At 40.1% G+C, this 70,862-nt stretch overlaps 1 protein-coding gene and 1 non-coding gene across 3 annotated transcripts; both read left to right on the forward strand.

Moving 5' to 3' along the window:
- Window positions 1-32,713: 32,713 nt before the first annotated feature.
- Window positions 32,714-50,216, forward strand: BIRC3 (baculoviral IAP repeat containing 3). 2 transcript variants are annotated; one of them, XM_053670443.1, is made up of 9 exons: window positions 32,714-32,865; window positions 36,026-39,407; window positions 39,514-39,613; window positions 41,619-41,697; window positions 42,632-42,680; window positions 45,257-45,499; window positions 49,057-49,311; window positions 49,811-49,852; window positions 49,968-50,216. In XM_053670443.1, exons 2-9 carry the CDS (start codon window positions 38,558-38,560, stop codon window positions 50,159-50,161), a joined length of 1,812 nt encoding a protein of 603 aa, XP_053526418.1. In that variant the 5' UTR covers window positions 32,714-32,865; window positions 36,026-38,557; the 3' UTR covers window positions 50,162-50,216. The 2 variants fall into 2 exon arrangements, with proteins under 2 accessions (XP_053526418.1, XP_037007789.2); XM_037151894.2 differs by having other exon boundaries at window positions 38,108-39,407.
- LOC119054067 (small nucleolar RNA SNORA42/SNORA80 family) lies at window positions 49,592-49,723 on the forward strand. Its single transcript, XR_005083443.2, has one exon. It is a non-coding gene; the product is annotated as a small nucleolar RNA SNORA42/SNORA80 family (small nucleolar RNA).
- Window positions 50,217-70,862: the final 20,646 nt, after the last annotated feature.

Consider the following 70,862-nt stretch of genomic DNA (forward strand, 5'->3'; position numbering starts at 1 on the left):
TGGGCCACGCCGCTGCCAGGGCCACAGGGCTGTGGAGAGAGGTGGAGAGAGTGTGTTGGTGAGTGCATTGGCAAGTGTGGGTCGCTGGATGAGAGAGAGAGGGAGAGCTACTTTGTTTCCCTGGGATTGTTTCAGCTCGGGTTTGGAAAAGACCAGAAGCTTTTTCAAATTGACCAGTGAATTTCCCAGGATTGCACAGGCTTTGGATGGCTTTATACCCCCTGGTTAGATTGACAGGGCACTGTGGTCCTACACCTCCTGCTGTGTCCCGCAACGATCTGGTGCCCAAGGGGTTAAGAGAGGAGTGTTAACCCCCTTGGTGGGGCGATGCTGTCATCTCTGGGGTGTAGAAAGCTATAGCTTCCAGGAGAAGCAAACCTGATGAGGTTTATGCTTTCCAATTTGTTAAGATCAATGTCTAAGTCTCTTTGCTCCCCTTTCTTTTCTAAATAATTACCTAAATACCAATGGTAACAAGATCACTTTTCCCATGGAAACAATGTAATAAGTGAGAATTGAGTCTATAGGCTGCCCCCCTTACAAATCTACTTAACACACAACGGAGCTGAACCTCTGCTGGTAGTAGTCTCATTATTAATGCCCCCCTTCTTCCTGTACTTCTAATCCCATGTGCTCTTCACACAGCAGTGGCCAGTAATCTTTCTCAAGTATGAAGCTCATCATACAACTCACTGTTTAAAACCCTACCCCAGCCCCAGAACCCCACATCAAATCAAGTCTCAACTCTGTGCCCCACGTATTTCTCTAACCTTAAAGTTTTGTCCATCCCTGTTGCTAAAATCGCACGCTAGGGTGTGGCCATTCTCACCCAGACTCTGAGAATGGTCTCCCTGCATCTATCACATAGGCTTCCTGGTGGTCAGCGATGCTGCTGACGAATCTGCAGCAGGTTGCAGATTTGCTTCTTTCCATCTTGTGCCAACGCCCTTTAGAAGCCTTGCGGGCTTCTACAGGTGCTTCTGCACATGCTATTTTCTTTAGTTGGAATTCCCGAGAACTTCCTGGTCAGAGCCGAGTGTCAGCTCCTTTGGGAAGTCTTCCCCCAGCAGCCGGAGAGAGGACGCCCCTCAGTCCTCAGAGCTGCCATTGCACTTGTATCGTTGCCTGTCTGTGCACGATGGACAGTCTATGAGAGAGTAAAGACGGCCAATTCCCAGCCCTTGCTCTCAAGAAGCTCGCCGCAGACAGAAACAGAAGTCAATAGTTACAAAACACCCACTTTACATCAATGTGTGTCGGGCGCTGTAGATTCAAGGACAAAAAGTAACTAACTTTTACTTAACAGATTTTGAAGAAATTAAAGAAGAGGTGGTATTTGAGTTGAAACTCGAAGGATTTCTAAAGCTTCATGAAGTAGTACAAGAGGGAAAAGGTGTTACGAATAGATTCGTGTTTGTAAAGGCATAAAAGTATAAGAAAGTTTAGAATGTTTGAATAATTGCAAATAGTTTCATATGATTCCAGGGCAAGGTATATGTGGGAGCTCAAAAAATTAATATTTTTTCTCCCACCTTCTAAGTTCTTCTAGTTGGGCCAATCACCAAATTAACAGTGATATTAACAGGAGAGAAGAAATGTTTAATACATTACGCACGGGGAATTCACATCAGCATGAAAATTCCAAAGGCAGGGTTGGGCACATTTGACATTTTCAGACAAAGAAGAAGTGGGGGAAGAGGTACTAAGATTTCAGCAGCGAGAACGGGCGATTTACAGGTAGCTGCAGAAGGGGGCACACACGGCAGGGAAACCCTTGCTGGGTGACCCAGAAGCAGTGGGGCGCAGCAGGGATCTAGCCAACGTGCTCTGTTATTTACATTTACTTCAAATTAGGCTGGGGCCGCATCCCGCAGTCTCCCTTCTGAGCCAGGTTTCTCTGTCTGAATCTCTTCGGCAGAAGAGGCTGGAGGGTCCAAGAGTCCGACCGAGTCTTGTTTCTTAATAAACAGTTTAAAATCCATATCCCAACAGGGTAGCTTCAGGGTGGCAAAACCTTGGTTCCCTTCACGTGCAACACAGAGTGATGGAAACCAAGCAAAGCGACATCATGAAAAGTCTTAGCAGCCCAAATGGAAAGTATCTTTTTTACTGTATACAAATGTCTATTACAGAGTTAAAGATGCTGGGTTATTCATCCTGTATCACCTCTGGCTTATAGCACCACAGGAAGCACATAGTGGGCCTTATATTTATATTTCTTTAATCATATTTGAAGTAGTTTTTGTTATCTCTCAGTGATAAAGTCTGGGAAAATTTAGGCAAACTGAAAGTTAAGTCTAATAAAATTTGCACACAAACTTCTTATTTCCATAATTTGCTTCCACTATTTTAATACTAAAGCAAATCAAGACACACAAGAAAGTGGGCTATTACTTTTTCCCCTTTAATTGTATATGTTACGTTAGTTTAAACATTTAAAAAATCAGGTTCATATACTTTTCTAATTTAAAAAAAGAGTTTACATTTTGTTAATTTAAAAAAGCAAATAGAGGCCTAAATATTGAAGGTTGAAAAATGAATCCCTCATTAACTTGCATTCCCTTTGAGATTTATTGCACAGTAAATTAGTTAATTGCAAACCTTCCAGCAATGTTTTACTCCATTATAGATTACTTTGGAAAAACAAATTTGAGTTTTCCCTCTTGAACAATGAATGGTTTATTTTAAAGTAGGTGAAAGGTAATGTGAAGGGAAAAAAAAACCCGACCCAGCCTCACAGATGTATGGTTTAAAGTTTGCCAAGTACTTAGTGAGGGGTTACACTAACTTCAAACGGTTGGAAAGTATAATGTAATGTGAGAACACGAAGGCCTTGTTTCTTTTTCAGCTCTTACTCTCCCTCAGTTCCCTGCAAACCATCAACATAAAGAGCGCAGTTTCAGAATCACATCCGCGGGGGCAGCGGATGACCACGGGGAGGGAGAGAGAGATGCAGTGCAATGCATGTTCTCCTTTATATTTGCCAGCAGGTTACATTGTCCTTGGATAAGAAGTTTACGTTGCCTTGTGGGGTCTGAGAGTTTGTGCTCTAAATATTTGTTTCTCTTTTAAGCAATGACCCAGAGTCAGTGGGGGGAATACAGAGGTATCATTTTGGGGTAGGTTGAACATACCTGTTTATTTTACAAAAGTAAGGCAGATTATATAAAAGTTGATATTTCACATGAATTTTCAATTGCTATCCAAGCATCTCAAGTCTTTCCCTTTATGTGATGGGCTCAGAATCTCAGCAAGGGGAGGTGCATGGGTTCGAAGTCTGTCCTGTAAGCATTCTAGCAGGCACTTTTTTCTAAGCTAGGTCTCAATGTGCTGGTTGGAAGGTAGCAGAACATGCCACCCCAAGGCTCGTAACGATTATTTTGAGCTGATTATCTTGAGAAACAACAGATGCAGGAGAAGCTCTGAAAGCTGTAGGAGTTATCTTTTAGTGAGGAACATTAACACGTATAAAGGAAATCATTTGTTAGGGTGTCTCCTCTCTGCCCCGGGGTAAGAGGGGACTAAATCAGAAATCAGTCTTATTAGTGGAGAAGGTCCCAACTTGAATCTTATAACAAACTCTACCCCTTCCCTGATAACCTCCCCATAACTGGGCTCCCTCTCCCACACCTTTTTTTTTCCCTTTTATCTTCAGCCAAAGATAGTATTTAAGCTGGTGGCTTAGTCCATCTCAGGAAGTTACACATTTTCCCCTGGGTCTCCCCCATTTGTACATGAAGTTTATATCTGTACACACATACACTTCTGAGTGTTTCCCTCCTAATCTGTTTTGTTTTTGTTTTCCTTACAGGAAGTCTCAGCCAGGAACTCAGAAGGGTAAAGGGAAAATTATTTTCCTCCCCTACAGGTGTTTTTTTTTTTTTAAATTTATCTTTACAGGGAAAGGGAGAAATATCAATGTATGGTTGCCTCCCATGCATCCCCTGTTGGGAACTGGCGTGCAACCCAGGCATGTGCTCTGACTGGGAATCGAACCGCGATACTCTGGTTCACAGGCCCACGCTCAATCCACTGAGCTACGCCAGCCAGGGCCCCTACAGGCATTTTTAAAGTGCAGTCCAAAGGGCAATTACAGTCCTTCTCTGTGATTCTTCTTGGAGGGCACTATTTTCCCGATCTGTGCCAGATCCTGGTAGACACTAGCCCTGCCTGGCACCTCTGGGACCGTGTGTGGTTATGAGCAGGCTGTTTTCACCCAGTGGCAGGGCGTAGTCTTTCCTCATAGGTGAAGGAGGTGGCCCCTAAGGGATGTGCTTCAGGAGTGGAAGTTCACCTGAAGTTCCTGGAAGGAATGGTTTTGTCACTGCTGGCTTCCTGAGGACCGGCGTGCCACATACCAAGTTCTATCTCTTCTGTTAAAATGCAAGTACACCCAACAGAATAGTTAAAACTGTTTGCTGATATACATCATTTATGTCATTATGAGAGTAAGACTCTTATTTATCCTGAGCACTGGTGTTAATAAAAGTTGGAAGAGAAAGTATGAAAAGTATTGGGGTCTTGGAGAGGGAAAGGGAAAATTCTGGTTCAAAAACAATAGTAACAGTAAGTAGACATACCACATACAGAGAAAAAAAGCGAGGTTGAGCATGTTCAAGATAAGTTTTATGACAATTTTGGCTGAGGCTAGGCAGAATGCAAATGTTCCCCACCTTTTAAAAAAATTTGTTGAATTCACTGGGGGGACAGTGGTTCACAAAAGCACACAGGTTTCCAGCGCACAGCCCAACAGCGCGCCAGCTGCGCGTGCGTCGTGCGCCCGTCGCCCCATCTAAGTCTCCTTCCTTCTGTCCCAACAACCGTTTACCTTTCATTGGAAGGGATGATGCATTCATTCAAGGAGCATTTATTGGGTGCCTTCTAGGGAAGGAGCGATAATTAGATTTTTAGAAATTATACAGAGGAAATAAAGACCAGTACTAGAAAATATGCTAGTTTTTCCGGGGGTTTTGTTATCAGTGTAGAATTAGAATATAAGTGCAGAGTTAAACTCCATTTTTTCTATCAAGTAGTAATTATAAAAGCACTACATCTAAAATGTGGTTTTTCTTCTGAACAATCCTCTGCTTCAGATACATTTTGGAAATGTGATTTGCAACCACCTTTTTATTTTATTTTTTATTTTATTTTATTTTATTTTATTTTATTTTATTTTATTTTATTTTATTTTATTTTATTTTATTTTATTTTTTGTCAAGCACCAGCACTGTGACTTTAAGTAGTATACCATTAACATGTATTTTTTTTAAAGCACCAATTAAGAGGAAAATAGGATAATTTTTTATTCCTCTAAGGTAGGAGTTGACAAAATACATATTGCCTGCAGGTCAAATCCAGCCCACTTCCTGTTTTTTTCATGGCCAGTGAGTTAAGAGGGCTTTTTAAATTTTTAAATGGTCAAAAGAATCAAAAGAAGGAAAACATTTTATGACATGTAAAAATTGCATTAGATTCTATTGCAGCATCCATGAACACCATAAACAAAGGTTCATTAGAACACAGCCATGTCCATCCACTTACACACTGTCTACGGCAGCTTTCAGGAGAGAATGGCAGGATCAAACAGTTGCAACAGACCATTGGGCCCACAGCGTCTAAAAATGTACTATTTTGCCCTTTCCAGAAAAAGTTTGCCAGCCCCTGGTGTAGAGTAATAGTTCTCAGAGTGTGTCCTGCATAATGACCTCACCAGGTGCTCTGCGTGAACAAAGGCTTCCGTGGTCAGGTCAGCAGAGCGCGCAGGGCTCCACTCACTTTCAGGTACCGTCGTCTGGTGATGGATGTGAGAAGTGCCACAGGCAGCAAGTCCCGTTTATCACGTTTAGCTAGTTTCTAAAGCTTATGTGATCTCGGATCAATCTCTCCCCACTCCTTTCTCTTTTGCATTAACCCCAGAAGCATCCATTGGATTAAGAGACATTCTTGCCTAGGAGTTTTGAGTTGGGACCCCGTCGCGGTGGGAGGCATTTTCAAGGGAGGCTACAGCCAGCCCTTTGATTGGATGTGCCCCCACGGTGCTCATTTCATGTCTAGGGAATGGCCGGGACCACTTTGTCTGGTTACCTCATTTTACAGATGGGAAGATGAAGCTTGCTTTGGCCTGGAAAGCCTTCCCCTTGTCAACCACAGGTCTTGAAGGAGCCAAAATTTTGCCACCACGAAAATTCCTTTTTGGGATATTAATTTCAAACTGTCTATTAAAAAAATAAGATTCAGACATAACTTATGACCCTGACCCCCTTTCCCCTCAGGAGAGTCAGAGAAACCTGCTTATAAACAAAGCAAAGTTGTTTTTATCATTTTCATGTGATAAAGAGGTCCAGGGTTGCTATGGCGACTCTACAGCCATCAGGGACCCAAGCTCCTTCCATCAGTTTGCTCCACCCGGCTTCCAGTGTGGTTTCCATCCCCACAGTCTCTGATTTCCACTTCAGGGGAAAAAGCCATTTCCTCTAAGGCAGGGGGGTCAAACTCATTCTCACTGGGGGCCACATCAGGCTCGAAGTTGCCTTCAAAGGGCCAACTGGAATTTTAGGACTCTATAAATCTACTCCTTAACAGTTAAGTAAGAGCTGGGTACTGCTGCTGGGTAGACACGAGGTGGAGGGCCGGATTTCACCCGCAGGCCTTGTGTGTGCCATCTGTGCTCCAACGAGTCTTCCCAGTGTCTTCTGCTTCTCTCTCATTAATCATCCTAGGCTGGGAAATGTAGTATTTAGGATGGACATATTATCAATCCAAATACAACTTTCCTCTGTTGTTCATAAAAAGGAAAGAATGGATTTGGGGTAGGTAGCCAGTGGCCCGGGACATAGCAGCTGTGCACCTTTGGGGAAATGACAATGACATCTACCTTGCCGTGTATTTATTAGCTTCCCGGGGCTGACATAAGGAATGGCCACAAACTGGACTGCTCAAAAGAACATGACTTTATTCTCTGGCATTTCAAGAGGCCAGGAGTCTGTCATCAAAGTGTCAGTAGGGTTGACTCCTTGCTGGAGGCTGTGAGGCACGGAAGCTGTCCCTGGCTCCTAGTTTCTAGGGGTTGCTGGTGAGGGCAAGAAAAAGTTTTCATTGACCCTTGTAGGGTCCGTGGCTGGGTCTGAAATTAAACTGATAAAGAGATGTTAATTGGAGGGAAGCACACACATTTATTTAACCAAAGTTTTATGTGATACAGGAACCTTCATAAGGAAATAAAGGCCTGAAGAAATGGTTAAACTTGTGCATTTTTATGCCAGTTTGAAGGGTGAAAAGATATAATAAGGCGAGGAGGATGAGGTGTGTGTGTGGTGAACTGGCAGAAGCTTCCAAGGCCTGCTTGTTTGGATTCTTGGTGTCCCTTTGTCTTCAGAGCCAAGGACACGCCTTTCTTCTGAGTATATAGGGAAGGCACCTTTCACAGGAGTTTTATGACCCGCTTCAGGGCAGAAGGGTGGGGCGCGGAGCACGTCAGAACGACCTTCCTAGTTCTGCTGTTTTCTCAAACTCACTCGGCTTAAAACATTCACTGTGACAGGCACCGTATTGGGGAGAAGGGTGCCTTGAACCTCATCACAGGTAGTCCTTGACCTTCCTGGGCTTGTAGGCCCATTGCCTGAACCCTGGCTTGTCTCAGCTGTGTCTCCGTGTGTCTCGTTCCCTGTCCTGGAAGGACACTGTCATCGGAGTCAGGGCCTGCTCAGACCCAGCACGCTTTCATATCGGTCCTTACCCTAACTGGCCCTGCAAGGCCCTATTTCCAAATAAGGTCACATTCTGAGGTTCCAGGTGGACGTGACTGTTTTCAGAGGGTGCTATGCAATTACTGTGATGATTAAAGATGAAGGACAGAGAGTGCTGGCACGGGCTGTCATATCAGGAAGACCGATCTTTTCACTGAGAAGAAGCTAAGGAATGACACGCGTGTCACAGTACTCTGGGAGTTACAGTGTGGGAAGGGAATACCTTTTCTGCCTTTCTTGTTATGCTTATTTATATTTGTTTTCATGCACATATCACAGGCATTTAGTTCTAGAACTGAGTTAATCCTCAGGATTAGACCATGAGAGAATGAGCTGTCGGGCTTGAGAGATATCATTCACCTGTACCCCATGGAGAAATTTAGCAAAATTAGTGGAAGTTCACTGTAGGCAGGTGCCTTTCTGGTTGGGTGCTCTCTGATCAAAATCAGTCCACCCGTAGCAGAGCTACGGGACTGCCCAGAGGCCATCACCAATGGGTCTGAGGGTGAACCCAGACTCTGACCTCCTTGCAGACCCTCTTTTTAGAGCATCTGGAATGTTGAGCTGCAGATGTAGAGAGCAGATTGCTAGTGCTGGGGTTTGTTGATCTGGCTTCTTTCTTTTTCCAAGGGCAAACCCAGACACTCCAACTCTGTGCTTTGGGGTTTGTCACTTTCTTCAACCCCTAGATCCTCACTGGATAAAGTAATGAAGTCTCAGGATGCTAAGCAAAGGGCCGTGTACAAATGAAAGATCATGTCTATTTTTTCATATGTTTTCTATTCAATTTTCTGATCTTGAAATCATGAATTAATAACACAAACCTGATTTTAAAGCTATCTCCATTTTATGGATAAACATTAGCACATAAAAATGTGCCAGTAGAACCAAGCCCTCTTAAGAGCATCAGTGAGCCTTTAAGTATCAATGAAGCCTTTGGTTTTCCTGAACGCAGGGAAGGCGGAGCTACAAAAGCCGGGCAGATGCTCAGGAAACTGGTGCAGCTCGGGGGTTTCTGCTTAGATTTGCACGTTCCCTTTACTGTCTCTCTCTTTTTTTAAACATATTTTATTAATTATGGTATTACAGTTGTCCCATTTCCCCCCTTTATTCCCCTCCACCCTGCACACTCCTTCCCCCTTTAGTTTATGACCACGTGTCTCAAGTTCTTTAGATTCTATATTTCTCCTCCTATTCTTGCCCTCCCCACTGTCTATTGTCTACCTACTGCCTATGCTACTTATTTTCTGTACCTTCTCCCCCTTCTCCTTCTCCCACTCCCCTGTTGCTAACCCTCCATGTGATCTGTGTTTCTGTGGTTCTGTTCCTGTTCTAGTTGTTTGCTTAGCTTATTTTTGTTTTTGTTTAAGGTGTGGTTGTTAATAACTGTGAGTTTGCTGTCCTTTCACTGTTCATCTTTTTTATCTTCTTTTTCTTAGATAACTCCCTTTTACATTTCATATAATAAGGGCTTGGTGATGATGAACTCCTTGAATATGATTTTATCTGAGAAGCACTTTATCTGCCCTTCCATTCTAAATGAAAGCTTTGCTGGATAGAGCAATCTTGGATGTAGGTCCTTGCATTTCATGACTTGGAATACCTCTTTCCAGCCCCTTCTTGCCTACAAGGTCTCTTTTGAGAAATTAGCTGACAGTATGATGGGAACTCCTTTGTTAGTGACTGTCCCCTTATCTCTTGCTGCTTCTAGGATTCTCTCTTTCACTTTAATCTTGGCTAATCTAATGATGATGTGCCTTGGTGTGTTCCTCCTTGGGTCCACCTTCATTGGAACTCTCTGAGCTTCCTGGATTTCCTGGAAGTCTATTTCCTTTGCCAAATTGGGGAAGTTCTCCTTTATTATTAGTTCAAATAAGTGTTTTACTTGTTGCTGTTCCTCTTCCCCTTCTGGTACCCCTATAATTCGGATGTTGGAACATTTAAAGATATCCTGGAGGTTCCTAGGCCTCTCCTCATTTTTTTGAATTCTTGTTTCTTCATTCTTTTCTGTTTGGTCATTTTTTCCTTCTTTCTGGTCCACTCCATTGATTTGAGTCCCAGTTTCCTTTCCACCACTATTGGTTTCCTGTGCATTTTGCATCATTTCACTTTGTGTAACCTTCAGTTTTTCATCTAATTTGTGACTAAAATCAACCAGTTCTGTGAGCATCCTGATCACCAGTGTTTTGAACTGTGCATCAGATAAGTTGGCTATCTCTTGGTCACTTAGATGTACTGGTTCTGGGGCTTTGAGCTGTTCTTCTTCTTGAGCCATAATGTTTTTGGTCTGTTTGTGCCTGTTATGTATGAGGTACGGAGCCTTAGGTGTTCACTAGGGCGGGGTGACCCAAGTTGCTGGGTTGTGATGCTGCATGTGGGGGCGGGGTCAGACAGGGACAATGGTGTTTTTCTGCTCTCTCTCAGATTTCGATCCCCTCTGCCACTTCCAACAAGCAAACTGGGCCCTTCCCATGCTGGTTCCTGGGTGAGTGGGCTTGTGTACATTCTAGGACCCTGTGGTCTCTCCAACGAACTCTCTGTGAGCCTGGGAGCCTCTCCCAGCACCTCGACCCCCGAAAGTTTTTCCAGTTGGTGATTTTAGGCTTTATTTCCTAGCACTGGGGCCCTGGGTTGCGTGGTCTGTCTCACTGCTTGCTCCTTTGTGTATCTTTTATTTGGTTTGAAAATCCATGGCCCAGAACATAAAAAATAGAAAACAGAAAGGAAGTTGAAGTGACCAAATTTGTGGTAAAAATCTATACCAAAGCGATGGTTTGACATTTTCTCCATTTGGAACCAAGGAATTAAAGGAGAAAAGCCACGCGGTATTATCTTTCTTAAAATTTGTTTGAAAATATTTGTGGCTGCATTTTCATATCACTTAACATAATGATATTTGTTAGTGGTATTTATTTAAATTTATGTATTTATTTAGAGAGAGGGGAAGGGAGGGGAAAGATAGGGAGAAAAACATTGATCCGCTGCCTTCTGTACATGTCTGGACTTGCATGGAACCTGCAACCCAGGCATGTGCCCCAACCATTCAGTGACTTTTTGGTTTGCAGGATGACACCCAACCAACTGAGCTACATGGGCCAGGACTGTTGGTAGTAAAATGCAAGTAAAGATCCCTGGCTAGTGTGGTTTAGTGGATTGAGTGCTGGCCTTCCAACCAAAGGGTTTGATTCCCAGTGAGGGCACATGCCTGGGTTGTGGGCCAAGTCCCCAGTAGGGGGCACATGAGAGGCAACCACACATTGATGTCTCTCTCCCTCTCTTTCTCCCCCCCCATCTAAAAATAAATAAATGAAATCTTTAAAGAAATACAAGTAAAGATAATTCTTTGTTTTGGCAACATGTATCCTTCTGGTACCTTAGGGGTAACAGGAGGGGAAGATCTAAAGTGTGTGCAGAAATTCTGGCATGGGGAGGGTTGAAGCACGGGGTTCTCTTTAGCCCACTAGTGTCCCTCAGAATGCATTTCTCAGGTTTACGTGTGATAGTCAGGACTAGTTAGTCTATATAACAGCATTTCCTACCCAGTAAAATATTCGTATTTTTAAAATGTTCTTTAGATTCTGATAATAATGGTGTAAATCATTTGTCAAAGGCATCTTTCAACCTTTTCTAACTTTGTCCCTTACTACTTGACCTTTCATGGATGCTTATATATAGATAATAATATATAATCTGTAGCTTATGCTCAAGTTGCTATTTAATTGTCATCACTATAACATGCTCTCATATTTCAAAGAAAACATAGGAATTGTGGCTGCCACATAAAGGTGTGATGGAGCCTTCCCTTACCTCCAAATTAGGTTTGCATGTGGAGACTTTTTATGCTATATCTGTACCAAAATGGTATGAAAAAGGTTTTTTTTCTCATGAAGTAGTTTTTATTCTTTTAAAACAATTTTAGAGACTTCCAGTCAAGATGGAGGCATAGGTAAACACAGCTTGCCTCCTCCCACAACCACAAAAAAATTACAACTAAAATATAGAACAACCATCACTTAGAACCATCAGAAATTGAGGCAAATGGAAGTCTGACAACTATACAATTAAAGAAATCACATCCATCCAGACTGGAAGGAGGGGCAGAGATGCAGAACAGTCTAGTCCCACATCCATGTGTGGTGGATAAATACTCAGGAGGGATATCTCAGGAGCGAGGAGTTCCAGCCCCACACCAGTCCCCCTGCCCAGGGTTCCATTGCCAGGAAGATAAGTCCCCATAACTTCTGGCTGCAGAAGACAGCAGGGATTGAGTTAATGGAAGAAACTTCTGAGTCCCGAGCAGTTCACCCTAAGGAAACCACATACAAACTTACTCAGACTCACTCCCTCTGAGCTCCAGCACCAGGGCAGCAGTTTGAAAGGCACCAGTGGCACACAGGGAGGAAACGAAGTGTCTGGCAACAACGTGAAAGTTGGGGGACAGCTTTCTCCCAGACAGAAAGGTGGGTGGAGGCCATTGTCCCTTTTCTGAACCCTCTGCCCACAGAGCCACAGAGCTGGCAGGCGGGCACCATATCTGAGGCTCCATCAACCTATCTAACATGTTTGTCCCACCCTGGAGATCATCTGAGACTTCATCCCAGCCAACTTATGGGCCCACCCAAGATGTGAATGGCTGACCTAGACTCATGCTTTACAACTCCCTAAATCCTAACAATCAACAGCCAGCCTCAGTAAGACTCCAGCTCCCAACCCCTGTACCGCTTGCTAAGTGGCCACAGGCCTGGCACTAGCAGCAGCCAGTCTAGATTCACAGCTTGGCTTTACCTGGGAATCTCCAAGCCCAGCACAGGTGGCAGCCATCTCAGATTGCTTTATAGCTTAGGGAGGGGGGGACCCGGACAGAACATAGATGGGGATGGCCTTGGCCTGCACCACCCAGGAAACCCCAGAGCCTGCACACCCAGTGGACGGCCACAGACCATGTCAGTGCACCACCAGCGCCCTGCCCCTGCACGGCTGATCCTCCACGGAGGGTAGAGGTTGGTGGTCAGTGGTCACAGACAATCCTCAGTCCTTTAAACTGACTGGCCTGGGTAAATCCCTCCCATTGACCTACCAACAGCAACCAAGGCTCAACTACAAGAGGAGGGTACACTCAGCCCACATGAAGGGCAACCTCGAGTACCCAGCTTGGGTGATAGGAGAGCGAAGTATCTATGTGCTTCACAAACATTTCTAAGCTTTTCCAAGACAGAATCATGTATATGGGGAGCATTTTGATGCCTGCCAGATGGCAGGGGGTGCGGAAAAAATGGGTGAAAAGGTGAAGGGATTAAGAAGTACAAATAGGTAGTTACAGAACAGCCATAGGGATGTAAAGTATAGTCTAGGAATCGGAGTGACCAAAGAACCTATATGCACGACCCATGGACATGAACTAAGGTGTGGAGATTGACTGAAGGAGTTCGGTGTGCTGAGTGGAGGGGTGTTATGGGGGTAAACTGGGCCAATTGTAATAGCATAATCAATAAAATAGAATTAAAAAATAATTTTATGGAGGTAGAGTTGACATACAGCATTATATTAGCTCCCAGTGCACAACACAATAATTGGATATTTGTGTACACTGTCGCATGATCACCACAATAAGTCTAGTTGGCCTCTGTCACCACACACAGGTACAAGCATTTTTTTCTCGTGATGAGAATCTTTAAGATCTACTCTTTCAGGAACATTCAAATATACAGTCCACTATTCGTAGCTAGAGTCACCTTGCTGTGCATTACATTCCCATAACTTATGTGTTTATAACTGGAAGTTTGTGCCTTTTGTCCCCCTTTACTTATTTTGCCCTCCTCCACCCTTAGCTCTGGCAACCATCAATCTGTTCTTTGTATCTGTGACTTCAGTTTTTTTTTTAAAGATTCCACACATAAGTGAGAGCATATGATATTTGTCTTTCACTGTCTGCCTTATTCCACTTACTATAATGCCCTTAAGGTCCATCCATGTTGTTGCAAATGGCAAGATTCCACTTTTTAATGGCTGAGTAACATTGCATCGCATACACACCGCTCATTCTGTACTCATTCATCCATCCACAGGCACTTAGGTTATTTCCACTGCTTGCCTGTGGTAAATAACGCTGCAGTAAACACGGGGGTGCGTGTGTCTTTTTCAGTTGGTGTTACTGAAATCAGGGAGCACGATGCCTCCAGCTTTTTTCTATATTCTTGAGATTGCTTGGAAATGGTTGTTAAGCACACAGATGCCGCTTTCTGGGGAAAAGATGGCAGCTTCCAAGCAGGTCCAAGGACAGCTTGAGAAGGCAGGGAAAGAGAGCTGACTCTGCTTTTACTGTAATCAGGACGTGGACCAGGGCTTACAGGGTGTGAACTTGCCTTTGGCGCCAAAGGAGAAAGCACTTTTCTCTCTATGTGCCTAGAGGGGAGGCAGAGGTGGGGCCAGCTGCTAGACATCCACAGTGGAGTCAGACTAGTCTCAGAATTACATTTTTAAAGTCTCATATTCATTACTAATAAAATGTTTAATTTGAAGTTTATTGTATTTTCCCCATGATGTTCCATAACATAAGAAAGCCACTTAAGCACACTAAAGAATTAGTAGATGGTCTTAGAAATTTTAAGAATTTAGGAAAAGGAAAGTACTTGAGATAGTGAAAAGTAGTTTAAAAGTAGCATGCAAAAGGAACTTTCGAGCTGGCTCATTCAGAGGTTCCTTTACCCAACATGTAATGTATCTATATTTTCTCTATTAAAAGGAAACTTACCCTTAAAAAAAAAGTGTACTAGTAGCTCAGTGTGTTATCTTTGTATTTGGCTGCCAAGTTTGAGATATCTGGACTAAATCAATTGCTGGGGACTATATTACCACTGAGGGGGGCGGGGTTTGTCTGGCCCCCATTAGAATGTGTGCCTCACCAGGGCTGAGACTTGGAGTCTCTCTTGTTCACTGCTGTTGAATAGTTCTTGTCACAGTTGACATGTTATAAATATTGAACGGATGACCATGGATAGATGGTTACTTCAAGTGAATCGCCACTAGGTGGCAATGTTTACCTGGATCTGTGCTGCAAATCACCGCCTAAAAACAGTCTCCACGGGGGTCACATCAACCCACAGCTGCTAGAACCTCCCTCATCCAGTCCCCTCATGGCTGCCCCTTCATTCCCACCAACCTCCTAAATGCTACAGGCCAGAGAATCACAAGAGTTTTTTCTTTGTAAGTAATCATAGATATCAGCTGCTCAAACTCCCAAACTTTTCACTCCAATGCGGCTGCCAGGCCCTAAGCACCACAGCGGTAGTGTAGTCCTCAGCAATTAATTTAGTTCAGATGTTTCAAACTTGGGAGCCAAAAATAAAGATAACACATTGAGCTACTGGTTTATTAAAAGAAAAAACCCACCAGAACTTTTCGTAGCAGAGACTTCCCACCTCCCCGCCCCCTGCAGTTACCCCACTTCCGGTTCTGTTCCAGCTGACCCCGAGGTCCGCTCTGCTGTCGTATTTACATTTTTACTCCTGGAGAAGTTTTCTGCAAATCCGCTGGCTTTGGCATTTTGCTTCTTAAGCCTGATCTGTTTTTGCATTTGTCCTCAGGCCCAGCTGACCTGGTTTTTTCCCCCATGGCCTCCCTGGAACTCAAAAGGTTTTATTTTATCTACTCTAGAATTTAACAGCACCAAACCAACTCTGCTCTATCTGGTTCTGTGTTAGTCACATTCCCATGCATTTTAACGATTCTTCAAAATGTACCTTATTACACAGAAGTGGCACAAGTCCAATCTAGCCATCCCTCTTTCATTTGTTAAACATTTACTACATAATATTGCATAGAACCATTCTATATTTGTCTATAGAAACAAATAGGGCATTTCCACTGCCAAAGATTAGGAGTACAATCAGATAAAGTACAATTAAACACATGAAAAGCATTGTTATGTAGTGAAAATAAAGAGCAGGTCAAACAGATATGAAAAAATTATTCTGGAATACAGATCACTGCCACCCTGAGCCTTTATCTACAAAAGGGCTGCTCTGTGTAGCATCACAGAGGAAGGAGCAGTAACTGTGAGTTTTCTAGAAAACTCTGCAAAGAAGGCGACATTGGAGTTGAGAATGGAAGGGTGAATGGGAATTTGGAGGCACAGGCGGAGGAGCAAGTTCCAGGTGAAGGGCAAAGCAAATAGTTCAGAAGGTTCACCTCCCAACCTCTCCTGTCATCTGGGAAGCAGATGCTGAGCCTGAGTTAGGAGTGCAAGAGGCTTATTCAAAAGCAATATCTGTGAAAAAACAAAAGAGACTTGGGGAGGTAGTATGGGGTGGGAGAGTCTGAGACTACATCGCAGATCTGACATTCTCTGGCCACCCGACAGGAGGCGCCGGGACAAGACTGTTTGTTACAGGAGTTTTGCATTTGGCAGAAAAAAATCTAGAAATATTCATACTTTCCAAGGAAAAGCATGACCTGTGCTAACATGTCACAGAACCTGGAGTCAGTAACAGCGGGAGACTGTCAGCTAACCGCACTCTTGGCAGCGGAGCAGCGAGATTTTTCCTGAAATGAGATCTGAGGGGCACACCTCCATGCATGTCACAAGAGTTGTTTCATTCTGCTTCCTCCTAAGATTTACCGGGTGCCACTCTGCCCAGACACCGTGCCAGACACTTGTTTTGCTATTCTCAGCAGCCCTGTGAGACGGGTAATACTTCCGCTTTACTGATGAATAAAGCGTGTTTCAGTCCACGTTCTTCCTGCCTACTTAAAGCAAGGCCAGTGGTGGCTGTTGTCTACATCGGCGGAAGTTACTCCAGGACATGGAACTAGGGCGAGAGAAGGATGCAGAGAAGCTGCAAGCTGAGGATAAACTGGAACTGGCAGATTCTAGTTAAAGTGGTAGTAACCAAAGTCATTAGATAACCTTGGAAGAAGTTCAAAGGCAACATAAAGTATAATCGGAATCACATAATTCCTCTATTTGGAACTTTCCATGGCTTCCCACTGGACTCAGAATAAAGTGCAGGCATCTTCTTACCATGGCTTCCAAGGCCTGCCTGAGACTCTAACCCAGTCTTTCTCAACCAGGGCTGATGTTACATGGCCCCCAGGGGACATTTGGCAATTTCTAGAGTTTGTCACCAGGGTGAGGGGTGTGACTGGTGTCTAGTGAGTACAGGCCAGGGACGCTGCTAAGCATCCTGCACAGGCCAGCCTAACAACTAGAAATGATCCAGCCAGAAAGGTCAACAGAGCTGAGCCTGAGAAACCCTACCCAGCCTCTTCTGCTGCTACTCTCCCCTCAGTCACAGCACTCCAGCCACACTTCCTCAGACATGCCTGCGAACTTCCTCAGGGGATGAGCACCAGCCTGCCTGAGAACCAAAGGGTCGCCAGTTGAGTCCCAGTCAGGGCACATGCCTGGGTTGTGGGCCAGGTCCCTGGTAGGGGAAGTGTGAGAGGCAACCACACATTAATGTTTCTCTCCCTCTCTTTCTCCCTCCCTTCCCCTCTGTCTAAAAATAAATAAATAAAATCTTTAAAAAATTTTTTAAAAATCTGAGACATTGTGAAAAGTTACCATTAAAAACAACCTAAAATTTCCTGAAATATCTTGACCTTTTATAAACACTCAACTACAATTCATGGTTTCATATTTATGATGAAATTGTGCTCTGAATTTACTTTAAAATATTTTCATTTCTTCTTTGAACTTTTGTAATCTTTGTGGGTATATTAACAAAAGAAAAGTAAAAATACCAGGAAGCTATAAATTATGTTTGTTTTTTTACTTTAAAAACTCCCCAACAAACCTGAACCACCATGGCCAGGTTTTGCTTTGTTACCACTAGAAGGCGCTAACAACACCAGAAAACAAAAGTTCCCTGGTCAAGTGTGACCAACTCTGTGAAGAAGCCCAGTGAGCCTACAAAGAAATGTATTTACAAGTTTATGTTTGAAAAATCAACTGATAGTAGTTTGATGTGAAAACACAGCATACAAAGGCCCGTTTTTGCTCTAATGGGAGAACACCTAATCATAAATTTTGTTATTAATGTTCGATCTAGAAAAGTAATACAAAGAAATGCATACAAAAAATGATCTCTTAGTCCCGCAAATATAGGAAAGTAACCTGAGTTTTAGTCTTGGACTTAGTGACAATTCTTGAAATTTGTACCAAGGTAAAATATCAGGCAAGTGAATAAAAAAATAAATGAACAAGATGTTTATCTCAAACATTTTAAAAGTACTGTATAATGGCTATATTATGGCCTCTCCAGGTAGTGCAACACTGTATAATCAAAAAAATGATGGTGTGGCTTTGACTGGTGTGGCTCAGTTGGTTGGGCATCATCCCGCAAAGCAAAAGAGCACTGGTTCAATTCCCAGTCAGGGCACATGCCTGGGTTACAGGTTTGATCCCCGGTCAGGGAGTACAGGAGAGGCAACCCATTGATATTTCTTTCTCGTGTCAATGTTTCTGTCCCTCTGTTTCTCCCTCCCTCACCCTCTCTCTAAAAATAAGTAAAATCTTTTTAAAAATGAGTGTGTAGAGCTGCGTTTGTCTGGAAAGCTATCGTGCAATATTATTAGGTTCAAATGCGGGTTACAAAGTGGTGATCTAATATTTCATTTAAAGAATTTAATGATGGGAAAAGTGAGGACAATATTCACGGAAATGTCTCCAGGTGGCATAATTATTTGTTATTGTTTTCTGGTTGTGTGACCTTGAGAAACAAATGTGACCTTCCTGTACCTCTCAGGTTCATCGGTGGCAAATGGAGGCTATGATGCTTCACAGTAACACATGTAAAGCACTTAGAACTGTGTTGGACACACAATAACTACTCAAAAACATTAGCTTTCATAAGAAATACCCTAATTGTCCACATCTGATTTTAGGAGTGTGGACATGTTAATGTAATCAGAAATTATAATAAACACCTTTAAAAAAAAGGATGCTTTCCATGAGGAAGAAGGGGAATTGATTTTATTCCCATCTATAAGAATAGTAAGTCAATTCTTGTTTACCTAGAAGGTTAAACAATCAGATCTTTTTCCTGTCTAATTTTTTGAACAAGAATTCACTTTCCCTACAAGGATGAATTCCTTGCACTAGTCTCCATGGTGTCGGTACAGGCTAAAGGGTAAAAAGTAAACACCATTAAGGTCCGGCATATAGTGAAAGCTCCGAATATGTTGTAGATAAAATAAATCACACTGACACTTTGACCACAGCTCTTCCGAGGTTAAGAGATCATTTTTGTTGGGAATGGAGGCACTTAGATGGCGAAGTGTTTGGGCGAATGGTGGATACCAGAGCCTGGGTGTTGACTGGATTAGGCTTTTTTTTTTTGGTTGTGTAAAACTACTATATCTACAAAAATGGTACAAAAGTGAATTCAATAGTCGATGTACGTGCTTACTTCAATCATATCTTTAACAACAAAAGGTACCGTAACTATATAACGGAATAAGAATATTAGCTTCAATGGCCGCCAGTAAGCACTAGGGCCACATAAGTTACACCAGAATGGGCAAATATTGCCCAAGTAAACTTCTATTGTTAAAGCTGAATCAGGTTTCAGGCCATTCAAGTTCAAGCACAGAAATACAAATCTTTTGGAGCCCCATTCATTGGTGTTTGAGATATGCGCCCTTTATTCCAACTCGTGGTCTTAAACGTCTGTTTTATAAAATCCAACAGGAAGATACAGAAGAAATCAATACAGTAGAGGCCAATTAAATAAGAGTAGCACACAAAGCTATAGTTAGAATGAATTAAAGGAAGCCAAAATATGAAAAGTGTAAAACTGGCGTGGGAGTTTGTCAGGACCAGTCCTGCACTAGGAGTTGGGCGGCACATACGATTATTCTCGCGTGGATCACGTCCTGCTGTTCTGACCTGTTCTCTCCGTCTTCACATGTGTCCTCCCTACAGGAGCAGCACACACTTCCACTGCCTGCAGAGCTGTCGCTCTCAAATGACTTAGTGAACGACATGGACAGAAAAGCTGGAAAATAACACATTAAGGAAAAACAACGGGAATTAGAAGATGCATGCGGTTCAGCTGTCTTAAGCAGCTGGCCAGCTCGTTAGCAGCAAGGTCCGTCCTTGAAGAAGGCCCTGTGGGGGGGAGTGTGCTGCCCAGTGACCCCTGTCCCATCCGGGCTGCAGGAGGAAGATGCTCGTTCTTCATTTTCGCTTTAGCCAGGCAGTAATCCCCAGAATCGAAATATTTTTGCCCTTTTTGTAATCATTTCCTTAAGAAATCTGGACCTCCAGGCTTTTGTCCCAAATGAGGACACCGTGCTTTTAATTCTGCTTCTTCGGCTTTCTCCGGATTAGTCACTTTATCTTCCATTTCCTTCTGTTTCTCCGCAGAGGCTGCCTCGGGGACCTCCCCGGACACGCTGTTCCCTCTGCGGATGAGGCTGGATGAGTGAGTTACAGAGAAAAGGAACTGGTGCTTTTCGGTGTGAGGGGAAGGATGAGCAAGGGGACAGTTGAGGGGAGAAGAGAGAGAATGAGTGGGAGAGGAGAGGGAGATTAGTGAGAAGAAGGGAGGGGAGAAGAAGGAGGCGGTGGGAGAAAGAACCTGGACCGCGGCCCGAGGAAGGGAGGCGGCGCAGGACTTGACAGAAGGAGTCGCTGTGGGCAGTAGGCGATGTAATGAGCCCCGGCCACGCTGTGAAATCGATGTGCTCCGGTCGGTGGAAAAGGATGAAAAGGCTGGATTTCACATGCATGTCGCTACTGCGTGGACAGAGATGGCACGTATAGATGCAGGATTCTTGAGGCAAAGATGATCGCGAGACCACATACATTTCCAGAAATTCATAGGAATCTTGGACACCCCGTGCCATGAAACTTGGGCTCAAGGCCATTGAGATCTCAAAGGACAAGGGAAGCGGGGCTCCAGGTGACAGCATCCAGGTTACATAAAGGTGTGTGTGGTGTGTGCAGGTGTGTGAAGGGAGGGAAGGAGGGAGGGCAAGGGAGGTGGAAGAGAGAGGTGAAGACAGAGAGGAAGAAATTGAGACAGGAAGCAGGTAGAGAGAAGTATCACACACACGGGAAGAGGACTGAGGACTGGAGATAGAAATCAGTTGTGCTCATGAAAAATCCAACTGCATTTCATCTCTAATTTCATGCAAATGACTCTTCTTGCTTCCGCTTAGTAGTTGAAGTAATTGCCCAATATCCCTGACAAGCAGATATCTCCAGTCATAGGAAACTCAATGTCTTTGGGGAAGTTATTGCTGTTTTTGAAAACTTCTGTGTTTAGGAAGTTCTTCATATTGAACTAAAAGTGTCACTCATTTATTCACCTAACAAATCTTTACTAAGCATCTACTACATGCCAGGCACTGTCCTGTGTATTGGGGATCCAAAATTCTTGTTCTTTTCAGACACAATTTAATGGGTTCAGAGACTAAATGAATGAAAGATACATACTATGCCAGGTGGTATAAGGACATATGCTAAACATACTGTAGTGGCAAATACTAAGAAGAAAATAAATAAACCTCAGGGGAGAGTATGGACTGAAGACATGTACCAGTGAACTGTGAACTCACAAATGTCTTTACATGATGAGTGTAATTGGGGATGAGAAGAGCCCCAAGGCACTCCAGTGTGAACATTTTGGGCGATGTGGAGAGACTGGCAAAAGAGATATAAAGTTGCAGATTCCCGTAACTTCCATTTCTGTTCACTAGAGTAGAAACTCTTCCTCAGGAGGAAAACGGGGGTTATATTTCAAGATCATTACTCTGCACGGTACCATGGAAATGGAGTACTTGTTAATTCTGGTGGGAGCAGATTTCTTCCCACAACGTGGGTGCAGTCAAGGTGGCAGACAGTACAGAGAGGACCTGGGACCCTGCCCAGGCGGGAGCGGCAGCAACTCCCAGGGGCGGAGTCCACAAAGCAGCAATGCCAGATCAAAGCCAGCTGCTGAGGAGAACTTTATTGGCCCCTGGAAGAAGGGGAATCCACCCTGGGTGCTACCCAGGGGGAGGGATTTGCAGGGGTCCAGAGTTCTAGTAGTTAGAGTAACTAGAGACTGCTGTCATCAGGACTCCCTGTCCTGGCACTGGGTGTGCTCCTCACACCCCGCTCCTGCCCAACCCCCACCGGCACGGCCGGGCTAGCACGCTCACAACTGCAACACATGTCTTTGCAGCTCTATTCTTGAGCTATTACATGCTTTGGCAAGGTCAGTTTAAACCACAGATCTCACCCATTAAGATCTTAAATTCTAAGACTATTATCCATTTTACTGGTTATCAATCCTAGATTTCTGCCACTTGAAAAATGATGAGCAACATCGTCACCTATTCTTTTTATTATTTTTTTTCAATTACAGGTGACACAATCAGTAACTCTCTTAATTAGAGTCACTAAAATATTGCAAAGGACACATTTGAGATCAGACCCAGAGGCGTCATCTCTTTAGACACATTATCAAAATCTGCAAGGAGGAAAGAATCTGTTCGACAATTACCAAGTTCGACTGAACATCAGATACGATTCAATGCCACCTATGCTGTCATCCAGCCAGTTTCTATCTACTTTGCCACAAAGATATTGTGAGAGTTGTTGTCAGGGGCTTTGATGGAATTCAAACATCTACAAAGTTACTGCCAGTCATAAGCTTATCAAAACAGGAAGTGGGTGTGTCAGACTCAGATTGTTCCTTATGATTGCGAACGACTTCATGATGTTCACTTCTAAAAACTTACATACTACCCTTTGACTATTCATAATAGAATCTTGCTTAACATGGTTGTTAATTTACTTACTCTAAATCGTCTGCAGAAATTCTGTTCTTTTTTTTTATAATTAGAATGTTACCCCTGGCCAGCAACCACCTCTCCCCATGGCTTGTGGAGGTGGTTGGGTTGTGCTCCAACATGGTCTGTAGCTGTCCACTGGGTGTGCATGCTCTGGGGAGACCCAGGTGGCACAGGCCAAGGTCATCTTCTGCCTGTGTTCTGTCTGGGGCCCCCTGGTGTAAACTATAAAACTGTCTGCAGATGGCTGCTGCTAGTGCCAAGGCCTAAGAACACTCAGCAAGAGGTATGGGGGCTGGGCTCAGCTGTTGCTTGTTCAAGCAGATTTAGGAAGGTCTGAAGCCTGTGCCTAGCCCAGCCCTTCATATGGAAAAGTCACTGTCACCAGGGTGGAAGGGTTGGTTGGATGGGCCCATAAATTGAATGGGGTGGACTCTTATTGCTCTCCTTTTCCACCCTCAATTCAAAAGTTCTAAACAAAATTAGAAAAAAAGTTGACTTCTGGCCAAGATGGAGGCGTAGGTAGACACACTGTACCTCCTCAAACAACCAAAAGAAGGACAACAATTTAAAAACAAAAAACAACCAGAACTGACAGAAAAATTGATCTGTAGGGAAGTCCAACAACCATGAAGGTAAAGAAGGAACATTCATCCAGACTAGTAGGAGGGGTGGAGTCACTCAGCCAGGCAGAGAGGATTTGAGGCAAGGCAGTGGCTGGAGGACCAGGATGGGCAAGACGGTGGCTGGCAGACAGAGCAAGATGGCTAGTTGAATGGGTGGTTCTGCACTGGAGTGCAAATAAACCAGGAGGAACAACCAGGGAATAAAACAGACTGAGCAACCCAGGGTCCCAGTGCGGGGAAATAAAGCCTCAAACCTTTGACTGAAAACACCTGTGGGAGTTGAGGTGGCAGCAGGAGAAACTCCCAGCCTCACAGGAGAGTTCATTGGAGAGACCCACAGGGTCCTAGAATGTATACAAGCCCACCCACCCAGGAGTCAGCACCAGAAGGGCCCACTTTACTTGGGGGAAGTGGGGGTAGTGACTGAAATCTGGCAGAGAATGGAACGAGCAGCACTGATCCCCCTCAGACCCCTCCCCAACATACAGCGCCACAATGCAGCAATGTGGGCTACCCAGCCCTGGTGAACATCTAAGGCTCCACCCCTCACTATGTAACACACGCACCAAGACAAAAAAAAAAAATGGCCCAAATAAAAAAATAGATCAAAGCTCCAGAAAAAATACAGTTAAGCAACAAAGAAATAGCCAACTTATCAGATGCACAGTTCAAAACACTGATGATCAGGATGCTCACAGAATTGGTTTAATTAGATGAAAAAATGAAGGCTATGTTAAATGAAATAAAGGAAAATGCACAGGGAACCAATAGTGATGGGAAGTAAACTGAGACTCAAATCAACAGTGTGGACCAGAAGGAAGAAAGAAACATTCAACCAGAAAAAAATGAAGAAACAAGAATTCAAAAAAATGAGGAGAGGCTTAGGAACATCCAGGACATCTTTAAATGTTCCAAGGGCTGAATTATAGGGGTACCAGAAAGAGAAGAGGAAGAGCAACAAGTGCAATTATTTGAACAAATAATGAAGGAGAACTTCCCCAATTTGGCAAAGGAAATAGACTTTCAGGAAATCCAGGAAGCTCTGAGAGTCCCAAAGAAGTTGGACCCAAGGAGGAACACACCAAGGCACATCATCATTACATTACCCAAGATTAAAAATAAGGAGAGAATTTTAGAAGCAGCAAGAGGAAAGGAGATAGTTACCTACAAAGGAGTTCCCATAAGACTGTCAGCTGATTTCTCAAAAAAAAAAAAAAAAACCTTGCAGGCAAGAAGGGGCTGTAAAGAAGTATTCAAAGTCATGAAAGGCAAGGACCTACATCCAAGATTACTATATCCAGCAAAACTTTCATTTACAATGGAAAGGCAGATAAAGTGCTTCCCAAACAAATTAAAAGTAAAGGAGTTCAGCCCTGGCTAGTGTAGCTCAGTGGTTTGAGCGCGGGCCTGCGAACCAAACAACCACGGTTTGATTCCCAGTCAGGGCACATGCCTGGGTTGCAGGCCAGTTCCCAGTGGGGGACACACAAGAGGCAACCATACATTGATATTTCTCACCCTCTCTCCTTCCCTTCCCCTCTAAAGATAAATAAAAATCTTAAAAAAAAAGTAAAGAAGTTCATCATTGCCAAGCTCTTATTATATGAAATGTTAAAGAGATTTATTTAAGAAAATGAAGATAAAAAATATGAACAGTAAAATGACAGCAAACTCACAATTGTTAACAACCACACCTGGAACAAAAACAAAAGCAAACTAAGCAAACAGCTAGAACAGGAACAGAACCACGGAAGTGGAGATCACATGGAGGGTTAGCAACAGGGGAGTGGGAGGAGGAGAGAGGCAGGAAAAGATACAGAGAATAAGTAGCATAAATGGTAGGTAGAAAATAGACAGGGGGAAGTTAAGAAAAGTATGGGAAATGTAGAAGCTAAAGAACTTACATGTACGACCCATGGACATGAACTAAAGCAGGGGAATGTGGGTAGGAGGGGCTGTGCAGGGTGGAGGGGAATAAACAGGAGAAAATGGGACAATTCTAATAGCATAATCAATAAAATATATTTTTTAAAGTTCTAAACAAAACTAAATCCAGCAATATGGTCCATTACAAATAATGCCCCCTTTTTATTACAAAATATTTTATTACAAAATCTTAAGTATGTAATTCTGTAATATAATAATATCACACTCAAGCACATATGACATTTTAGGTGAAATGTTCGAATTAAAATTATAAATTATACCCATATTATTACCCTACCCACCACACTCAAGCAGGCCTTACTTCTATGGGCCCTGTATATAATAAGGATACTACATCATGACCAAGTGTAGTTTATCTGAGAAATGCAAAGTGGGTTTAATACTCATAAATTAATGTAATTTTTCTTATTAACAGAATAAAAAAGGAAAAGCCCATAATCATCACTATAAATACAACTCTCATTTATAATAATAATTTAAAAAACCTTTTAGTAAAGTAGAAATAGACTTTCTGAATATGATAAAGAGTATCTATGAGAAATCATAGTTAACATTTACTTTTCCCTATGATCAAAAATAAGGCAAGGAAATTTATTCTAATCAAAACTATCCATCATGGAATTGACTTGTACAACAAAGCAAGGAAAAAAAAGAAGTAAGAACCAGAAAGGAAGAAATATAATTTTTTAACTGTAGATGACAGGATAGTTTGCTAAAGGAAATCCAGAAGAATCTAAATGACTATAGTAGGTGAATTTAGCAAGGTAGCAGGATAAAAGATCCTTATAATCAAATCAATTTTATTTCCACATATTAAAAACAAATGACAGTGTGCAATTTCAAAATACTATTAACAGGACTTCCGCCAAGATGGAGGCACAGGTGGGAATACTTTGCGTCCTCGCACAACCAAATCTAAAAACAACAAAGTTTTAACAATAATAAATGCAACCAAACCACACAGAAAATCGAATATGAAGTCCGAAAATAATGAACCGCTCAGCTAAACCGGTGAGAGGGGCGAAGCCTGCAGTGGAGCGGGCTGGGCAAAATAGATCCCCCGACCTGGGCAGTGCACATGCAGCCGAGGGTGTGGATCCCACACGCGTGCTAGCTAGGGGTGGACCCAAGGAAGAGGTGCAGCTGGCTGTGGCCGGTCTCGCATTTGCATGCAGATAAACCAGTGAAGAGGCGAGCATTGAGACAGATTGCTCAGGCCCTGGCGGCTGGTGCAGGGCAGCGGACTCGCACATTTGTGCCCAAATAAGCAGGCAGGGCGAGTGGTAAGGATCACCATTGCTCCCTCTCTGACCATGCCCCCACATACAGCGTCTGAAACCAGCGACCTGGGTGGCCCCGCCCTGGCGAACACCTAAGACTCTGCTCCTCATATGTAACAGGCACAAACACACCAAAACATTATGGCTCAAGAAGAACTCAAAGCCCCAGAGCCCATAACTCTAAGCAACCAAGAAATAGCCAAACTTTCGGATGCACAGTTCAAAACACTGGTGATCAGGATCCTCACAGAACTGGTTGTTTTTAGTCACAAATTAGAGGAAAAAATGAAGGTTACACTAAGTTAAATGAATGGTAACGCACAGGAAACCAATAGTAATGGAAAGGAAACTGGGACTCAAATCAAAGGAGTGGACCAGAAGGAAGGAAAAAATGACCAGCCAGAAAAGAATTAAGAAACAAGAATTCAAAATGAGGAGAGGCTTAAGAACCTCCAGGACATCTTTAAATGTTCCAACATCCGAATTATAGGGGTACCAGAAGGGGAAGAGGAACAGTTATGAGTGGAAACCTTATTTGAACAAATAATAAAGGAGAACTTCCCCATTCTGGCAAAGGCAATAGACTTCCTGGAAGTCTAGACTTCCAGGAAGCTCAGAGAGTCCCAAAGAAGTTGGACCCAAGAAGGAACACATCATCATTATATTAGCCAAGATTAAAATGAAGGAGAGAATCCTAGAAGCAGCAAGAGATAAGGGGACAGTCACCTACAAAGGAGTTCCCATCAGACTGTCAGCGGATTTCTCAAAAGAGACCTTACAGGCAAGAAGGGGCTGGAAAGAAGTATTCCAAGTCATGAAAATCAAAGACCTACAACCAAGATTGCTCTATCCAGCAAAGTTTTCATTTAGAATGGAAAGACAGATAAAGTGCTTCTCAGATAAGATCAAATTCAAGAAGTTCATCATCACCAAGCCCTTATTATATGAAATGTTAAAGGGACTTACCTAAGAAAAAGAAGATAAAAAAGATGAACAGTGAAAGGACAGCAAACTCACAGTTATTAAGAACCACACCTAAAACAAAAATAAATTAAGAGGACAGCTAGATCAGGAGTGAACCATAGAAATGAAGATCACATGGAGGGTTAGTAACAGGGGAGTGGGAGAAGGAGAAGGGGGGAGGGGGGAGAAGGTACAGAAAATAAGTAGCATAGACAGTAGATAGAAAATAGGGGGAGGGTAAGAATAGTAGGGGAAATATAAAAGCTAAAGAACTTGAGACACATGTTCATGAACTAAAGAGGGGAATAGTGGGGAAGGGGTGTACTGGGTGGAGGGGAATGGATGGGGGGAAATAGAACAAATGTAATGGCATAATCAATAAAATTTTTTAAAAAGAAGCAAAAAAAATTCTATTAACAATTGAAATTTTAAAATCACTATTTATAATAGTATCAAAAATATGAAATACTTAGGATAAATTTAACAAAATATGAGAAAGATTTTTGTACTGTAAACAAAAAAACTAGGGAAAGCCAATAAATACAGGAATATATCATACTCATGTGATAGAAGACTCAATAACAATAAAATTTCAATACTTCTCAAGTTGATCTATAGATAGAATGTAATGCTAAATTTCCAGAAAAAAAGATATTCACAAAACAATTCTGAAAGTTATATGAAAATGTAAAGGTCTTAAAATGGACAAGACAATTCTGAAGAAGAACAAAGTTAGAGGACTTATGCTATCTGATAGCAATACTTACTATAAAGATACAGTAATCAATATATTATAGCATTGGCATAAAGGTAGACAAATAGATTCATAGAACAGAATAAAGTCCAAAAAGAAACTTCCAGATATAAGTTCAACTGATTTTGAAAAAGACACTAAAGCAATTTAATGAGGAATTGAGTCTTTTCAATAAATTGTGATGGAATAATATTTAAAGAAAAAACAAATCTTGGCCTTCAGTTAGTTTTGCATGCAAAAATTAATTTGAGATAAATCATAGTCTTAAGCTGTAAAAGCTAATGTCATAAAGCTTCTAAAAGAAACCATAGAAGAAATTATCTTGAAATAGATAAATATTTCTTAAGTGGGATATAAAATGCACTATACATAAAAATTGTTATATTAGACTTCATCAGAATAGAAATATTCTACTTATTAAAAGAAACTGTTCAAACCCTGGCTGGTGTGGCTCAGTAAATTGAGAGCTGGCCTGTGAACCAAAAGGTCACTGGTGCGATTCCCAGTCAGGGCACATGCCTGGGTTGCAGGCCAGTTCCCCAGTGCGGGGGCATGGGAGAGGCACCACACATTGATGTTTCTCTCTCTCTCTTTGTCCCACTCTTTCTCTCTGTCTATAAATAAATAAATAAATAAATAAATAAATAAATAAATCCTTTTAAAAAATAAAAGAAACTGTTCATAAAGGCAAAGTCAAGCCACCATCTTGAAGAAAATATTCACAAGCCATATATCAAAGGACTTATATCCAGAATATAAAGAACTCCCTTAAATTAATAATAAAAGTCAATTCAGTTTAAAAATGGACAGAAAATTTGAACAGACACTTCATGAAAGATGATTTATAAATCATCAAAAGGCATACAAAAATATATTAAACATCATTAATCACTAGGGAAATAAAAATTAAAAACATAATGAGGTATCATTACAAACTCAACAGAAGAGCTCAAATTTAAACAGTTGTCAATACTAAGTCTCAGGAAGAATGTCCAAAAACTAAAATTCTTATATATTGCTGTTGGAAGTATAAAATGGTGTAAACTCTTTGTGAAAATTTTTGGCAGCTTCTAATAAAAAATACATACATATTCAATGGCAGTTACATGTCCAGGTGTTTATGCAACAGAAATGAATCCATAGATTCACAAAAAAACTTGAACTGAAATGTTTAGAGCTTTACTTTTCATAAGGTATCAAACCAAGAAACCCAAGTATCTGTCAACAGGAGAATGGATAAACAAATTACAGTAAATTCATCCAGTGGAACACTACATGGCAATACATAGCACAAACTATTGTTGCACTACAATGGGACAAAAATAAAAATATGTTAGTGAAAGAAGCCTTTATGAATACACATTATATGATCCCAGTTATATGAAGTTCAAGAGCAGACAAATCTATGGTGATAGATATCAGAATAGTAGTTGAGATGGGGGGATGGTAGATTTGATAGGTATTGACTGGAAAAAAGCATAAAAGAATTTTACTGGGTGATGGAAAATTTTCTTGATCCTGGTATGGTTAATGGTCACCTAAGTATATATATTTGTTAAAATTCAGGAGCTGTTCACTTAAATTGTGCGCACTTTAGACTATCTAAATTATCTAAATTATGTTATCAAAGTTATCTAAATTATATGGTACTAAAGTACAGTCAGGACAAAAAATGAAAAGTAAGCCACCATTGCCCTGGCCAGGTAGCTCAGTTGGTTACAGCATCATCCCAACATGCCAAATTTATGGGTGGGATCCCTGGTCAATGTGCATGCAAGAATCAACCAGTGAATGCATAAAGAAGTGAAACATTAAATCAGTGTTTCTCTCTCTCTCTTTCTCTGTTCTTCTCTCTCTAAAACCAATAACTAAAAAAAAAAAAGAAAAATTAAGCCACCATTTATAAGGGTAACCTTCATTAGTTAAAAACAGGTCTGTCTAAATTAAAAATATTTACTTGTAAATATCTTCATCAGCACTTGTTCAAGGCTGATGTGGCTGTGTTTTATTTGCAAGGTACAAAGTTGTCAACAGACTAAGAAATTTCTGGCATTTACTCTCATGTTTACTTTGGAACCAGAGCCGCATGTTCCCTTTGTTAGATTTCACTTTTACTTTCACTTCTAGATTCCTGAGTAGACTCTTTAATTAAAAATTTTGAAAATTTACAGTGCAAAATAGCTTTAGGCTGGAAGTTGTTATCACTTATTTTTTATTTGAAATTTCTTCCAGAAGAAGAATTTTTTAGCATGATTACCCTCAAGGGAAAAATATTTTAAAGGTGATTGTTTAGTAATAAGATATTGACAATGAACCACTGTTAAGAGTTATCAAAATTCAAAACCAGAATGGAGTAAAAAACCCTCTCACACACTAACACACTGATAGTAGAAGAAAACTGGAGAACTAGAGGTAGTAATGGGCCTATGTGTCTACCTTGTCACTTTTCTCAAACATTTCCTTCCTTATTTCTGTCTCTAAAATAGTATTTGGAGAGAAAATATATTCATGAATATTCAAAGAAGTAGATAGGGAAATGTTACACTATTAAAAACTTGGGTGCAGTTTTAGAATAAAGTAGTCCCAAGTGAATAGATTGATTCCATTTTTGTAATCAACAATGATTCATTGAGCACCTACTATTTGCACTGCTAGTACTAGCATAGTGCTGTGAACAATATATACAGTCCTTGCTCATATGCAACTTAGAATTGTTACAGGTAAATAAATATTGTACTTTAAAAAAAAATCAGCAATTAGACATTAGAGTTGTGTAAAAGGTTGCAAAGACCATATATTGATCCAGTGTAAGCCCTGACAGGTCTGATGACAACAATCATTATTATTATTTTAAAAATATTTTATTTATTTATTTATTTTTAGAGAGGGAAAGGGAGGGAGAAAGTGGGGGAGAGAAGCATCAGTGTGTGGTTGCCTCTAGCACGCCCCTACTGGGGACCTGGCCTGCAACCCAGGCATGTGCCCTGACTGGGAATCGCACTGGTGACCCTTCAGTTCTCAGGTCTGCACTCAATCCACTGAGCTACCCCAGCCAGGGCCACAACAATCATTATCAATCAGAAGAATTAATAATGATTGGGAATCTTAGTTTAGGGTTTCTTAGGCCCTCACCTTTAAACTGGGATAAATGTTCTCTTGGATGAACGTACCAACTCTTTACAAAAAATTTAGCAATGTGGAAGTGGTAACTCAAATAGGTTTCAGGGAGTTAACGATCTGATGGAGTATTTCACAAGTCGTTTTTCCATGTGTAGGTTTTCCTAAAACTGATCTGCCTGGAAACAAGAGTTATGGTTCCCAGCTTCCACCAATATTTTCACGATGGTTCTCTCTTAAAAATATACTGGCTAGTTTCTCACCCACCTTGGATTTTAAAATGGGTATAAAATTTTCCTGGACAATTAGAAATATTCATTGTTAGTGTTAAGAAAATGAATGACTCTAATATGTGGGTATAGAGTTGCCAGGTAAAATATAGGACACCCGATTAAATTTGAATTTCAGATAATCAATAAATAATGCATTCAATGAATAATGAGTTACATGATTTATTGTTTGTCTCATATTTAAATTTAGCTAAGGGCCTTGTATTTTAATTTTCTAACTCTGGACACCCAACACGGAGAGCAAAAGTCTGTCATTTTCAAGTCACAGATCTAAACTAAATTGAGCCATCTACCAATAACTAATTACATTTTTGGATTAAAGATTAGTAAATGGCTTTTGATCTATAAAATAAAGGTTCAAAAAATGCAAGATGATTGATAGAATAATATCTTCTGGGCCTATCTACTTACTTGTGTAAAAGAAATTTTCAACACTTACAATCTTTAGAAATGAGAAAAAGGAACCGAATCTATGTGAACCCTATCACATTCCAATAATAGGTAATATTTGTGAACACACACTTGAATAAATTGTTAAAATATAACCTGCAACCCCATTAAGATTATATTTGTAATAGAATTTTACTTATCTTTATGAATTATCAACATTTATAAAAATTTATGTTATTTTGACAATTGTATAATAAGTATCAAAAGTAATATAAATGATAATGCAATCAATGAAGAATTTTTCTTTAATACTTAGAGGCTTAGATCACAGGAAAAAATTAAATTTTAATTTACACATACATTATTTCAGAAATATGTGCCAGAGTGATCATAAAGATGTCTGTTTTGAGTATATATATTGAAATTCTGTGGGGGAAGTACAACGTTCAAGTACCAAAGGTCCTAATTTGGTCTAATTTCTCAATCAGACCAAAAAGTAAAAATTATCCGAAAGGTTTCACCAAGTTTCAAGAGTTTTTAAAAATATGTAGATAAGGGAGATGGACCATTTCCAGTCAAAATGACCAGCGATCATCTTCCCTGCATAGGTTATCACTCTTTCCTCTGACCCACGATCAGTGAAGCAGAGCTTAGCCTTTCAGTAAATGTCTCGCGGATGCACAGAGGTTTAGAAATAATCGCGCTTTTAGGGTCATGGAAATCCCCGAGTGAGTGATTAAGGGGAAGTGTCTGTGGTTTTTACCGCCGGAGTTCCCCTAAGTCCGGAGAGGAAAGCACCAACCGCGGGTGTGCCCAGAGTGTAGGTGGGGGAGGGGAGAGCGAGGTGAAATATTAACACGCAGCGGACGGAGCCCTCACGGACCAGCCCAGCCGGAACGCCCGGGCATCAGCTGTCATCGAGAAGACTTGGCAGGCAGGTCCTGCTGGCGCACATTAGCCTTGGGGCAGCAGGTGGGTGACAGGGCTGCTGTGAGGCTGGGTGCTCACGCGCGGGCGCGCGTAACGCCCCTCAGCCTCCAGCCGGGGTGGGAGACGGTGGGCTCAGGGGCGCGCGGGGACAGCAGTGGCGGAGGACAAAGGTCAGGGGGGTGGCACGGTCAGAGAGCACCGCTGCGGGGCCCGCTCCAGGTCTGCTCTCGAGCAGCGCACCAGAGAGTGGAGAAAGACCGCGAGCCAGCCCTGTCTTTCCCCCTTGCTGTCAACCGAGGATGGAGCTGGGCGCGGACCTCGGGGTTCCAGGGCGCTTGCGGTGCAGGCAGCTCCGGGCTGCCTTTGCGGACACTCATTTTCTGTCCGCCTTCCTGTCGGATGCTCAATTCTATTTTACTTTAGGCGTGAGCCAGTGGACTGGGGAAGTTTTAACTCGCTTGCCAAGAGGTATCACCAAAGCTTTGAGGATGCCGAATAAGCTTCAGAATTGGGCCTAAAGCAGAGCTTTGCATGATAAGAACTCAGTAAAATATTTCATGAATAAGTGGTAGCACAGAGATAGCCAATTTTTGATAGTTTTCCTGGTGGTCGTATCAGAATTCTTTAGTACTCTTAATTAGTAAAGAGCTGGAGGCATTTGTCTGATGCTAAAGTAACTAACAATAATATTAACTTAGTTTGCTATCATTTTTTGCTAACATCAGTCTTACTAACACCTAGTATATGCTAGGACCCCCTCTGAAGCCTTACAGGTGTTCTCACAATCTTAAGAAGCAGTTACTATAGTTAGCTCTATTAAGGATGGGGACACTCAGGCTCAGTGAAATCTACTTGCCCAAGGTTACACACCCTAGAGCAGGGAGTCTGAATGGTACTGGCAGCCCAAGATGTCTGACTCCAAAGCCCATACTGAACCATCACTGTGCAGACCTCGTGGTCATTAATACAAAATTGATGTCCTTAATGCCATGCATTAAGGTAAGATGAGGGTATTGTGGTCATGGGGTCTCAGTCAAGTTTGCTAACATTTACTTCTTGAACAAAAAGTCTGAGTGTCTTCATTACAATACCAGGCTGGGTGGATATTGTGTTTGGCAAGTACATTGTTGAAACATAGTTGTGATCTGAAGAAGTTCACAGTCTAGGGGGAGGCAGAAAAACAAAAAGGCAAACATCCTCTAGTGTCAAAGACATGGATATGCTAAGTGCCCAAGAGGGCAGAGACACCCAATAGCCCTGGGCCCAGGAGGTTGCCCATGGGAAATTGTAAGAGTAAAAGGAGAAGGGGTTGGGGTCTTCAGCCAAACTGCGAAGGAAGCACAAGGAAAGAGGAATTCCAATAGAGTGGTATCAGAAATCCAAGACAGTGGAGCATTTTTAAGAGGAAATGGACCCCAGCATCAGACAAAAATTTCCACTGGTTTTGACAAAGAGACTCTTGATGTTATTAATATTGAGATTAGTTTAAGCAGTGCTGGCTAAGGCCGATTGTAGTGGGAGATCTTAACCATAGAAACCTGTTCAATTCACCTGGCTGTGAGAAGAAAGTGAGATACAGGATAGTTGCTAGAGTGGAAAGTGGGGTTCAAAGAAGATTTTTTTTTGGTTTGTTTTTATTTGAGAGCTGGGACAGACTTAATCATGCTTGTTATAGTTAAGGAAAAGAGAAGCAGACAGTGAGAGCTGAACAAACGAGGAGGATGTGGTTAAGAGCACGATCTCTGATGTAGTGGGAGAGGAGGCACCTGTAAAGGGCTAGCGTTGCCTGAGGTAGCAAGTAAGTTGTGAGCAAAAGGCATGGATTTGAGAATGTCAGAGCATAACTGCTCACTGATGTCTCTTTTCTTGGAGAAGCAGAAGGCAAAGCCATCTACTGAAAGCAAGATGGAGCAGTGGAGGAAAAACTTGAGGAAGAAATTGAAGGTTGGGCAGGGCAGTGGGATAGGGAGCTGACTAGGGCTGAGTGGAATTGTTAGGGGTGATGAAGGGCCAGCGAAGGGGGTGCCCTCAGTCAGCCTGAGGTCTGCAGGGTCCCAGACCTCCCCTAGCAGCTTTCCAAAGTCTAGGTATCGGACATTGTTAAAACAGAGTTTGAAATGACCCGGGGTTAGCATTTTGGCATCTTTCTTTATATTCCTTTTAGAGCCATTGTCCAAATATCCACAAACATATGCTTTGTTTCCATACCAAAGCTTCTTTAGGGTAAAGTCTGTGGGAGAGGTTTGCAGTCTCAGATGCACAGGGGCCAGGCAGGTGATATAAATGGACAAAACTGTGGGTGTCTCTTTTAAACAAAAACACACTTTATTTACGTATGTAACATGTGGGAATATTCTTCCTTGCCACAAGGAAATATGGTGCTCTCATTGTTCTTTAAACATGTGTTTCTCTTAGTCTACCCTTCATTTTTGTTATTTTTGATAGATACAGGCCTTAGAAGAGTTTCACTTTCCTCATAATTCTAGTACAAGAAAATGACTAGTGACAGCTCAGTGACAAATAGCAGCTGACAGTGAGTCTCCGTGCCAGGGAGTCAAAGAACAGTGTCAAACCGGAAAGCGTGTGCCTGTCTCAAGGGTACGGTCACTGCTCAGAGCTGGCTGGTGTGGCCGTGGGAACATAGGTCCAGCGTGGCCAGATTTTTCAAGAGATTAGGTAGGATCTAGACTGTTAGGGGAAATCCCTTACTTTTTAATTAATTTAAACTTCTAAAAATACTGTGGTTCAAAAATGTACTTATTTGGAAAACTGATGAAATTCATAGAAGGCATGCAGATTAATTAGAAGCATTGTATCAATGTTAATTTCCTGGTTCCTGTTCATTATACTATGGTTATGTAAGATGTTAACTTTGGGAATGTTAAGTATACAGGACGTGGGAACTGTTATTTTTGTAAGGTTTCTCTAACTATAAATTAATTTCAAAATAAAAAGCTTAAAAACAGTAAAATACAATTCAGTTCTGTGCAAGCCAGACCTAGTACCCCCGCGGGCCCCAGTCTGGGCTCTCTGGCTTCGACCTGGCGTTTCTCGACCTCTGCCGGGCCCAGCACGGCGCCTGGCGCACAGCGCATGGACAGTCAATATTAGTGCCCTATTTTGGAGAAAATGTTTTTTAAAAAATCATCGTGTTTTTTCTATGAATTATTTGACTTTTAAAACTGTCTCTTTTTTAAAACAGGTTTTACAAAGGAAGTGAACTGTTCTACTTCTAGAGTTTTTCCAGTTTTTTTCTATAAATCAAAACAGCTCAGAATGGAGGCCTAAAACCCTTAAAGGGACTTAGTCTAATCTCTGGGAGGTAGTTTTGTGCATGAATAAACAAATTAAGTAGTTAATGAGAGTTTGTAGCATCCAAAGAATGTTATACCTTTAAAAATATGATCTAGTTATGAGGTATAACTATAAAGTAATATTGAGTTTGATTTTGAATTTGACTGAAAAGGTGATGGTACTTGGGACACATTGTTGAAGCACTCTTCAAGGTTGGCTGGGCAATCTCCCACGGGCTGCTGTGTAGAATAGAAAAAAGTACTTGTGTTTGTTAAAGATTTAAAAATGAGTGACAGTTATCTAGAACAAAAAGTTTATATTCAACCTCCTGCTAAATTACAGAAATATGCTGAAGAGAACTTTGACTTCTACAATGACAAAAAATGTCAAGAACAAAACTTTTTAATAGGTACAACAAATGTAGAGAAAGTAGGAAAGATGAACTTGATGATTGGTGAAGAAATTATGTAACTATGATAAAACTATTGCTATTTTAAAGTCTAAAGTTTAGTTTGTTCAAATGGGCTATTATCTCTGAGAATGGTACAAATAAAGATGATGGCTAGATGGTTACATTTTGGTGAAGGAACAAACTTATTCAGAAAGAAAATTTACACAGAGATGATAATAAACACCAAAACGTTTTTTTATAACAATGGTGTAAAATTTTTGACCAGTGAAAGGAAAGCTGAAATTAGACATAACTCACCTTTGAGATATGTTTCTTCTGCTACCTGGAAATAAAGCTTTAAAGTCTACAACAGAAAATCCGAGCCTCAAAAAAAGAAAGGAAGGAAGGAAGGAAGGAAGGAAGGAAGGAAGAAAGAAAGAAAGAAAGAAAGAAAGAAAGAAAGAAAGAAAGAAAGAAAGAAAGAAAGAAAGAAAGAAAAAAAAAGAAAGAAAGGTAGAAAAATCCCTACATCCGCAGGACCAGGAAACCATGCCTGTTAGTCACTGCTAGAAAAACCATGATGACTTGTTCAAAGGTCTTTGTTCAAAAAGAGTAGATTGTGTCAAAATAAATTTATTATTTTTTATGTCGATAAATTCTAGCTCAAGGTACACTATCTGTGATATAATTTCTGACCAAAGTCACATTTGTACCATTTGCTTATCCAAGTTAGGCTATAGACTCACCACTCTTGACTTTTGACTTTTTTAAAATAAATCCAGCCCTGGCTGGTGGTGTAGCTCAGTCGAGTGCAGGCTGCGAACCAAAGGATTGCCAGTTTGATTCCCAGTCAGGGCACATGCCTGAGTTGCAGGCCAGGTCCCCAGTGGGGGCCACCTGAGAGGCAACCACACATTGATGTTTCTCTCTCTCCCTCCCTTTCCTTGTCTAAAAATAAATAAAATCTTAAGAAAAAAAATCCACTACCAGAGTAGAAGATATGATATTGGCTCTCAACAGCATGAAGCCGAGTTTAAAAAACCTGTTGAGCAAATACATTCATCTCTGATAATTTATTTAAAATAGAATGTCTAATTTGCTAAGATTTGATGGTATCATTATTACAAAGCAACTCAGTTCCTATCTATGGAAAATAATAATTATTTATTAAATCTTAAACAAGGTCTTAACACATATCTGTCAATTCTGTTACTACTTTAGCTCTATCTGGAAGAAAATTATAGATTGATTAGTTCTCCCTATTGAAGTGATTGTAGGGAATAAATTACTTAATTTGAGCAAGACTTCAGATATACTATATTTCATTGACTCTAAGATGTCATCAATTATAAAGTATATCATTATTTTATATACCTCCAAGAAATAAAAATGCTGCTAATTAAATATGATATTTAAATTGTCCTTTTAAATATCATATCTAAAGATACCTCTCTATACCGGAGATATTAAAACATGCATCTTACAATCAGTGAACTATGGTAATGTATTCTTGTCCTCCTAACACTTTTTTTCCCTGACTACCAAATTTCACAATTGAAATAAAGCAAAATAAACATAGTTTGAATATTTTTTCCACAGAGTGTGTATAGAGCGTAACTTTCCGTCATGAAAGCAAGCCAGCTGAGTCAGACATTTTACCTTTAGGCTGGCTGACTGTCACTGAAGCCTTCTAGTGGAGAAGTTGATCCACCTGTGGAACACCTGACAGACACTAAATGGCGTCTTGATGACCTAAAGCACTCTACACTTTCATGAAGGGTTTTATTTTCATCACGAGGTACTGTGTAGCATCACGTTTACATTGTCCAATTGTACAAAGGTGCTCTTCATTACATAATTGCCCCTTAAGATGTATCAGTGTAGGACTTTAATCTTGCTGTGCTGAAACCCTGAAGACAGGAGAAAAAAGAACAGATTTTCCATTCTAGGTGTCCCACCTAGTACTAAAATTAACAAAAATCAAAAGTCATGCACAAAACTACCTCCCTAGAGAAAGGCTAGTCCCTTTTCCTCCCCATCCATTTCTTTATGAACATAGTAGAAGACAGCAAATTCTTATCAAATCTGATGAAAAACGCCAACATGTTTGAACTGAAATACGACTTTTCATGTGAACTGTTCCGAATGTCTACATATTCAACTTTCCCCACTGCTGTTCCTGTGTCGGAAAGGAGTCTCGCCCGTGCGGGATTTTACTATACTGGTGTGAATGACAAGGTCAAATGTTTCTGTTGTGGCCTGATGCTGGATAACTGGAAACAAGGAGACAACCCTATTGAGAAGCATAAAAAGTTGTATCCTAGCTGTAGCTTTGTTCAGAAACTAAATTCAGGTAACATTTCGGGAGCCGCCTTTCAGTTTAATTTGCCTTTTTCAGTGACAAATTCCACACATTTATTACTTCCAAGTTCAGAAAACATTGGTTATTTCAGTGGCTCTTATTCAAGCTTTCCCTCAAGCCCTGTAAACTCCGAAGCAAATCAAGATATTTCCGCCTTGAGAAGTCCCAACTATGGCCTGATGAGTACTGAAAACGCCAGATTACTCACTTTCCAGATGTGGCCATCGACCCGCCCGTCGCCAACAGATCTGGCAAAAGCAGGTTTCTACTACGTGGGACCCGGAGACAGAGTGGCTTGCTATGCCTGTGGTGGAAAATTGAGCAACTGGGAACCGGATGATGATGCTATGACAGAACACCTGAGGCATTTCCCCAAATGCCCATTTTTGGAAAGTCAGCCTCAAGACACTTCGAGATACAGTATTTCTAACCTGAGCATGCAGACACAGGCAGCACGTTTCAAAACATTCAGTAGCTGGCCCGCTAGTGTTCCCATTCATCCTGAGCAGCTTGCAAGCGCCGGCTTCTATTACATGGGTAAGACACCTAATCCGATAATAAGAATTTAAAAATTCAACATGTTTTGTACATTTTAGTGGGAAAATTATATGTATTTATAAGTTTTGGTCCAAATTAATTTTAGGTTACAACGATGATGTCAAATGTTTTTGCTGTGATGGCGGACTGAGGTGTTGGGAACCTGGAGATGACCCATGGGTGGAACATGCCAAGTGGTTTCCAAGGTAATTGTTTTGATATTCTTTTTTGCAAATGGGTTGATTGTAATGAGATGGGTTATATAGATGTACGTTATAATCAGCTGTTACTTTCTTCTTTGTTTCAAAAACATATTTGTGAATTAATTTAGGATGGGTGGATGGATTACTTAGAAAAATAGTTACTTAAAAGGTTTTGATGAAAATTTAAGACAAAGAAAAAACAGGTTTAGAATTTTTTTGTGTAATTAGTATATATTTTAAAATAATATATGCTCATTATAAAACCAAAATCACTGAGACAAAAAAAATTAAAATGTCCAGAACTCACAAGCTAAAGACTACTAGTGACCATCCCTCTAGAACCTATGTACGTACATACATAAATGTATGTAATTTTATTACATGAATTAGATGTTGTGGATACGGTTTAGAAGCTTTTTTTTCAGTCAACATTATAGCTGCATATATTTCTACTCATTCAACATTCAGTATTAATTGATACAACTATCAACAACTGAATCTAAAAACCAAAAACTAAGCAAACAACTAGAACAGGAACAGAATGACAGAAATGGAGATCACATGGTGGGTTATCAGTGGGGAGGAGGAGGGGAAGAATGGAAGAAAATGTATCGGGATTTAGAAGCATAATTGGTACAGAATAGACAGGGGCATCTAAAGAACAATATAGGCAGTGGAGAAGCCAAGGAACTTACATGCACATGAACCAAGGTGGGGGGATTGCTGGAGGGAAGGGGAGAACCAGGTGGACAGGGGCAAAGGGGGAAAACCGGAACAACTATAATAGTGTAATAAATAAAATATACTTTAAACAAATAATATTAATTGATCTATTGCCAGGCAGTGTTCCAGGTGCTTAAAATAGTCGATGGAACAAAACCAAGACTTCTGGTTTCATAAGCTGATTTTACAGCAGGAAAGGGCAGACAATATAAACTTAATAAGCAGGTTACATTGCATGTTGGAAGATAGTAAGTACTATCAATAAAAAGGAAAAAAAGAGCAGGGTAAGGGAGATCAGAAGCACCAGGCAGGTTGTAATAGCAAATAGGGTGATTAGGGTAAATACAGCCCCATCTGTTTTGATCACTACATAGCCTTTTATTGTCATATCTTACACTTTTGAATATTCCATACTTGTTTAGAGTTCCCCCTTTTTTTGAATGAGAATTAGGTGGCCTATAATTATTTTTTTAGGATTAACTTTTTTAATCATGGTCAAAAGTTGTAGTGTTTCTAATGTTGATTACTAACCTTGGTATCCTAACTTCTTTTCCTTATATATATATTTAAATATAATACTGCAGCTTCATTTATACCAACTTAGTACTCCCCAAATATTTCAGATTTCAATAATTATAAAGAACACTCTACAAAGGTGTTTTAAAAAGTGCTGCTGACTTTCCATTCTGGTAATTTTATGAATAGATAAAAAAATGGTAAATTTGTTTTGCTATTATCATGAATTCATTTTGTACTTAAATTTGATAATGGATGTATATTATTTAGAAAATGTCAAACCTGTGAATATCTACTTATTAGAAAATGTGTTCAGCATCCTCATTCTTTCTCTCATCCCTCTTTGTATATTTTCATCTTTTCAACATACAAAACTTATTTATCAACAATATCAATAATGAGATAACTTTCTACCTCTCTTTGGCTCTGTTCTTAATGTTCAGAGTGCTTTTAGGAATATTAGAATAGTCAAAAAGAGCAGCTAGGAGGTCTGTGTGGAGGCAGCTTAACTCACCTACCGCAGATGGAGAGTGTGTGACTCATATCCTCTACAGCCTCGGCAGCTTACCGTCATAGCTGTCCTCTGGCTGACATCATCTCGCCTTTGACTTCAGCATCTCGCCTTTGACTTCAGCGTCTCTTACCACTTCCCATGTGCTAAATGAATAATCAAGTGTTTATATGTATATTATGCTATTTTAAAATGTGACCAGTCCACAAATGGCCAGATTAAAATAACTCCCCAAACTTAATTTTGTTTACATTTTAGGTGTGAGTACTTGATACGAGTTAAAGGACAAGAGTTCATCAGTCGAATTCAAGCCAGTTACCCTTATCTACTTGAACAGGTAGGGACTTTATTTTTCTTAATCTCTGGTTAACAACAGGTAAAGTATTTTCTGATATTTACAGAGAGTAGTGTTTTTCTTCAAAGGCAAGAGTTGCTTTAAAAATACATTTTTGTTTTTACAATACTAAGCATGATTTAGATGCTAAACTTAAATTTGACAATGGATGTATAGTATGTAGGAAATGTCAAACTTGTGAATATCTACTATTTAGAAAATGTGTTCAGCAAATGTGTTCAGCTTCCTCATTCTTTCCTCATTTCATTAAATTCAATTTCAGAAAGTACTATTCTTAGGATAAAAGCAGATCCAGAATTTAAAACCTCCTGAAAAATAGTATTTAAGTTATATTTCTCTTTAAATATTTTTCTCATAAAGTCACAATAAAATTATTTGAGGAAAAATTGGATGGGATAGTAGAATTGTAATGGTTTACTATATTAATTTTCCTTAAAAAGATTTGACAAGAATTGCATTGCTCTTTCTAATCTTCCTGGAAAAGCAAATAAGAACTTATAGAGTAGTTTGGGGATCAGACACTTTCTAGCCATAGTAAATGGAACTTTAAATGTCCAACTTATCCCAAAGGATGACCCAGGAAATATAAGCTCTGCGGGATGAAAGGTAAACAATAATTGTGTCATCACTGAATTGATCACTGAAAAGGTCTAGCCCTTCTCCTGCCTTAATGCAAACAGAATTTATTTGTTAATATACACATACTCATACATGAAGAAACTCTATTAGTTTATGGCTTAGGAAATTACTGTTATATGTAAATAAAATCATGCTTTTGACATGAAAAATTATATTGTCTATAAGCAAGTCAGTTTGCAATAAGTTCAATAAAATATGTCTCTTGATGAATTTTATTTTTTGCAATGGATGGGATAAGATTTATATTTTAATTTTTATACCTTATTTTTTCCTGTAGCTGTTATCTACTTCAGACAATCCAGAAGATGAAAATGCAGAGTCACCAAGTACGTAGAATAACTGCTGCATTTAAATAGAGCCACTTGGTACTGTTAAAATTGAAATTTGATAATAGTTATAATATACATTTGTTATGATTTAAAACTTAAAGTGCTTTTTCAAATATATTAAGTGGATATTTCTCAAAATTTTGGGCATATTGTAATTGCCTAAGGAACTTTAAAAAATATTACAGATTTCTGGTCTCTATTTCAAACTTACTGAATTGAATCATAGTATCGAAGGGTGGTGCTGGAGCAGCTGTTATTCTGAGAACTACATACAGCCAGTCTTAACTCTTGCTCTCAGACCATTTGGAAACAGATGCACTATGACTTTTGATTGCTCACACATTCTTTCTGTCAAATGGAGACAGTAAAGATATTATTCCCATTTTTTAATGGTGACCCTGAGGCTCATTGAGGTTAAGTAATCTGTCCATCACTTTAAAAGTAAGAGGTGATAGAGCCAATATTTGAACAAGCTCTTCTACTCTATTATCTAGTATTCAATTCAATAAATATTTATTGTGTATCTGCTACTCTGAGGATAGAATAGAGAACAGGATAAACGTAACCCCTGTTCTCATGACCGAACTGGTGAAGGGATACAGACCAATACAAAGACAGGAGAGAGGGATATGGTGGGAAAGTTAAGTGCTATAAGAGTGGATGAAGGACAATTAACCCAGACTTGGAAGATCAGAAAAAAGCTTCAAATTAGAGAAGGTATTTGCCTTATTACAGAATCAAAGGGAAGAGTAGCAGTTAACTAAGAGACAAAGGGAAGAAAATGCAGAAAGATTAGCACATGAAAGACTTAACTGACAGAAGAGAACAGGCACATTTGAAGGACTAAACAAGATTCTGTATGGCCAGATGTCGGATTTTCAGACAGATGAATGAATGAATCAGGTCAGCAGTAAGAGCAGTCAGAACTGCAGGCAGAATCTGTGACTTCTGAACTGAGTGAAGAGTATGGATGAACAAGTGGTGAGAGATAAGGATGAGGGCGTTGGGCGGGGCTTCACCCACAGGGCCTCGCCCTGCCACCAGGGATGAGAATAAATCTTCCAAGATGTGATCTGCTTGGGGAGGAAAGGTGGCTGATCTCTCAAAAGAGAAGGGCGGGGAGTCTTTTCCTCAATGGGCTTCTATTGAGTTCAATTTGCATAGGAATACAGGTAAAGCTCATCAGTCATTGTCAGGCAGTTAGGATCAAATAATAGATAACATACAAAGAACTATGAGGGCTTATTCTGAGTCAGGGTCAGTTTGCTAAAAGGCTATAAAACTTTAGGAAACAAACTCATTTCATGCTCAGACCCTTATCAGAAAATTGAGAGCATTCTTAGCAAAGCAGGTTTCACAGGATTTTATGCATTCTTTCTTAGGCCTAATCGCCCAGGGAACCTGCCCTTTCTAGCTCAGGGCTGCACCACTCTCTGTCATTGTTTCAGGCTCAAGTCAGGCAGGGGAAGTAAGGCAGCCAAGAGATTAGGAGACTTCTTGCAGACAGAATGAGGAATTAGGCTATCACCCCCTTTTTCTATAGCCCCACAAGTCCTTCCCTGGGAGCTCCTTCATGACCATGCCTATTTTGGTCATTCCTCCCTTGAGGAATCTTACCTGTCATTGGCTAACTGGTCAGGCTTGCGGCCAGGCAGGGTGAGGTAAGGGAAACAGAGGTGGTGCCCCTGCCAGGAAGATAAGCTTTGTCTCCTTGGTGCCTTATGGTCCCAAGGTCTCTCCCTCAGCCTTAGCCATGGTGGGGGGAGGGGAGGGTGGTTAGAGCTTCTGAAACCAGGCAGGATGGTTCCCAACAAGGATGTAAACCAGGTCCAGATAATGCGTGAGATTTTACAAGCCACAATGGAATGTCATCCCGAGACCAATGGAATTGTTGATGGAATTTAAGAGTGTGACACAGCAGATTTAGTATTTAAAAAGTCAACAGTTGCAATGTTGAGAATGAACTAGATGGAAGCAACACTGAAAGAGGCTATTGCAGTAATGAAGGTAAATGAGGACAATGGTCTCTTCTGAAAATATGTGAAATATACTTGATTTAGAAAGTTCATTTTTTCATTCAACACAGGAAAAAAGAACTTTTGTTCTGCTAGGAGTGATCTCTGACATTCCATTTCTTTCTCCCACTCATAGTTACACCAGATAATGCATATTTTGTATCTGAACACAATATTCTATATTCTTATTCTAGTAACTCAACATGTATATCATTATTGTAAATACATTTTATTTTTATTTTTTATTTTAGAGAGAGGGGCAGGGAGGGATAAAGAGAGGGAGAGAAATATCAGTATGAGAGAGCACCCTCGCTGGGGACCAAACCTGCAACCCAGGCATGTGCCCTGACTGGGAATTATACTGGCGACATTTCAGTTTTCAGGATGAACCCAACCAATTGAGCCACACTGGCTAGGCTCATTACTTTAAATTTAACGAAGTTTATATATAATAGTGCCTATATATTTTGGGGACTTTATGCTTTTGATATTGTAATAGCTTTCCATTAAAAAAATACAGATTATTCCAACATATGTTAAATTCTTTGTTCTATACAGTTATTCATTATGGACCAGGAGAGAACCGTTCAGAAGATGCGGTCATGATGAATACACCTGTGGTTAAAGCTGCCTTGGAAATGGGCTTCAGTAGAAGGCTGGTCAAACAGACAGTTCAGAGTAAAATCCTAACAAGTGGAGAGAATTACAAAGTCGTCAGTGACCTTGTATTAGATTTACTTAATGCTGAAGATGAAATAAGAGAAGAGGAGAAAGAAAGAGCAACTGAGGAAGAAGAATCAGGTACACATATTTATTAGTGCAGTCTCTATTTCTATAAGAATTCGATGTCATTGTATACAAGTTACTGAAAATATAGTCAATTCAATCAAATTTTTCTTATGTTCGGTATTCTGAATTTGAGTTCTGAAAAATTTCTTCACGTTAAAATATATTTGAATTGCTTGATAAATTGAAAATGTATATATTGAATGAAAGCATTTTTCCTGCTTTTTCTTAATTTATAATTTTACTCTGAGTAACTGGCTGTGTATGTAATTATTCATGGCGTATTTTTGACCCCAGGCTAGTTGCTCACTCCCATTTGCTGTAAATCAGGGTGGGATCAGGGACAATTACTAATTTTAATATTAGCCTAATAGTATGTCTTAACCTGTAGCTATAAATTGGTATACAAATTACGATTACGTCTCTCACCTGCCCACCCAGGGCCCATTTCCCTTCCTAGTGTCCCCCTAGTATTTAGGGGAGTCCTAGGATACTATTTCACATTCTCTCAAGACAACCACCCACGTCCTTCCATATGAGCTTTGTCTGCTACTTTATTGCCTTTACCATGTTGCCTTTCACAAAAACTCTTCCTCAGAGCGTGTCCAGTTTCATCTGGTTGCTCTGATTACTCTCGTTACTGTGGCCTAAAGAGAGAGAGATGATCTCCCCTTTGCCATCTTTCCCCAGCATAGACTAGATCTGAGAGTCCGTTCAACACAGCTAAAAAAAGACTGCAACTTTTAACAAGCTCTTCCTGGAGGTTTAGGGATAACAGAAGCACACTAGAGCACAAATGACAATTGACAACTGTGACTATGTGGCCTCTCTTGGTGCCTCAAGTCCATCCTGATGAATCTCTCTTCCTGGCTTCTAGTTCATCTCTGCATAGCTGTGGCCAGTGTACACAATTGACTAGGAAAGTTGCAAGCATGTTTTCCCATATCAAAGCTCAGGCCCCCAAATATCCACTAAGCACAGAAGGAGAAAAGAGGTTACCCCTTATTCTTGTCCAAGGCCATCTGGGATCTATTTCTTCCTAGATTGACAGTGAGATTGTCCACTCTATCCCTGAATAAACTTACCCTGCCCACAAAGGTGGCTTTATCTTCTGGCCAAGCCAGGCAAATGCATCAGTATTTGCAGTATTACATAGCACATATAGTGCATTATAATACACATAGTAATACAATATTGTATATTTACCAAAGTGTGAATTATTCAGTCGTACAGACCACCAATTTAGCAGCAAACTCATCCAAGTTCATCTTTGCCCACCCTACTCAAGTTCTCTTTTTCACTGTGAAGTGAAGATCAGGCTGCAGGTCCTTCCTGTAGTCTTCTCAGGCTCGGCTGTTGCTCATCAGTGAACAATTGCTCAAAGAAAGAACACCCATCTCCACAAGTATTTACAGACCCTATGAAGTCTAAAGCTATCCAGTTATAAAATATTTATGTTTCCTCCCTCCCAAATCAACAAAGTCTCCAGATATAACCCCAAGTCAACAATATACAATAATTTGCATTGTCAAAAAGATCCCTTAGCTTCTCAGCTCAGCATTATATCCATACAACCGAGCACGGTGTCTGCTCTCAAGAATATTTTTTGAATGAGTGAATAAACATATTTCCATTTAAGTTACTGATTATTTTATAGTTTCCCAAGAATGATGGGTGAGTAATTTCTTGACAGGTGTGTAAATAAAGAGGCTATTAAGAATATTTTTCCAGAATAAAAGAATGATATGCTTCAAAGTTATTTTCACCTCTTATTAGCCAGAGTACAGTCTGTGACTAGGAAATGAGACATTTTTCCATTACAGTTGTTCCACTAGCAATCCAATTTTAGAAATCTTTAAAATTTCAGACAACTCATTAGTTAGGTTAAGTATAATATAATTAGAAAAATTAGTCTTTGGTTGAAAACTAATATACTTCAACATCAACTGTAAATTATAGTTTAACTTTTTTAACATAACACAGGTAATTTAACAGAATAAGTTCTAGTTATTCTCCCACTTTGGTTATCACTTCTTTGTTCTCATTGCTCTTTCAATCACTCAGGCTTGGTTGTCCATTTGTTTGACACGTGTTCATGGAGCATCGACCTTGTGCCAGACACTTTTCTAGGTCCTGGTCCTCTTCTCCATTATTCTGAGTTCCAATTCTCTTCAGAATGTGTGTCTCTTATCTTGACTTTTTGACCAAGCCCCGTATTTTATTCTTTATTAAATGGTTCTATTTTTGTGTCCTACTACTTGCCAAATTAAGTGTTTCTAAAAATCTGAAAATCATCTCTCCCAATTCTCCACTAGACATTCTAACTTCTCTCATTAGTTATGTAATAGAAATAGCTATATGGATCATGGTAAAACTATATGATTATGAAATAATTATTGGAGTCATAGGTCATTTTTCAAAGAGATAATAAAATTTCAGAGTTTCAAAATAGGAAACATTTTACCAATAGATACAAAATCTAGATCTGGAAGGAGGGTAAAATGCTCCTAAAGGACAGGAATGGTCCTGGCTGGTATGGGTTAGTGGATTGAGCGCCAGCCTGTGAACCAAAGGGTCACTGGTTTGATTCCCGGTCAGGGCACATACTAGGGTTATGGGCCAGGCTCCCCAGAGATGGGTAATCAAGATGCAACCACACATTCAGGTTTCTCTCCCTCTCTTTCTCCCCTCCTTCCACTCTGTCTAAAAATAATAAATAAATTTAAAAAAATTTTTAAATTTAATTGTTGTTCAAGTACAGTTTTCTGTCTTTTACTCCCAACCCAGCCCACCGCTCCCCACCTCCCTCCCATTTCCACCCCCTTAGTTGTTGTCCATTGTGTTTTTTATACTAGTTCCTGTAAATAAGTAAATTCTTTTTAAAAAAAGGACAGGAATGTGTCACTGACAAGTACGATTTAGTTTTTACAATGCTGTTAGTGTCTTTCCCCTTTTACTACAAAATAGTTAGGTAATGGCAATATCATATTTAATTTGGGGAAATATTAATAATTAAAATTGCATCTTAAAATGGAATTTTAAAGGAATTTTATAGGCAAATGATAATTTAAGAAAAAATGTTTTATCATTTCAATTTTCCTGATGATACTTTTTCCCAGCTTGACCAGATTGAATCAACATTTTAATCTTATTTAGGTTCTAAATTTTATTTGGTTAAAGGCTTAGCAATATTGCCAAATGGTTAAGAGCACATATTATGATGCCAAACTGCATTGTTTTGACTTTTGCTAGTTGTGTGTTCTCTAGTAGTTTACTTGCCACCCTGTTTTCTCATCTGTTACATTGAGATACTAGTATCTACCTTAAAGGGCTGTTGTGAAGATGAACTGGGTAAATACACATATAGCACTTACCACAGTTCTCAGTGTTAGTCCTTATTATAAGTAGCAGTGTTACCAGGCACAGGGGATCAGGTACCCCAAACCTAGCAATCAACTTCAATGTGTTATCATGAATTACAGTTGTTTTTCATTCAGTTCTATGTGTAAGCCTGGAAGGAAGTTTGTGAGCAGAGATTGAACATGTCTGTGTTTGCTTTCTTTTTTATAAAGATGATCTATCATGTATCCGGAAAAGTAGAATGGCACTTTTTCAACATTTGACTTGTGTGCTTCCAATCTTGGATAGTCTACTAATTGCCAGAGTGATTAATGAACAAGAACATGAAGTTATTAAACAGAAAACACAGACATATTTGCAAGCAAGAGAACTGATTGATACTGTTATAGTAAAAGGAAATTTTGCAGCCACCGTATTCAGAAAGTCTCTACAAGAAATTGACCCCATATTATACAAGCGTTTATTTGGTAAGTGCTAGAAAATTAGTTTTGAGAACTTTCTAGATCAATTAAAAATATGCTCTTATTAATAATTTGTGATAATTGGAAAAAGTCCAATTTAATTTATAAACTATTAACTGCACAAAACACTTTCATTGCCTTGACATTATGACAGTTATTTATAGTATTTGGCCAAAGTCTAAACTGTTGATTTAAAAATATATTCTGTGGATGGTGGGCTGGGCTGAGAGGGCAAAAGGGAAAAATTGGGACAACTGCAATAGAATAACAATAAAAAAATTTAAATGCATGGGCTTGGATTTATGGCAGGCCCGTCCCCCTGGGTCTCTCATAGTGCCCCATGCCAGAGCACCCTGGCCTGGAACCATTGCCCAGCCTCTGCTGGTAGGCTGCAGGCACTGAAGCAGGCTGCACAGTAGAAAAAATAAAAAATAAAAGATATATACTCTGTGACTAAATATTAACGTTATTTGCCATGGTAATGCTTTTTCTTTTTCTCCCTTAGTGCGACAGGACATAAAGTATATTCCCACAGAAAATATTTCAGGTAAAATAGCATTAATGATTTAAGCCAGTAGAAAACATTATTTTTATTTTCTTGGCTTTTCATTGGGGAAGAAGCAGCAAATTGCCTTTTATTAAAAACATGTTTCTCTTCTTAGATTTACCAGTGGAAGAACAATTGAGGAGACTGCAAGAAGAAAGAACATGTAAAGTCTGTATGGACAAAGAAGTGTCCATAGTGTTTATTCCTTGTGGTCATCTAGCAGTATGCAAGGAGTGTGCCCCTTCTCTAAGAAAATGCCCTATTTGTAGAGGTACAATCAAGGGTACAGTTCGTACATTTCTTTCATGAAGACGACCCTAAATTTTAGAATTAATGGATTAAATATATTGTAATTTTAACTTTATACTGATTCCGTTTCCATAATTTTTCAAATTTATTTAGAAGTCAGAAAATTTTGTTTTATACATATATATATTTGTACTAATATATAGTAAAACATGAACATATTTTAGATAGCAAGCTAATAATAAGCTTTTGTTCTTGTGAACAAAAAAATAGGGACAGCACTACAAGTACAATACTAAATAAAAATTTCAGCACCATTGATTTTGTAAGTGATGTGAAGTTTAAAATTTTTCAGTTAACCTTTCAGAAGTTTAAATATTTTGGAGTTGTATTAAGAACCAAGAACATGGATCTTCTGCCTTTTTTGATCAGTGTCCTATACATGGAAGGTCTTGAATTTGTTGAATGATTCCTTATGCAAATGGTGTTTTTTGTAAAGAATTCTGTGAGGAACATTTTGATAAAGCAATCAGAATCACTTTTTTTTTTTTAAGATTTTATTTATTTATCTTTAGAGGGGAAGGGAAGGAGAGAGGGAGAGAAACATCAATGTATGGTTGCCTTTCATGCATCCCCTGCTGGGAAGTGGCCTGCAGGGAACTGGCCTGCAACCCTGGCATGTGCCCTGACTGGGAATCGAACCTCGATTGTCTGGTTCGCAGGCCCATGCTCAATCCACTGAGCTACACCAGCCAGGGCAGAATCACTCTTTTTTTAAAAAAAATTTTTTAAGAAACACTCTTGTTCTTAATATTTTTATTTCTGTGGCATTGGATCATTTAGTCATTCCCAGGCTCCTCCTTCCTTACCATCTTAAGACTCTTCGATACTGGATGACCGTTTAGATCCCTTTCTTCAAGATGCTTCGTCGTTTTCCCTTGTAAAGCACAGGGGCCGGCCATACCTGGCTTTAATCTACGGGATTCAATGGGATGTCTGAAATGAAATCAAACAATCCTCTCAGTGTTTGTTCCTTCATTTGTCTGTGGATACATTTGGAAAGTCTCATGCCAACCCTTTTCCATTGGGGAAAAGTCCCTAGTTTTCTCTCTCAATACTTTGGTGTTAATTCTGGGACCTAGAAAGTACAATGGGTAGCAGCCCTTGGAACCAACAGCTCTTTCCAGTAACTAAATTTGTTCTGTACTCAGTACAGCAAAATTTCCTCCTATGCATTACCTTTTTGGTACCACATCCAATTCATAATTCTCTATCCTTGTCTCCTATGGTGTTAGTAGAACTTTAAAACCAGAAGTAACAGTGCAATGGGAAATACTTGGGGGCACAAGCATAGGCCAATTATCTAAACCACTTCTAGATGTTTGGTAGGATTTTACAGAGAAAGATTAGCAACCAAGCAATGGGGAGAGAACCCATATCATCATTCTGACACTGGAAAACTGTTTCTTTGGGATGTCACTGATTTTGCCCCTGTGTTAAAAGGCTCAGTTGGTTAGCCATGTACTTACCACGTGGTCCTTCTGGGGTATGAGGCTGAACTAATTGTAATACTGCTTAGGTGATTTATAACTCAGCTATAGGATAAATATTCAGAGAGAACATGCCTTTTTGCAATGTCTATTTTTATCTGGTTCTTATTGCATACTACATACAATATCTGAACTTTTCTATCTTCATTGCAAAACTTTTGTTCATTTCTTATTTTAGTAATTTATAACTAACATAACCAACTTATTTATTCAAGTGTTTTGTTATTTTTCTAAGTATTGATTAAATGGAAATTTTGTTTTGGGAAAAATAAATCACTGTAGATAACACTGGTAGCTCTATTTGCTGATGTGTCAGCTACTGTTTGGGGGTACTCAAACTTCACTCCCCATCCAACCTGGACTTCAGTTCCCAGAATCAAGTAGATAATTTAAGCCTCAATATACAATATATAATAAGTGTTATAATTCAGAATGTTGCAGCAGGCTTAATTTCACACTTAGGCCATGCGGTGTTATAATTTCCACCCGCTCTTTTTATTCATTTCCTTATATTACTTGATAATAGCTGTTAAGTTCTTTTGTGGCCACAGGCAATGTCACTCAACCATTTTCATCTCCTTGTGACATCTTGCATGTCACAGCAGACAGTGTGGATGTTTACCAACTAAATTCCAGGCAAAACTATCAGATGCGATGTTTAAGGAATTCACTATTTAGAAGCAACACTAATACGCTTCAAATGGTATCAGTGGGTCAGTATTGCTCATTCTTTTTAAAACTGTGCCCACTCCCCACCCTTCTAGTCAACAAGAGTTAGGCAAGGTTTAATGCCCGGAGTTTGGGTTGTGTAAATAATAGGTATCTTTCTCAAATTGCACAATGTACCTTTACCTTATCAGATTCTGACATCACCCTGCATAGTATTCAACCTCAGTTTCTGCCACTTCACCCTTGCTCAGTATTTCCCAGCTACACTGGCTTTCTTCAGTTTCTAAACAGGGCCAGCTTTTCACTTCAGGGTCTTTGACTGCGATGTTCTTCCAGTCACTCTTTCCCTGCCAAAGTCCTACTCATTCTTCTGGGATTGTTCTACAGCCTAGATGTACTTCCTCAAGAGAGGCTTTCTCTGACTTCCCCTACTTAAGTTATATCCCTTAGACTGTCTTTCAGATGCTGTCTTTATTCTTTATAACACCACACTTTGTATGTATATACTTGTTTAATGTCATATTCTATCATCGAAATGAGAAAGAGGACCGTCTGTTTTGTTACCAACAAATATCTAGCACCTAGCAGAGAGCCTGGCATAGAATAGGTCCCTAGTGAATAAATGAGAATAAGAGACTTTCTGTGAGTGGGGGTGGAATGTGAGAGAGATTCCTCCTCTTCAATTACCACTCTTGGTAAAGTATTAAGGTATGATCATTGATAGAGTATCATGGGCTACACTTAGATATCAAAATGAATTTTTAGAAAAATTAACCCCATTAAAAAAAGATTGATGAAAGTGGTGGGACTTGGAACTGTTTTCTGAATGATAAAGCAAGGTATTTCAATTTAGGAAAAAACAGTTTAAAAAGGCAAACTATGGGCATTAGAATCTTTAATAATAATAATAATAATAATAATAAACGGACGTTTACTGAACATGCATGTACTAGATGTTTATATACATTATCTTATTGTTGACTCATGGAAATTCAAAAAAGGCAGTATAGCACAGGGATTTAAAGTGCAGGCTTTTTGCCCTGTCTGGTGTAGCTCAGTGGATTGAGCATGGGCTGTGAACCAGAGGTGCAGTTCGATTCCCAGTCAGGGCACATGCCTGGGTTGTGGGCCGGGTCCCCAGTGGGGGCCATGTGAGAGGCAACCACACACTGATGTTTCTCTCCCTCTCTTTCTCCCTCCCTTCCCCTCTCTCTAAAAATAAATAAATAAAATAAATAAATAAATAAAGTGCAAATTTGCGTCCACATCACAGCTGAGTAATCTTGGGCAAATTATTTAACATCTCTGTGCCTCTGTGTGCATCTGTGTGGAATGAGGACAATATAGCAACATCTCATAAGGTTGTGGTGAGAATTTAAAGAGTCGATATATATAAGGTGCTTAGGATGCTCAAATATTAAGTAGATACTGTTCCTGTTTTTTAACAAGATGAAAAAAACTGAGGCTTCAGGAGGTTAAGTATATTGCCTAAGGTCTTGGCTGCTAAGTGAACAAGTTGGGAGGAGAACCCACATTAATCATTGCCATAAACTGAAAAAGACCTTCGGACTAGATTCTTTAGCTTAGTAATCATCCTGCCACTGTGATGTCTGAATCACCTCTATAAGAACCTCTTAAAAAGTGCTCTGTCAACTTTACTAGTCTTAGTAATAGAGATGATTACAACAGAATTTAAGTCATACCTGAAAATAGCGATTCACCTCTTTTGTCAGACCAAATTCTAATTCCAATTAGCTTATGCATCTTATATCATATCATGCTATGAGATGGCCTGATATAATGCCATATACTATTATACTACTTTCCAAATATATGTGGACTCCATCATGTAAAATTAATATACGTGGGAAAGCATTGTTAAATTTCTTAATAGAGTTTTTCAATATGATTTAACAATCAATAAATGTTAAAAGTGCCAAATTGTGATGGGGATATCCTCAAAACATTTAAGTCTTCATACTCGAAAATATTGGAAACCATTGGTCCAAAATAGATCTGTGCCATTGAGTAGTCCCTAGCTGGGCCGTCGAGTACTTAAGATGTGGCTTGGTCTTAATAGAGATGTGTGGCAAGTGTAAAACAGAATAAATCTCAAAGACCTTGTATAGAAAAATACCTCAATACATGTTAAAATGATATTATTTTAGAGTTTTTGGATTATAAATACATTATCAAAATTTCACTTGTTTCTTTTTACTTAATATAATTACTAAAAAAAATACAAAATTACTTACATATATCACATTACATTTCTATGGGACAGCACTGATCTAGAAAAATACAATTGCTCTTCATTTTATTACTCCAAGACATTAGAGATTCATCAGAGTATATACAAGGGTAATATGTACTATACAATATTATCTTCTCTCAGAAGCTACTCTGTCCACTCTAGGTCAGGTTAAAAGTCTCCCTCATGCCCCTTTATTGTCCCCATGTTTGACTTATGATAGTATTCATCAAATTGTATGAAATTAATTTCTTGGTCTCTTCCCCTAATCAGTAAGCTTCTGGACAGGGACTATTTTTATTCACTCCATCTTTAGAATTTATGTATATGGTATGTTTCTTGAATAAAAAAGTTAAATAATTTTTTCAAGGCTATATAACTCAAGGAGAAGCACCAGAGATGAAAGCAAAACATGTTTTGCCCCAATGCCCTGGTTTTATGTTTAAAATATATTTTATTGGTTATGTTATTACAGTTGTCTCAGTTTTCCCCCCTTTGCCCCTTCTGCCCACTCCGTCCAGCAATCCCCCCTTAGGGTCATGCATACAAGTTCTTTGACTTTTCCCTTTCCTATACTGTTCTTAACATCCCCCTGTCTATTTGGTACCTACCAATTGTACTTCTTATTCCCTGCACCTTTTCTTCCATTCTCTCCCCTCTCCCCGCCAGCTGATAACCCTCTAAATGATCTCTGTATCTATGATTCTGTTCATGTTCTGCTTGTTTGCTTAATTTGCTTCTTAGTTCAGTTGTCGATAGTTGTGAATTTATTGCCATTTTAATGTTCATAGTTTTGATCTTTTTCTTATATAGTTCTCTTTAATATTTCATATAATAATGGCTTGGTGATGATGAACTGATGTGGACCCCGGCTCCTAGGGTCCACGATATTGTAGATGAGATACGAGACAAACTCACATGGACTACCACGTCCTGTGGAGGAAAAGGGATGGTGCGGCTTCTTTCTCAAGAGGAGAAAAGCCTCGGAGCACCTTGGCCACTCTCTCAAGAGGAGAGCTCACCAACCCTTGCCTTGCTTTTATTGCTTTTCTGGTCACATTACATGATGATCCTCATTCACTATGCACAGGTTGCTTTAGGTGGTGACCTTTTACAGAAAACAAAGGAGAGGATGCCGCAATCACATCACAGAAGAAGGATATTTGCAAATGCAAAGGGAAAAGTGGTTGAACTGGTTACACTCATCCTTGGAAGGTTTAGCATAGATTTTAGGAAGTTACTTTACAGATACACAGTAAACCTTTGCTGCCTCATTTCAGGGTGAGGGGATTTTAGCAAAAAGCAAATCTCAAAGCACCCTAGGTAGAAAGCAGGCCTGATACCCCATGGGAGAACCTATCTGTGGGTGTGGGTCCTGTGCATTGGACCTTGTTTTCCACTGGACTTTCTGAGTGTGAGGTGGGCCTACACCACGGAGAATGAACTATAATGAACTCCTTTCTCATTACCTTGTCTGGGAAGCACTTTATCTGTCCTTCAATTCTAAATGATAGATAGCTTTGGTGGATAGAGTAATCTAGGTTGTAGGTCCTGGCTTTTCATTACTTTGAGTACTTCCTGCCTGCAAAATATCTTTTGTGAAATCAATTAACTCTCTGCTTTTCTCTTTCTGCTTTTAAGATTCTCTGTTTATCTTTAACCTCTGACATTTTAATTATGATACGTCTTGATGTGGTCTTCTTTGGGCCCAACTTGTTTGGGACTCTGTGCTTCCTGGACTTATATGTCTATTTCCTTCATCACATTAGGGAAGTTTTCTGGTTTTTTTTTCAATAAGTTTTCAATTTCTTGCTCTTCCTCTCCTCCCTCTGGCACCCCTATAGTTCAGATGTTGGTTCATTTGGAGATGTCCAAGGATCCTTAGAACACAGGTGGCAAACACAAGGCCTATGGATTGAATCCGGCCCTCCTCCTTGCTTCTACCTGGCAGCAGTGCTGAGCTCTCACTTAACTGTGAAGGAGTAGCTACATTTATACAGTCCTAAAATTACATTCGGCCTTTTGAAGGCAACCACAAGGCTGATGTGACCCCTGGTGAAAATGAGTTTGACACCCCTGACTTAGACTATCCTCTTTTTTTTTCATTCTTTTTTCTTCCTGCTGTTCTAATTGAATGCTTTTTCCCCTTATGTTCTAAATTGTTGATTTGATTCTTGGCTTCCTTCCAGTCACTGTTGGTTTCTTGTAGATTTTTCTTTATTTCACTTAATATAACCTTCATTTCTACCTGGGTTCTTTTTATGCTATCGCAGTGCCCAACAAGTTCTTTGAGCATCCTGTTAACCAGTGTTTTGAACTCTCCATCTGATAGGTCACTTATCTCCATTTTGTTTAGTTCCTTTTTCTGGAGTTCTGCTCTGTTCTTTCATTTGGACCATATTTCTCTGTCTCCTCATTTTGGCAGCCTCCCTGTATTTGTTTCTGTGTATTAGGCAGGACTGCTATGACTCCCTGTCTTAATAGTGTTGTCTATTGTAGACGAGCACACCTCTAAATTATATGGGTAGAGCCATAGGTAATCACCAGGTCAGGGCAACCCATTTCACCACTTTGTGGAACTGTGTGGGGAAGGGCTCAGAGACCAGACAATGCCTGTCCTCTGGAGGGTTGCTCAGGTGGAAGTTGTCTCCCAGCACTCACCCTATTTCCAGTCACTTCACTTTCTCCCCATATGCTATTTGTGTTTTTCCAGCTATTGCTCTTGTGTTGAATACCAGAGCAGGTAGGTCTGCATAAATCCTAAGGCCTTTGTGGGCCTTTTAAGAGGAGTCTCCTGAGAATCCTGCAGTTTCTTCCACTGACCCAACTTCCACTGGCTTTCTCAGCCAAAAGTTATGGGGGCTTACCTTTCTGGTGCTGGAACTCTAGGCTGAGTGGTCTGGTGTGAGGCTGGGATCACTTGCTCCTGTGGTATCCCTCCTGATTTTTATCCACCACATGACGTGGAACTTCCCATTCCATTGCCTCTCTGTGCCATGCCCAAACTCAGAGCCTCTCCACACCTCCTACTGGTCTGGACGAATGTGGCTTCTTTAAATCCTTGGTTGTTGAACTTCCATTACAGCTCAATTTTCTGACGAATCTGGGTGATATTTGTTTTATAGTCTAGTTGCAATTTTTTGCTGTAGTTGTATGAGGAGGTGAAGCATGTTTACCTATGCTTCCATTTTGACTGGAAGTACAAAAATCAATGTCCTTGTTTTATATATTATGAAATGTTGTATATACTTCAAAAATTAGAATGATTTTGAGCAATTGTCTTTTTAAAACTCAATAGCAAAAAACCCCAAACAACCCAATTAAAAAATGGGCAGAGGACCAGAAGAGACATTTTCCAAAGAAGATATACAAATGTCCGTTAGGTACATGAAAAGACGTTCAACAGCATTAATCATTAGAAAAATGCAAATCAGAAAAACAATGACATATCATCTCACACCTGTTAGCATGGCTATTACCATAAAAAGACCAGAGATAAGTATTGGCCATGCTGTGGAGTAGAAGGTGTTTTTTTCACTGTTGGTGGGAATGCAGACTGGTATCACCACTGTGAAAAGTATTATGGAGAATATCTTAAAAAATTAAAAATGGATCTGCTTTTACCCAGCAATTCCACTTTTGGGAATTTATCTGAAAATACCCAAAACACTAATTCAAAAGAAGATAGGCACCCCTATGTTCATTGCAGCATTATTTACAATCTCAAGATATGGAAGCAGCCCATGTGTTTATCAATAGATGAGTGGATAAAACAAATATGAGACATTTACACTATGGAATTCTACTTGGCCATAAAAGGGAGAAAATCTTATCATTTGCAACAGTATGGATTGACCTGGAGAACATTATGCCAAGTGAAATAGGCCCATCAGAGAAAGACAAATACGATATGATTTTACTTATATGTGGAATCCAAGGAACAAACTGAACTAACAAGCCAAAGAGAGACAGACTCATAAATAAGCCAGCATGGGACTTCTGCCAAGATGGAGGCATAGGTGGAAACATTGTGCCTTCTCACACAACCAAGTCTAAAAACAACAAAGTTTTAGCAAAAAAAAATGCAGCCAAACCACAGAAAATCGAACAATACGGGAGTCCAACAACAACGAACCACTCAACTAGACCGGTAAAAGGGGCGAAGCCAGCAGCGGAGCAGGTCGGGCAAAAAAGATCCCCCGACCCAGGCATGCAGGCAGCCAAGGGCAAATCCCAGGTGTGGGGTAGCTACGGGCTGACCTAGGGAAGAGGAGCGGCTGGCTGTCTGCAGTCGGTCGCGCATATGTGGGCAGATAAACCAGCAAAGGAGCAAGCAGTGAGACAGACCGGGCAGGCCCCAGCCACGGGAAGGAGCAGAGAGGACTGCTATTGCTCCCTCTCTGACCCCGCCCCCACATACAGCATCACAAATCAACAACCTGGGTGGCCCCGCCCTGGTAAACACGTAAGGCTCTGTTCCTCATATGTAACAGGCATGAACAGATCAAAACATGGCTCAAGAACAACTCAGAGTCCCAGAGCCAATAAATCTAAGCGATGAAGAAATAGCCAAACTTTCAGATGCATAATTCAAAACACTGATGATCAGGATCCTCACAGAACTGGTTGATTTTAGTCACAAATTAGAGGAACATATGAAGGCTAAACTCATTGAAATGAAGGGAAATACACAGGAAACCAATAGTAATGGAAAGGAAACTGGGACTCAAATCAAGGGAGTGGACCAGAAGAAAGAAAAAAGTGACCAAACAGGAAAATATGAAGAAACAAGAACTCAAAAAAATGAGGAGAGGCTAAGGAACCTCCAGGACATCTTTAAACACCCCAACATCTGAATTATAGGGGTACCAGAAGGGGGAAAAAACAGCCACCAGTGGAAAACTTATTTGAACAAATAATAAAGGAGAATTTCCCCAATCTGGCAAAGGAAATAGACTTCCAGGATATCCAGGAAGCTCAGAGAGTCCCAAAGAAGTTGGACCCAAGAAGGAACACACCAAGGCACATCATCATTACATTAGCCAGGATTAAAATGAAGGAGAGAATCCTAGAAGCAGCAAGAGATAAGGGGACAGTCACCTACAAAGGAGTTCCCATCAGACTGTCAGCTGATTTCTCAAAAGAGACCTTACAGGCAAGAAGGGGCTGAAAAGAAGTATTCCAAGTCATGAAAGGCAAGGACCTACATCCAAGATTGCTGTATCCAGAAAAGCTTTCATTTAGAATGGAAGGACAGATAAAGTGCTTCTCAGATAAGATCAAGTTCAAGGAGTTCATCATCACCAAGCCATTATTATATAAAATGTTAAAGGGACTTATCTAAGAAAAAGAAGATAAAAAATATAAACAGTGAAAGGGCAGCAAACTCACAGTTATTAAGAACCACACCTAAAACAAAAGCAAACTAAAAGGACAGCTAGATCAGGAGCAAACCATAGAAATGAAGATCACATGATGGGTTAGCAACAGGGGAGTGGGAGAAGGAGAAGGGGGAGGGGGAAGGTACAGAAAATAAGTAGCATTCCTTTATGGAATGCCCAGATGGTAGGTAGAAAATAGATAGGGGGAGGACAAGAATAGCAGGGGAAATATAGAACCTAAAGAACTTGAGATACGTGGTCATAAACTAAAGGGGGGATGGTGGGGGAGGGGTGTGCAGGGTGGAGGGGAATGAAGGGGGGAAATAGAATAACTGTAATGGCATAATCAATAAAATATATTTAAAAAATAATAAAATAAGCAAGCAGGATGACAGCTATGGGGGAGAGTTAGGGGCGGAGGTCACCAAGCAAAAAGGAAAAAGGACTTATGGACATAGATTGCAGGGGTGAAAAGGGTATAAGGAGGTTAAATAGTAATGGAAAAACTACAATAAAACTTTTTAAAAAATAGCAGTATATATTTTCAATATTTAATATAATCTGGATACCTAAGTTGTGAGAATTCAATTTTCTAAGTTACCTTATTTATTTATTGCACTTACATAAGGCTTTTGAGTAATTCTACTACAGATTCAACTGGTCAGTCTCTCCCACAATTGCTTTCTGGAAAACCACAGGAAAAACCTTCCCTGGACTTGCATCAGCTTTTTGGATCCTAAAAAACTTTTATCTTTTCCTGCCATGATAGGAAATAGTATATATAGAAAGAACAAGGTCCTCTATGCCTTGAGTAAGCCAGCATGAATTCTCGTGACTATTTTTCTCCAATGAGGCTTTTTCTTTTGTTGAGTTTGAGGATTTGGGGGCTTATTTTGAAAAAAAAAAAAAGCACATGGTGGCAGTAGCACACAACTGAGCTTTATGTTGTTGGTGCTAGACAGGTGAGAAGCAAAGGTTAGCCTTTCACAGCAGCAAAGTTTTCAGAGGCAGAAGTGTGGAGTCTTCACCACCTGAAGAAGAAGCAGGCCATGGGGGTACCCGAAAGGTGGCTTACTGTCTAGGTGATGTTGCACAACAGCTAGATGGGAGTCTCTTGAGTCAGGGAGCTCCAAAAGGAAAGAGCAGCTTGGGGTCTTACAGCCTGAGGGTTTGTCTTTAGTACATACTGGCAATGCAAGGCAAGTAGGCTCTAAGTTATGGTTACTTGGGGGATATATTTAAAGCAATGAGATGTGTAAAAATTTGAGTTTGGAGCAGGTAAGCTTTTGAGCTAATGGTTCCAGCCTGCTGTGAGAAGTAAACAATATAAAGCCAATACAGGGTAGGGCAAAAGTAGGTATACCATTGTGAGTAAACAAAACACAGTTTATTCTTATATTATTTATTATCGTATCATTTTCCATATGAACATTGGTAAATCTACTTTTGCTCTACCCTGTATATAAGGGCCATCTTTAATCCATTTATATAAATCTTTATCAACCTTTTAATTCATTTATTTTTTTAATTAAGAGCTGCTGAAGTGCTAATTTAAAGTATACTAATTAAGCTTTTAAATATTTCTGAAATTTAAAAAAATGTGACTTCTGATACAGACTTTCTAATACAGACTTTTAAAGCTGTCATGACATCCTCACAAAATAAACAAAGTTTTCAGATTATTTCTAGTTTGAAAACCCTAATGAAAAGATTTTATGAAAAAAAATCAGTCACAAGACAAATATATGAAGTGATTTTTTTTCAACAAATGGAAAGTTAATGCTTGTAAGTAACTAAAAGTTGGGGAAGCAAGTAGTGATGTGGCCATAATTTCCAAAATTTTAATGTGTTAGATTCTGTTTAATTTTAAATTCAGGAAAGTATACATTTTATCTGCATACTGAGGGGTAACAATATGCCACCTCAAAATGTGCCTCTTTGGCATACAGATTTTGAGCTAAAGGTCATTCAGAACTAACATGAAAAGCTCTAAAAATAGGGTACAAGTCTTTCTTTTCTAAGGGAAATTTCCATTTTTTAAGTACTTTTTCTGGTCACTTTCCTAAGGCTTCAAACCTCTTTTCCTTTGCTGGGTATTTAAACCCACATTCTAACTGCCTCTTTGGGTTACTGCTCAATGTGGGTTCTCAACTGTACATGTGTGATGAACCTGTTTGTCTCGAGCCTCTGTTAGTGATACACTCTTTCCTATAAGTCAGCCGGGCAACTGCTCGGCTAGCTGCCTGCTGAGCAGCCTGGCGCCAAAGAATAGACAAGAGTCACACAAGGTAACAGCACTACTCACTCAACTTTTATTGAATGCAGGTTCATTCAAAGTAAAACATCAACATACATAACTGTCCTACTCACACTCTAACAATCTAAGATAAATATAACACATACGTGCAGCAATCAGTGGGGGATAAAGAAACTGAGTCCCAGCGTTTCAGTCTGCAGGTCTGGGAGATAGCATGGTGGGTAAGGGAGCTGTCAACATTTTGTGAGGAAAGAGCACCAGAGCCAGGTGGGCAGCAGGGCAGGCGAAGTCCTCAGTCCAGCAGGGCAGAGCCTCCGGAGGCTGATGCCCAGGGAAGTCAGTGTGGCCTGGAGCAGCAGCGGTGTGTGGACCTCGGCTGTCTCAGCAGTGGTCTGGAGCCTCCCTCAGTTACACCTTGAGAGTGGTGTATGTACTGCACCCTTCTAGGTCTTTTCAATAAATGTCTTGGCACCCCTGACGCCAGTGGGGAATTTCCCCAGGATCCTATCTATGGGTGGTCCTGCTCTGCCGAAATGGCTACTCTGACCACATGTGCAGATATCTTAAGTGTGTCTCCTTGCTGGACATGTCTGCTCTGACCACGTGGGCAGATATGTCTCCTTGCCAGGTGTGTTTACTGTGACTTTGGTAATTTTCCTCCTGAACCAAAGTGTCATGGCTGAGTGACAGCCATTTTAGCTGACTTAAGTGACTCCACTTTATTTTATATAGTTTATGCTATTTTAGTTGGACCAATGCTATTTTATTGGTCCTGCTCTCCACAATGTTAAACTTCTGTTTGTTTTTCTCTTGCTAATCTAACCTTGCCCAGTTTAATTTTCAGCATCCTAGCAAGAGAAGGTAAGATAGCAGAGGTACAGATTTTTCCTTCTCTACAGTATATACTGATGTAGGGGAGGGAAAAAATAATATCCCCTCTACCCTTCTGAGTTCTTGGCTGATACCCCTGTAACTAGAGACAGACTAACAAGAGAAAAAAATGTAAGTTTAACATGTATACCTTATATGTATACATGGGAGATTCCCAGTGAAAAATGAGTGATTCCCTGAGGTGAATTAAGCCGCATGATTACATACATTCTTCAGCTAAAGACAAAAGGAAGAAGGGTGAGGGAAGGTTACCAGGAAAAACATGGTAAACAGGTAAATAGCTCAGTAGGAATGCTGCCACCATTGATACCTGACCAAATTTCTTAAACTCTACCTTTAATGTATAACACCTCAGCCTATCTTCAGCAAGAATCCCCCTGTGCCTGATGTCTCTACTAAGTAATTTTACATCTACTGACTCCCTTCGTTTTGCTGGTTGTCTGCTGTATTCAGAGTTGAGCCAGATCTCTCTCTGATATTGCAATGCTTTTAGACCAATAGTCCTGAATAGTCTTTCTTGCCTGTTCCTTACTTGCTGACACCTTAACAAGTGTCATAATAATTTTTCTTTAACAATATCAAATAATCAATCCTAACATTTATACTTATTTTAAAAACAAATAAAACATTATATATGCAATTGATGTATATGATAAGATTTTCAATGTCATTCATAATAGAGCAAATAAGTTAAAAAACTACACTGAAATTGGGGCTGCTGGGCAAGCAGGCAGCGTGAGTAAACGCAGTACTCACATCCTCCCAAAACCACATCAAAATTACAACTAGAGAACGATCATTCAGAACTGCCTGAAAACAAGTCCTACAACTAAGAATGTGAAGAAGTTATCAATACATCGAGACTGGTAGCAGGGGCAGAGACTTAGAGTGGTCTGGTCCCACACACAAATTGGCAGATAAAAATTAGGATGGAGGCCCTGGCTGGTGTAGCTCAGTGGATTGAGCATGAGCCTGCAAACCTTGCGGTAGCGGCTCGATTCCCAGTCAGGGCACAAGCCTGGGTTGCAGGCCAGTTCCCAGTGGGGGACACATGAGAGGCAACCAAGCATTGATGTTTCTCTCCCTCTCTTTCTCCTTCCCTTCTCCTCTCTCTGAAAATAAATAAATAAAATATTTTAAAAAAATCAGGAGGGATATCTCAGCTATGGAAGATTCCCTTGTGAAGCGAGGGGTCCCAACCCCATACCAGGCTCCACAGCCCATGGTTCTAGTGCCAGGATAAGAAGTTCCTGTTACTTCTGGCTGTAAAAACCAGCATGGACTGTGGGTGAGTGAGAGAGGGCTTCTGGAGACCGGGGTGCTTTTCATAAAGGACCCACACAGTGACTTATTCAGACTCACTAGCTGAGCTCCAGTGCTGGGGCTGCAGCTCGAAAGTCATCAGGGACACATGGGAAGGGAATGAATCACCTGGTATCAGGGTGACAGCTGCAGAGGCAGTTTTCGCCCAAAGTGCTTGCAGAGGCCATTGTTCCTTTGCTGAGCCTCCCCGACCCCCAAGGCCACCTGGTAGGCACCATATCTGAGTCTCCATTAACCTGGCAATCACTGTTCACCCTGCTCTGGTGATTCCTTGAGACAATGCCTCACCCAACTTGCAGACCGACACAAGCTGTTTCCAGGGGCTTTTCCATATAAATGTTTGTCTTGGCTCATGCTTCAGACTTTCCTAAATTCTCTCAAACAAGCAGCACCAGGCTCTGTACCTTTCCCTAAGTGGCCCCAGGCATAGCACCAGTAGCAGGTGGCTTTAATTCATAGCTTGGCCTCACCCAGGCACCTCCAAGCCCAACATCTGCAGATCACCTTGTAGCTCATGCCAGGTGGCCCTGGACAGAACGCAGGTGGTGTGTGATCCTGGCTTGTTGGGAAGCCCCAGAGCCAGCTTACTTATTGGATAGCTTCAGACCATGTCAAAGCACCATCCTACCATCTCCACAAGCAATATACTCAAGGGGTGGACTCTTTGGGTACCACAGTCTTGAAGTATTATTAAGTCTTGCTCCATGGAGTGGGCCCCTGTACAGCTAATACTCCATGGTGGTCAAAGCCAGTACTTGCAGCTGATTGGCCTGGGGGTAAATCCCTTCCATGGATGTGCCAATGGCAATCAAGGCTCAGGTACAAGGCTCAAGAGGGTGCACACAGCCCACATTGGAAGGGGATGCACCTGGAGTGCTCAGTGTGGATGAATGGGGAGGCTGTGCCACTGAGCCCCACAGGGCACATACTACATAAGGCCAATCTACCAGGCTGGGAGACAAAGCAGCTCAACCTAATACACAGAAATAAACACAGGGAGGCTGCCAGAGATGAGTAGACAAAGAAACATATATAAAAGAATATAACAAAACTCCAGAAAAAGAACTAAGTAAAATGGAGCAATCTATCAGATGCACAGTTCAAAACACTGGTTATAAGGATGCTCAATGAACTTAGGGGAAGAGTAGATGAACTTTATGAGAACTTCAACAAAGAGATAAGAAACCTAAAAACAGAGATAAAAAACACAAAAAAAGAACCAGTCAGAAATGAAGAATACATTAATTGAAGTGATGAATACATTACGGTGTAGCAGATGAAGCAGAGGATGAATTCAGAGGACTGAAAAATAAGGAAGCACAGCACTCCCAATTGAAACAGCAGAAAGAATACAAAAATTGAGTATAGTATAAAGAGCCTCTGGGATAACTTCAAGCACACCAACATTTGTGTTATGGGGGTGCCAGAAGGAGATGAGAGTAAGGAATTGAAAACCTATGTAAAAAAAATAATGATGTAAAATTTCCCTGATCTGGCTGGATGACTCACATGGTTGGAGTGTCATCCCATACACCAAAAGGAGATTAGACACACAATTCCAGGAAGCTCAGAGAGCACCAAATAAGATGAACCTGAAGAAGCCCACATGAAGACGTGTCATAATTAAATTGCCAAAGGTTGAAGGCAAAAAGAGAATCTTAAAAGAAGCAAGAAAAGCTATTAGTTACTTACAAAGGATGTCCCATAAGACTGTCAGCTGGTTTCTCAATAGAAACTTTGCAGACCAGATGGGACTGACATGAAATATTCAAAGTGATGAAAAGCAAGGACCTCCAACCAAGATTCCTCTACCCAGCAAAGTTATCATTTAGAATTGAAGAAGGGATAACGAGCTCCCCAGAGACAAAAAAGCTAAAGGAGTTCGCCACCACCAAACAAGTATTGCAAGAAATGTTAAAAGGTCTTCTTTAAGAAGAGAAAAACAGATCAAATATGTGAATAATAACATGGCAATAATACATATCTATCAATAATTGAATCTAAAAAACAAATGAACAAGCACAAAAGAAACAGACTGATAGATACAGAGAACATTGTGATGGCTGACAAGGGAAGAAGGTTGGGGATGGGTGAAAAAGGTGAAGGCTATAGAAGTACAAATTGGTAGTTACAGAATAGTCATCGGGATGTGAAGTATAGCATAGAGAATATAGTCAATAACACTGTGATAACTATGAATGCTGTCAGATGGGCGTGAGATTTATCAGGATGATCACTTAGTTGTATGTCTAATATCTGGCTTGTACATCTAAATTAATATTATATATCAACTATAACTGAAAAATAAAAAAATTAAAGTCAAAAAAGAATATTCTGATTAGATTTACTACATTTCTTTAGTAGGGAGAAAGGAAAAAGAGGAAGAAAAAACCTATTACTACACCCCACTTACAAAATTTCTTACTGTTTTAAAACAAGGACTGTTAAATATGGTAAAGGCGTTTTCTTCCACCCCCTTTGCCAGTCTTTATGTAAAAGTGGTTTCATTTTGTTCATGCTACAGGTAAAGACAGTCATTTAATACCAATTTCAACCTATTGATAGCCTAAACACAGAGCATTATGCATTTTGTGGACAGATAATGTACATGTACATCTACTGCACATATGTATACAGACCTACATTTGAGAATGAAAGATGTGAGGCATTATTTTGACAACTCCTAAGCCGACAAAAACTTTGTTCTGAAACTCCTGTTTTATTTTCTCCAAATAAAAATTACCTTTTATTTTTTCCTGGGATTATATAAAAAACTATACTGAAATATAATTTATGTAACAGACTGGCAACAATTCAAAAGTCTGATGAAGCTGTGCAGCAAAATGGAATCTACATCTATTGCTGGCTGGATTGCAAAATGCTAACATTCCCACGGAGGGGGAGGGATATTTGGCCATATCTAGCAATATTACTTAGGAATTTACCATTTGACCTAACAATCCAACTTTTGAGAATATATCCTAAAATAAGATTTATGTCCATGACTATTCATTACAGCACTATTGTAATAGCAAAGATTGGAAACCACTAAGAAATTGATCAGTTAGAGAAGTAGTTGAATACATATGGTACTAGTTGAATATATTATGGTATAGCTGTAACGGGGTGCAGCCAAGGGGGCAAATAGGGATTTGTAATGGGGTCCAGAACTCAGTGTCCAGGAAATATTAGAAAAATATATATATGTGATGTCCTCACCCCTACCAGTCTGAGCTGGGGAATGGGACGCATGGAGCAGGGCCATGGAGAGTTGTTTTGAATAGCAACAGTTTTGCAGATAACCTCTACAACAGTCGTTTAACATATCTATAACTTTTAACTGGTTTCATAGATATGTTTAACAGCTGTGGCCTTGTTTTGAGCCAGCGGGATGGGAGTGACTTCAACCCGTGATATAACAGGGAGGGAACTCTCCCTGGTTACAGGACCCACGTAAGAGCATGGAGATGACTGGCTCCACACTGCGGGGCCACACCTGCCAGGACTTACTATGGCAGCCCAATAAAGCCGGAAAAAAATACAGGAATGCTGGCAGCTGTGGTCAACTGTGGGAATGGTGTGGCAGAGGAAGACTGGCGCTGGGATTTAACCTAGGCTTGGCAGCCAATCGGCATCTTTCTGGGACCACGTGGCTTGGGCAGAGAAGAACCACAGACTTCTTTTTCTTTCTTCTGAGATACAGTACCCCGGACTGGGCAGAGGGGAAAGGAAGGGCTGTGTGTTTGTGGGTATTCTAAAGTACTTTGGGATCCCAATGAAGACATTAAGCCATTACTCTTAAGTTTATATAACTCTTTAAATAAATAATTCCTTTCCTTTTTACCAATCTCTGACATTGAGAGATGTCTTTCCCTGGCAGCAGACAAGGCTAACCTAGTGTGGGGTTGGGGACCCCCAGAGCACAAGGGTGGGTCCATTCGATAATAGTATATCAGTCATTCACCATCACCCCTGCTCCGGGTCTATTAAGACCATATTACCCAGCTCTATCCATGGATCAGGCTATAAAACAATGCAACTCAATTATAATTAGCACCACAAACATTCATATTTTTGTCTTTAAATACCATTTCCCATGAAAGGAACCAGGGTACACTGAATAAATGGCTAATTATAGATAATGGGATAAGAAATGTATAAAACCAGCCCGGCAAGCTATCAAAGACTCTTAGGGCCTTGTCAAAGGACTCAGAGACCAATGTGAATAAGCTACTATTGGCCTAAGGTTAAAAACAAAAAACAAAAACTTGAGTACTGACAATAACTGTGACGGGTTGTAACTCACAACACGCATTTAAATCCCCAGTTTCATGATGACAGCTATTCACTTTTAGGGTTTTTACCAGGATTGTTTTTAATAGTTTAGATCGAGATCTAACTTTTCTATGAAAATAACCATTTATTCAGCATTACACATTGAGTAATCCTCTTCTAATACCAATATCATATATAAAATTCATATATAATACATGATATACTGTATATTTATATAATATATAAATATGTTATGATAGCCCTTTTATTACATATTTATTTTGTATTTTATAAAAGATATATTTATATCCTATATCTTTTAATATAAAAATATATGTTAACATAATATATATCTTTTGTAGAGCTCCTTATCTTGTTCTGTTGTTTACCTGTCCATTCTTCTAATACAATACTGTCTTAATTACTGTGGCTTTATTATGCAACTTATTATCTGATGAACAAGTCCCTTTGGCCTTATTTTCTTCCTTAAAATTGTCTTCAATGCTGTAAATATTTTTCCTACATAACTCTGAAAAATATTAGGATGACAATCTCAGGAGAAATATACACCTTATTTTTAAAAATCACCAACAATTCTTCAGTGAAAATATAAAAAAAAATTAACTGAATAAATTTAACACCAAACTACAAGGTTATACAAAATTTAAGTTATAAAGTAGTATTTATTATACCTGATTGTTATTACATACTTTTGGGGGGAAAATACCTAAGGCTTTTGAGTTTGTGAATTTGAATTTTCCCTTACACTGAAGTATATTCATTATTTTTTTTGGTCAGGACAAGAATTGACAAAGAGAAATTACCTTGAATTCAGAACGAACAATTCTGTAAAATTTTCCCACATGTATCAGGAAGGTTCTGTAACTTCCCAAGAAATAGTGACTTGAACTACATACTGAGTTACTACTAAAACTCATGTGCACATTTCCAAGTTTTTAGTCATTGGGAGCCATGACATTTCTTTTCTCTGTTGTCACAAACTGTTACAAATACTTTCTTTTTACTGTTAACATTGGAACAGAAGACCTCCTGTTCTGTGACTGACTGGCAGGCAGAAATGACAGACAGGAAATGGGAAATGGTTCAGGGTCCTGGAATTCCCGGCTGTCTAAACGGCTTGGAAGTTTTTGAAATGTTTGTCCCCCGGAGTTCCCCTGAGAGAAAACCACATCTGATTTCATTGACCAAGAGTGTCTTCATAGAACAAAAATTAAGAAATTTGCTCACTGCAATTCGGCGAACATTTACTGCATGCCAGTGTATTGCAGGCACAACTACAAGAGGGGGTAGGGGGAGAGACAAAACGTCCAAGACCAGCAACACCAAGATTTCTTATTTGCAATTTTCTATCAGTCAACTACTGAAAGCTTCAATAAGTGGGTTCCTTTGTGGTTCACGTACCATTTTTTTTATATACACATACACATATTCCATTTTAGTCACATTCAGAAAAATTTTGGGAGTAAAGCGTGGCCTGAAATGCTGTTCATTCACGTTACTAGCGATAAGCCTTTGAAATAAAAACGCTTTTTCCGTTACTGCATATATCTCCAGAACAGAAAACCGAAAGTTTGAAAACAAAAGTTTAAAAATATAAGACGCAGAAGTTAATTACAAAATAGATATAATTATAACCTAAAGGATTATAAAATCAGGCCTTCAAAATTAACGCGACTCTGTTCTATTTTCCAACATTTCCGCTTTTTCCCCTTTCCCCGGAAGCTGTTGAATGTTGGTGGTACGTGGCTGAGCTGGGAGGAAAAACGGTTTCCTTAGTTAAGGCAAAAATGCCAGCAGGCTGTCTTCTCAAAGGCAGTCTGCCACCTACGTGGAGCGGAGGCGCCACGCCAAAGGTATTTGGCCGGGAGGTATTTGGACCAGTGGGGTGACGCGGTGAAAAGACGCACAACCACCCGCGCAGGGGCGTTCCCACAGGGTTTCCCAAGATTCAAACTCTTCGGCTCGCGGTTTGCTACGTCTCCTTCGGGAGAATGTTAGGGACAGAAAGAGAAAACGTCAAAAGTAATAAAATCGCGAGATTAAAAAAAAATGTAAACGCCAGGTTTATATTCACAATGTTGCTTCACCCCCAGGTGGACCAACTGACCGCACCTGCAGGGGCGTTGAGGCCAGCAATCCAACCGCA

This window comes from Artibeus jamaicensis, unplaced genomic scaffold, assembly GCF_021234435.1.
Source record: "Artibeus jamaicensis isolate MK-2021 breed Jamaican fruit bat unplaced genomic scaffold, CSHL_Jam_final contig_585, whole genome shotgun sequence".
In the NCBI taxonomy this organism is placed as follows: Eukaryota; Metazoa; Chordata; class Mammalia; order Chiroptera; family Phyllostomidae; genus Artibeus; species Artibeus jamaicensis.

Coding starts and splice junctions, on each gene's coding strand:
- BIRC3 (XM_053670443.1), top strand. CDS start 38,558: ATGAACATAGTAGAAGACAGCAAATTCTTATCAAATCTGATGAAAAAC. Junction 41,698..42,631: donor ACCCTTATCTACTTGAACAG/GTAGGGACTTTA, acceptor TTTTTCCTGTAG/CTGTTATCTACTTCAGACAA. Junction 49,853..49,967: donor TCCCACAGAAAATATTTCAG/GTAAAATAGCAT, acceptor TTCTCTTCTTAG/ATTTACCAGTGGAAGAACAA.